Source organism: Trifolium pratense, linkage group LG5, assembly GCF_020283565.1.
Source record: "Trifolium pratense cultivar HEN17-A07 linkage group LG5, ARS_RC_1.1, whole genome shotgun sequence".
NCBI lineage: Eukaryota > Viridiplantae > Streptophyta > Magnoliopsida > Fabales > Fabaceae > Trifolium > Trifolium pratense.
In genome coordinates, this window is record NC_060063.1 from 34,645,969 (window position 1) to 34,718,057 (window position 72,089).

Consider the following 72,089-nt stretch of genomic DNA (forward strand, 5'->3'; position numbering starts at 1 on the left):
ACCAAGCAGCCATCCCATCGCGCCACGATCAATCCAACGCACCACGATGCTGCTTAGAAATTAAGTCGAAAAAGCCTATAAATAGAGCCTTAGTCTCTCATATTTTATTCATTCCAGTTTTTGAGAAACTCTTGTAGCCTCTAGTATTCTATGGCTTGCTAAACCACTAGGGTTGATCTGCTGTAAGGGGATTTCTCCAAGACCTTGAGGTTATTTATATTATTCAGTTTTATTTAATTCTTTTCAATTATGTTCTTGTTCTTGTTTGCTTAATTCAAGTTTCATATACATGATTTTTAGTTTTGATTGATTTCTATTTCTTAAGGTAATCGTGTTTAACTTAGCTTATTCGTTAATTCACGTGTTCTTAACCGTTTGCTTAATTCGGTATACCGTTTGCTTAATTCGGTATCTAACAAAAGGAATATAATTCACATAGAATCGAATACGCTTGTTAATCGTTTCTATAATCAAAAGAGAATTAAATCCGCTTAGGGACTGATAATATAACGATCGATGATAAGTCTGAAATCTCCGAGCAGTAGATTAATCTGTTTCTCACAACTGTTTCTAAATCAACTTACTTTCTTCGTTTCTAATCATTGAAACCAAACCTAAACCCCTTTTTTTTACAATTCTTACTTGATTATAATATTGATAAACTGATTTTAAGAGTCCTTGTGAGACGACCAAGGTTAACTTACCTTGTACTACATTTTACAAAATTCAATTATTTTTGACCGCATACGACAGCGATCATCCATCAATAAGGATACAGAATAATCATCCCAAGGATCTCATTATTGGAAATCCTAATCAGGGAATTGCTACAAGAAGGTCAAATGAGGTTGTTACAAATTCATGTTTTGTCTCCAAAATTGAGCCTAAGAATGTAAAAGAAGCCCTTACAGATGAGTTTTGGATAGAAGCCATGCAAGAGGAACTGACTCAATTCAGAAGAAGTGATGTGTGGGATCTTGTTCCTAGACCTAATTGTGTTAATGTCATTGACACAAAATGGGTGTTCAAGAACAAATCAGATGAAAATGGTGTGGTTACAAGGAACAAGGCAAGAATAGTGGCTCAAGGGTATACTCAGGTGGAAGAACTTGACTTTGATGAAACATTTGCTCCAGTAGCAAGATTGGAATCTATTAGGCTACTTCTTGGTATAGCATGCATTTTTAAATTTAAGCTATATCAAATGGATGTCAAGAGTTCCTTTCTTAATGGGTACTTACATGAAGAAGTTTATGTGGAGCAGCCAAAAGGATTTGTAGATCCAGCCAATCCTGATCATGTGTACAAACTAAAGAAACCTCTATATGGGCTAAAACAGGCTCCTAGGGCATGGTATGAAATACTGACAAATTTTCTTCTTAGTCAAGGCTACAGAAAATGAGGTAATGACAAAACTTTGTTTGTTAAAGAAAAGGAAGAGAAGCTGATGATTGCCCAAATTTATGTTGATGACATAGTATTTGGAGGAATGTCAGAAAAGATGGTGCAACAGTTTGTCCAACAAATGCAGTCAGAGTTTGAAATGAGTTTGGTAGGTAAATTAACCTATTTCGTTGGTCTGCAAGTCAAACAGATGGAAGACACCATATTTGTTTCTCAAAGCAAGTATGCAAAGAATATGGTCAAGAAGTTTGGAATGGACACTGCAGCACACAAAAGAACTCCAGCTGCTACTCATTTGAAGCTAACCAAAGATGAGAAAGGCATTGATGTTGATCAAAGCCTATACAGGAGCATGATTGGTAGTCTCTTATATCTCACAGCAAGTAGACCTGACATCACCTTTGCTGTTGGTGTGTGTGCAAGATATCAGGCCAAACCAAAGATGAGCCACCTTGTACAAGTCAAAAGAATTTTGAAGTATATTAATGGCACCAGTGACTATGGGATTCTGTACTCACAGACAAAGAACTCTACCTTAGTAGGGTATTGTGATGCTGATTGGTGTAACACCCAAACCCATTATATATATATTTCTACCTTTAGTAAAATCTTTTTCAAAATACGCAACGGAAAATCACATTTAATTTATTGAATATCGGTTCGAGTATTACACTCCTCTATCAAAATAATACTAATGTAATTAATTAGTAAAAATAGTGTTTATACAAATCTTTGAATCAGATAATGTATTTATTGATTATACAAAACAACCTAGACAATAGACTTTATATACAATATAAAACCCTTTCCCGTGTCACAATCAGAGCAGAGCTTCACCGACGACTCGACATCGAATACCACAAAACCTGTAAATCTGGACCCCCAACGGTCCAGCACATAACACATAAAAAAGAGTTAGATAACATACTCAAAATATACAAGTGTAAGTAAATGGTACTTAAACACTTCTTCATAAAAACATGCATAATCATACATTATACATATACATCACCATCATTCATGCATATTCATATATCATGCATATACTTCATTTATCTCCTAATCAATCATCCACAAAATACACCAAACATATAGTTTCACGTCGTCTCGGACAATACCAAAACATCAACAGATACATTGTTCAGATTATGGTCATGACGGACCCTGCGTTGTTAATTTTATAGTCATGACGGACTCTGCTCCTCACATACGGATTAACAATCAACATTTACCAAGTATGTGTCAAACATCATTTATTATAAAATGCACACATAATCCCTAATGCAATCTAATGCTTCACATTCATGTTATGCCCTCTAGACACTTCAAATGCATGTGGTACCATCGTCTTTATCAGAGTATCTCACCTCTGATATCCTTCTTTATCAAACAAATATAGTTTGATATCCTTCTTTATTGGACAAGCCAATATCCCTAAATATTCATGATGCATACACTCAAAACTCATGAATATATCCATCAACAATTTTGGCATATAGCCCATCAACAATAACGTGGAACACTATCCAACGTCCGTCTTTATTAAGATAATCAATACCTTAATATCCGTCTTTATCGAATAACATAATTCGATATACTTCTTTATTAGAATAACATACTCTAATATCCTTCTTTATTAAGTTGATTAACACCTTAATATACTTCTTTGACATTTAAACAAACATCATCAACACAATTATATTTCCACACATATAATCAACAACTATCATCACAATACAATTAATCATGGTTATAAACACCTAATTGCATGTTAGGATACCTTAAATCCATGTTACAAGTGCCTAATTGCACTTAAAACAATTATCAAAAAGTTGCTGTCACAGTACTGTTCGCTAAGCGAAGGCTTAGCGAAGGCTTAGCGAAGCTCTCCAGAGGATCACCTGCTCATGGCGAGCATGCAGCGAGCTGTTCGCCACACGTTCGCTAAGCGAAGGCCTAGCGAGCGCCTCCTGTCAGGACAGTTCAAAACCTGCGTTTTCCACACCAAATCACCCAAAAATCCCATTTTTCAGGTTATAAACCTCAAATAAGTTTATATTCAAGCATAACAAACATATCTAAACACAAAAGGACGGTTCATTTCACCGATCTACCATTTTTACTACGAAAAAGTAGAGATTCAACACTTTTACTCAAAACTCTCAAGAACACAAAGTTCTTGAGTTTAATCCTTTATAAATATCGTTTTTAACCATTAGATTCGTTCATACATCATGATAAAAGCATGTTAAACATGTTATGAACCTTAGAATCGATTTCCATTAAGAAAATCCATCCAAACTAAAACGAAAATGGGGTGGAGGAAGTTCGGGTGAGGAGAAATCGACATTCTCCCCTTCCTCGAGTCACCCACGAATATGAAATCTACTCTCTTACTTGGATTCGAAGAAAACACGACGAAGATCTCGAATCTCTAGCTTTCCCCTTGCCCTAGCTCCTCAAGCTCACACTCTTCCTTTCTCTCAAGAACACAAAAACATGAGAAATGAATTCTCTCTTCCCTCACTATGCCCTTATGGGCGCTCCACACACACACAAGGCCCATTGGGCCTCAAGCCCAATTGGCTTGGCCCAATAACGCGTTAACTCACTTTACTCGCTTAATAACTAAAGTACTCGATAAATAACTAAAGTTATTAACTTATTTAAAATGCCACGTCAATAAAACATTTTAACACATAAAAACGAATAAATGAAAATTGGGTCGTTACAACTCTCCCCCACTTAGAAGATTTTCGCCCTCGAAAATTACGCAACTAAAACAACTCCGGATAACTCCTGTATCCGACCCTCCAACGAAACGCTCAAAACGCTACACATTACTAAGTTTGACAAAATTAGTTTATCCCATCCAACACAATTTTTGTCCATTTATCAACAAGAGATCAAGGACGGCCAGTTCCTCAATTTGTCGATAGATAGTCAACAATCATGATATCGGCATAAACCATTCTTATCAAACCGCTAAAACGTCAACTTCGCACGAAACATCCACAGACTCACATTCTATGGTACTCACAACTCTACCCCAAAACAGGTACAAACAATCGAACTCTCCGAAAGATACTTCCGTGGAATACTTCCACAACTCCATAATTCTCATAAACCTTTGATTCCCTCATGAATCACTTAACTGTGCTACATCACTTATTCATATTCGAATCTTATTCCAACTTATCACTCGATATTTCAATTCCAACAATCACTTGATGACCAACATTCTCGAACTTCATTGACACATGCTAAAAACTACCGTCTCTAACCGTCAAATTCCTTTCTCACATTGAGTCGAATCCAATACGACTACTCTGTTCCCAAGTAATCTCTCAACCAATATTTGCATTCCTTAACGCAAACATTTTCCAATACCACTTCTCCTTAATCCCTTAGCAATTCGCTACTTCAAAATTAGGCTACCGCCTAAAATTGGTTCTCCAAACAATCATAACCTCTATCTCGTTGATTCCAAAACGACATCTTCAATTCGCCCATAATCCACCTATCCATGTTCCTCATCATCTTGCATTGCAACATGCATAATCTTCTCCGTTTATTCACTCATCGGTTTCTTATTCACTTACGACCTCTACCAATCATCATCTCTCTTTGGATAGCTATCTTTAAACTCCTCCTTAGTACATTCGATACCAAAATCAAACTCTTGAATTAAATCTACAAAACTCCAAATATTCGCCATACGACCTAATTCTATCCATTAAATTCTAATCAACCCTTGTCTTAGTATTCTTACTCATGACTCCTTGTCTAATCTCAATATGACATCTAGAAAATTTCCAAAATTCTCCGTCCAAAATACATCTTAAGTTTATTCCTCGAACCACTATCATTCCGTCGTCCACAATGAGACCATACTACATCAACATCCACGATGCATCTAACAAAACTAGTCTCTACCGACTCTTTCATTCCATGGATTCAAATTTTCTGGTAAATACTTACTCACTCTTATCTTTTGGGCACTACAAAATGCTCTCCGATACTTACGTTAGGCATCGCCTTCAACTCCTTACTATATGTGCTCAAACACAATATCTACTCACATGTGCGGTAATCCTTTTCGCAAACTCTCACCTAACACAAGTCACTTCCAACATAACCTCCTACTACTCATTCTTTGCACGTTCTTCAACGGCTAACTTTCTTATTCTTCATCATTCAAAAATGATACCTCTCTTTTAGCTTCATCTCAACCTCTAGGATCTCTACGTTCTCGTTCAACATGTGACACAAATTGTCCGGTCATTATCCAAATCCAATCACTCTTTCTTCGACAAGCCTCTCACAAAATCTTTCGAATTGTTATCCTACTTCCATCTTCGAATAAACTTGACTACTCATACAATCCTTACTTCCAACGATTCAACAAACATACCAATCCTATTATGATATTTCTCAATTCCATTCTCATCTACTTTAAAACTTACTTCCCTTCCTTGATTAATTAACACCAACGGTTCACTAATCTTCACATCTCTTTCTCTAAGCTTCTCAAATCTCTTCTGAAAATCACTTCACACACTAGACTTAGAATTCCAAATTGTTCAACCAATTCAACATACTACCATATGCACGACTCACCTAAAACTTCTTACTCAAGCATCCGCTACAACATCCGATCCACTTAGATGACAACTTACTTCAAAATCATCACCTCAAGAATTCTAATCACTTCCTTTTCTACATATTCGACTCACACAAATCGAATAGGTACTTCAACTTGGTCCACAAAACACGTCTCCATACTTTTAGTGCAACACACGATCTCCAATCATTCCGAATACTCTTCATCTCACTTAACCAATCTCACTAACGCCTCACGGCGAAACACTTGGTCCGACAACTCCTCTTCTAATAGTTTCTCACAACTTGTTGTTCTCATCCATTCCACTTCGAACAACGTCACCACTTCCTGAATATTCCGCTTCAAGAACATCTCTACTCATCTCATCTTCTCACGTTCGAAACATCTCGGAGGGATATAACCTTCTCCCCCACTTATCTCAAACTCACTCCTACTCTTCCACTAGAACTTCCGGTGCTCACACCTAACTGTTCTATCGTCTCTAAACATATTCTTCCTAAGAAGAAACTAGTATCGACATCGTTTACACGCATGTCGCATACAAGGGACAAAACCTAACCCACGATACCTAAACACTTACACAAAATCATGCAGGCATCCAAGTAACCTATACTTCCCTCACTTTTCAAAGTTAGGAAATCAAACAACACAAGAAAATGAATATTGCATAGCAACAATTCATATTCACATCCAATCAACTCAGAACAAGACATCAACAAAATAAAATTTCTTGTCTGGCTCCCTCGCTTAGCAAAAGCTAGCGAGCTCCCGGCGAGACAAGTCAAAAACATTCACAGGATTTAGCAAGACTTAGCGAGACTCAGCGAGGTCCATTCTTCGCCTAGCGAGCACATCCAAAAATATGGGTGTTCTGCTACGGTTTTGAACTTACGCTCACTAAACTCTCGTTTTCTCGACTCACTAATCCACAAAATCCCAAAACATCAAGCATATAACATCATTATAGACTTGAAAGCACAATTAGAATCATGCATCAACAATCACGACATAGAATTATGAGATCTTCATGTTTTTACTCATAAAACGCATAGCAATTCAAATGCCTAGTAATCATCTAGCACATGTTATAAACAAACATATAACAAACACATACCAGGACACATTAATATCCTACTCTTCTCACCATTTTGAAAATTTAATTTTCACTCACCCAAAAGAAAATAACTCTATATTTTCACCAAAATCTTCAAGAAATAATATTAGTTTTTAAAATTATTTCAAATCATTACCACATGCAGTTTTATATCATGCCGGATCGTCACATGCAGTTTTACATCATGCCGGATCATCACATGCAGTTTTATATCATGCCGGATCATCAACAATTAGTAAACAAGCATCAATCAACCAAGTTTAAACTACACAATGGTTAAACTCTAATCATATACAACTATTATAAACATAGAAGTATAATACTCACACAACTACTCACAAAAAGAATGGATAATCTAATCCAATTCACATCACTCATAGTTCCTAAACGAACAACATGAATGATTTCACAAAACAAACACCACCAAAATCGTTAGACAAACACGACTGACTCACAATACTCACTTGGTCTGACTGCACAGACCTGCTCTGATCGACACATAACCCACACAGTCCGAAGACAACGGGGCTCTGATACCAATTGTAACACCCAAACCCATTATATATATATTTCTACCTTTAGTAAAATCTTTTTCAAAATACGCAACGGAAAATCACATTTAATTTATTGAATATCGGTTCGAGTATTACACTCCTCTATCAAAATAATACTAATGTAATTAATTAGTAAAAATAGTGTTTATACAAATCTTTGAATCAGATAATGTATTTATTGATTATACAAAACAACCTAGACAATAGACTTTATATACAATATAAAACCCTTTCCCGTGTCACAATCAGAGCAGAGCTTCACCGACGACTCGACATCGAATACCACAAAACCTGTAAATCTGGACCCCCAACGGTCCAGCACATAACACATAAAAGAGAGTTAGATAACATACTCAAAATATACAAGTGTAAGTAAATGGTACTTAAACACTTCTTCATAAAAACAAGCATAATCATACATTATACATATACATCACCATCATTCATGCATATTCATATATCATGCATATACTTCATTTATCTCCTAATCAATCATCCACAAAATACACCAAACATATAGTTTCACGTCGTCTCGGACAATACCAAAACATCAACAGATACATTGTTCAGATTATGGTCATGACGGACCCTGCGTTGTTCATTTTATAGTCATGACGGACTCTGCTCCTCACATACGGATTAACAATCAACATTTACCAAGTATGTGTCAAACATCATTTATTATAAAATGCACACATAATCCCTAATGCAATCTAATGCTTCACATTCATGTTATGCCCTCTAGACACTTCTAATGCATGTGGTACCATCGTCTTTATCAGAGTATCTCACCTCTGATATCCTTCTTTATCAAACAAATATAGTTCGATATCCTTCTTTATTGGACAAGCCAATATCCCTAAATATTCATGATGCATGCACTCAAAACTCATGAATATATATCCATCAACAATTTTGGCATATAGCCCATCAACAATAACGTGGAACACTATCCAACGTCCGTCTTTATTAAGATAATCAATACCTTAATATCCGTCTTTATCGAATAACATAATTCGATATACTTCTTTATTAGAATAACATACTCTAATATCCTTCTTTATTAAGTTGATTAACACCTTAATATACTTCTTTGACATTTAAACAAACATCATCAACACAATTATATTTCCACACATATAATCAACAACTATCATCACAATACAATTAATCATGGTTATAAACACCTAATTGCATGTTAGGATACCTTAAATTCATGTTACAAGTGCCTAATTGCACTTAAAACAATTATCAAAAAGTTGCTGTCACAGTACTGTTCGCTAAGCGAAGGCTTAGCGAAGGCTTAGCGAAGGCTTAGAGAAGCTCACCAGAGGATCAACCTGCTCATGGCGAGCATGCAGCGAGCTGTTCGCCACACGTTCGCTAAGCGAAGGCCTAGCGAGCGCCTCCTGTCAGGACAGTTCAAAACCTGCGTTTTCCACACCAAATCACCCAAAAATCTCATTTTTCATGTTATAAACCCCAAATAAGTTTATATTCAAGCATAACAAACATATCTAAACACAAAAGGACGGTTCATTTCACCGATCTACCATTTTTACTACGAAAAAGTAGAGATTCAACACTTTTACTCAAAACTCTCAAGAACACAAAGTTCTTGAGTTTAATCCTTTATGAATCTCATTTTTAACCATTAGATTCGTTCATACATCATGATAAGAGCATGTTAAACATGTTATGAACCTTAGAATCGATTTCCATTAAGAAAATCCATCCAAACTAAAACGAAAATGGGGTGGAGGAAGTTCGGGTGAGGAGAAATCGACATTCTCCCCTTCCTCGAGTCACCCACGAATATGAAATCTACTCTCTTACCTGGATTCGAAGAAAACACGACGAAGATCTCGAATCTCTAGCTTTCCCCTTGCCCTAGCTCCTCAAGCTCACACTCTTCCTTTATCTCAAGAACACAAAAACATGAGAAATGAATTCTCTCTTCCCTCACTATGCCCTTATGGGCGCTCCACACACACACAAGGCCCATTGGACCTCAAGCCCAATTGGCTTGGCCCAATAACGCGTTAACTCACTTTACTCGCTTAATAACTAAAGTACTCGATAAATAACTAAAGTTATTAACTTATTTAAAATGTCACGTCAATAAAACATTTTAACACATAAAAACGAATAAATGAAAATTGGGTCGTTACAACTGGGCTGGAAGTGCTGATGATAGAAAGAGCACCTCAGGAGGTTGCTTCTTTTTGGGTGACAATCTAATCTCATGGTTCAGCAAGAAGCAAAATTGTGTGTCTCTTTCTACTGCAGAGGCTGAATACATAGCTGCAGGTAGCAGTTGTTCCCAACTGATGTGGATGAAACAAATGCTGAAGGAATATAATGTCGACCAAGATGTCATGACATTATATTGTGACAACTTGAGTGCAATCAACATATCAAAAAATTCAGTTCAACACTCAAGGACTAAACACATAGACATCAGGCATCATTTCATCAGAGACCTTGTAGAAGAAAATTGTGCGGAGCTTAAGCATGTTGGTACAAATGAGCAGTTAGCAGATATATTTACAAAGGCGCTTGATGCAAATCAATTTGAATTTTTAAGGGGCAAATTAGGAATTTGCCTGCATGAAGAAGCATAGCAGTTACTGCAGTTATGGCGTGCAAAAGGAAACCGCTCTCTCTCTCATCCATTAATGCACGCTAATTTAGGGAAATCATTACAAACTTCCCTTAAATATGTCATCACACGCAATCAATGCTTTTTCTCCCAAATTCTAGCTTTTGTCTGTGAACCCTATTCTCCAACTTCACACTACAACTCTCATCTATTCATCTTCTCAAACTTCAAAAATCATCATCTAAACATGTCTGAATCATCTCAAACCACAAAGTCCGCTCGTTCCACACGATTAAAGGCAAAGATCAAATCCTCCCTAGTCATCAAAGACGTCGTTCCTGTTACTACCGTTCATCCCAGCAACACCAAGTATGAAACTGCTGCTGAGAAGAAAGGAAAGATGAAAACTGCTGAGAAAAAGAAGAAAACTACCAAAGTAAGTGACGATATCTCTCCCTCTGTTAATAAATCTGGTAAAGGAACCTCTAAGAAGAAAATAAGGGATTATAAGTCTAGAATTCCCCTTTCTATGTCTGATATGGTGTTTGAATCCAATGTCAACACATCTGAGAGAACATCTGAAACTATCGAAGGAGAACCTCAGAACCCTAAACCTATGTCTGAAGTGGTAGAAACAAAAATCCCAACTTCCAATAACCCTGATTCAACTGAGAATTTGGGATCTGCTGCTGAGAAGAAGAATCTAGCCTCTGAACCTGTTGAAACTGAAATGCAAACAGATGACAACCCTATAGAGATTGAAACTGAAGATGCTGGTAGATCACCAACAATTGCTGAGTTGGTGACTGAGAAATCAACTCATGGTATTACTGAAGAAGATGTCATGCCAGATGTTGAGCTTCCTTGAATGAACCTGAAGAGGCTGAGACTGCTGACAAGGAAACCATGAAGGAAGCTGCTGTTGAAAAAGATGTTGAGACAATTGTCACAACATCTGAGTCTTCTAATGAAGAAACAAGAACTGCTCAAGAGGGTACTTCTGCTGATGAAGAGGATACTCAGTCTGAAGAGAGTAACCAGTCTATACCCACAAATGAAACACTACAACAAATTAAGGCCTTTAATAGCGCTTTATTTAGCTTTTAATAGCACTTTAAAGCGCTATTACTGATACCGCTATTATAAGTTCTGTGCCTACAATAGCATTTTATAAGCGCTATCAAATGTCCACTTTTAATAGCGCTTCTTGCAAAAACCGCTATCGTATGTAAGTTGGCGCCATCTGCTAGGACTTTGGAAGCGAGTTTTAATAGCGTTTTATTCTAAAAGCGATATTATATGTCAGTTATTTAATAGCGCCCGTGTGTAAAGCGCTATTATAGTCCTTCCAGCAAACAACTTTTAATAGCGCCCGTGCCCAGAAGCGCTATTATAAGTCCTTTTTCAAATTAAAAAAAAAATCATTTTTTGTCTAAATTTTGTAATATACTGTACTTTGATAACCAAAAAAAAAAAAACTAAACAAATTTTATTAATCAACAACACATAAAAAATAAGTGACGTGCACTACAACATAACCAAGTATGGGATATAAAATAATCCAACAACAAAATACAACTCAAAATTTCAAACTTAATCAATCATTTGCTTATAGCATATATGAATGACACCACTCAGTTTCTAAATCGTTGATCTTTAGTACAAGAGAAAAGTCTTAGTTTAGCTCATGTGATGCCTGAGTACTAATGCTTAGAGGCATATGCAATTACACATAATCAACAGAGTCACCTAAAATGTCTACAGATGAGTGCAACGTGGACCATTTCTTCCCATTTAACAAAGTCACTTTGTCATTAGATCTTTTTCGACTATTTGATTTAATCTTTCCTCTGGATGTAGAGCTTCTTAACCTGAAAGTTATTCATAGTATACAAGATACAAGAACGAATTTAAATTCAATGACTCCCTAGGGGTTACAATTGAAGAAAAATCATTGGCTCATAATGTGCTAAAGCACGAAATGTAAACAAATTTGACATACCTCTAGAAAATTGTCATTGAACTACCCATACAGAATTACGTCAAATGTCATTTGACCTTCACCACATCAAGCTAATTCTTTGAAAGCTATAAGACAAGCTTGTAACTCTTTAAAAAATTTACTGCCAAAGAACCAGAAAATCCAACACTTAGTGTTCAAACTTGAATGAAACATAACAAATAACACTAACAAGAAAATAAGCTACTCACAAGTCATGTCTTTGGGAGTAATATTGAGAAGTTTCACAATTAAAAAGAAGCATGATAAACTTTAATACCGGGAGACACCAACCAAAAATATAAGTTCTCAGTGACCTTGCCAAGTGAATGCTCTAATAGGCTGACAAGAAAATCAAGAAGCCAGCTCAAAACCAAAAATATAGGAGAAATTGTCAAACTAGATAAACTACAAGCTTTATTATGATATCATTGCAATGACTTATTGGTTCGAATGAAGCACCTTCGACGGTGGCTGGGCATATCAGAACTGTTGCTGAGTAGATATTGATGTCATTTTGAATCCACAACCCTCAAATGCAGGGCTTAATCATAACAAGACTTTCAAATGTCTTGAAACAAAGACTACAATGAACATGAATGAGAACATGAAGTTATTACTATTATCATGAAATTACTCATGTGATATGAATATAACAGGTCCTATCGAAGCATTTGACAATTAAAGAAAAACTTGTGAGCGTTTAGGATGTGCCAAATATATTCAAGACATAAGATACAGCCCTCGGTCTCTGCTATAAGACAATACGTGAAAACTTTGATTGCTTTTGTATCTCTTGTTTATTGTTTTTCTCACAATGAACATGGTTATGTTCGGAGACTTATCTTAATTTACTAAAAACAAAACATCCAGAATAAGTGAGTGATAGTTTGTTTCCATGACTAAAGAAGTCCAACATTAGAGAGCATACCTTGACTAAAGAGTTCTTTGAATATAATAATAACCCTGAAGTAAAAGACTAGCTATGTGGATATTAAAAGAGAAATCATCATTTCTAACACAAATTGAATCACTGATGTACAATAAAAAAAGGCTCAAAATACACAGGGTTATCTAAAGCCCCTGCATACATTTGGTCGTAAAGAAAACTTGAAATATAGGTAACATTCAGTATATAGTAACTTAAATAGATGAGTGGAGTAAAGAAAACTTGAAAGAGCAGGCATTCCAAAAACAAATCAGCAGATACTCACAATAGGATGGGCAAGTAGCTCTCTAAAATTGTAGTTGTAGATGTTTTCTCCCAGCAGGGCAGAAAGAGACAAGTGATGAAATGCCAAATCCTAACAGTTCGCAAAAAAAGGTGCATTCAATAATATCATATATGCAGATATATAGAAAATATATCATAGACTACTATGAACTATCCTGTAACCTCTAAAGCGTAAGACCATTTGTTGCCCTAATTGAGAAAGGAATTGCCTTAGCTACAATATTTTCCTTAATTATGGGGAGTAATTAGTAAAGACAAAATGATTGTAGGATCTACAACTAATTGCAAATATAACAAAAAGGCTATATGAATATATATCATGTCATGCAAATCTACTATATCCATTGTTACCTTGTTTAATACAAGATTGAGGCAGTTCTTTGCTGCATCAACACTTATATTATTTGACAGAGATGTTCAAAATACACTCAACACAAAAGCAACTAATTAAATTGTTGGAAAATCACTCTATCAATGAATTACCTTCAATTCTACAAAGAGCAAAAAAAAGATGGTGAATTAGAGCAAAAGGAGGAAGAAGAATAATATCCAATTTCAAGGAACAAAAAAAATACAGCTAGCTAGCTGTATTTTTCATTTCTTTACTACAATTATATAACCAACACACTTATTTTCAGATTATTCTTTATTAATAAACCAAATATTAAGATTAGTTACACAACATACCTTTGGCAAAATGAGTTGCAACCCTTCTATCTTGTTGATTTGCTTTCACAAGAGACACATGCACCACACAAATCTACAAAACATTGTTAAAGCAAATGAACTTAAAATTAGAAAAAATATAAACATTGCGAGCGAGACTGTGAGGAGAGCTAAATAGAGATGAGAGTGATATTGTGTGAGACTATGAATGAATGAAAATGTGAGCATAATGGTGACGCAATTGCGGGTAGACGCGAGGCAGGAGATGTCATAAACTAAATAAATACTCTAGAAATAAATTAAGTGGTCATTCCATGGCATATAAGTTTTCCTTTTCAGCCGTTGATAAGTTGTAAGTAACCATTTCTAACATAACTAGGCACAAGAAAACAGTATCATACTTTCATAACATTTATAATAATAAAATCTAAAAGATACATGTTAACTAATCAGGGAAGTAGAAACAGCAGAATATCGTAAGCTATATTGCTCATAATTGAAACAAAAACACTTGATTATCATTCACATGTTAACTTGAGCATTGGTTTTAAGAGTGAGATTATCATTCACGTCACACTTGATTCTTGCAGTTACCCTTCCATATCAATCAATGTTCTCCAAATTAACACCAAATGCAAAAAAAAACATCACCATAGTTATGAATTCAATGTAATATTATACAGTATAATAAAAAAAAACTTACTAAAGACGGAATGTCAAATTATGTTACACAGATATAGGGGTGTGCATGGTTTGGAAACCACACCACACCACACCTAATTGATGGTTTTGGTTCTAAACCAAAACCATTTCAATAACAAACCGGTTATTTTTTAAAACTAATTTGGATTTGGTTATTAACCGGATCGAACCAATTTATAACCGGTTTGTAATAAAATTTAAGTTATTCACATGATCCAATTTTAAATAGGTTTTTTACTTAAACTAATTTTTTTTATTAGTTGATTAAAAAAAATAGATTTATTAATTATTTTAAAAACATAATTTTTCATTAATTTTATGATTGAATTGGTTTATAATCAACCCACAAAATATTTTTTTTAAACCCAAATTATTTTTTACTTAGCCGAAAACTTATTTTTTATATTGTTTTTAAAATATTTTTTATTATTTAAAAAAAGAGTAATTTTTAAAATTAAAAAATCTGATTTTTAAATACAAAAAAAACTAATAAATAGGAAAAAAATTAAAATACTAAATTTTTGAAAAAGTAAAAACATTAAAAACTGATTTTTTAATTATTTTAAAAAAAAACTGATTTTTTTAATTATTTTTAAAAATTAAAAACATTAAAAACTGATTTTTTAAATTATTTTTAAAATAATTATTAAAAATCGGATTTTTAAAATAAAATAATATTAAAATAGTATGGGTGGTTGGCGGTGGTCGGCCGCCGGAGCACCACCGCCGACCGCCATGAAAGTCGCCGGAGCTCCGCCGTCCGCCGTCCGCCGCCGTCCCGACCGGAGCGCCGCCGCACCGGCCGCCGGTGGTCCGGCGTTGACCACCGGTTGACCACCGGTCCTCCACCCCTCTTTTAATTATATAATAAAAAATTTAAAAAAATTGAAGATTGGGCCTGAATTAGCTATTGGGCCTAAATTTTCAAACCAATTCCAAACCAAATTACAAAATGTGGTTATGGTTTATAATTGGTGTTTTTTTATTGGAGTGGTGTGGTTTTTTTTTTAAATGGATTTTGCAAACTAAAATTGGATATGGATTGGTTAGTAATTTGGTTAAGGATAACCAAATTTTTTGCACACCCCTACACAGATACCTAGAGACGGGTTCTAACGAGACGTGATTCAATTGCGGTGAATGATGGAAAATGTAACACCCTAACCTGAATACTCGTACACCATTATCTTAATAATTACCCCAAAGTTACTACTAACTTCATTAAATAACCTCACACACCCAAAATTACTATAATACCCTTCATTCTAAAATTATCAAAATGTATTTAGTCCTACAATGACCAAAATACCCCTCTCGTCTAAAAATCTACTAAATCTCAAGCAAACACATCAAACAAGCAATTAAACAAATATAATAAATAGATAATCCTAGCGAAAAATCGGGGTGTTACAACTCTCCCCCACTTAAAGAATTTTCGTCCTCGAAAATTACCCGTAAATACAACTCCAAATTCTATCAATATCGTAATTCTCCTGATAGGTGAACTAGGTATCAGAGTCTGGTTTCGACTCTTTACTTAAGGTACTAATGGTAAACATTATCGACGATACTCATTCCCTCTAAACCATACTTGTCTTATTTTTCAAAACAATTTAAAACCAAATTCAACCTAATAAAGACAATTCATCATGAAGGAGTTATCTAAACGCAACATAAAAAAAAAAACTAGGAATTCTATCTTGCATAAATAAATAGATCACATGTCATATCTATAAAAACAAAACTCCTGGAACATAGGTCTAAACCCACACGAAGGAAACGATACATTCAAAAGCATGTAACATTGAAAAGCATATCCACTGGACATGTTATACTATTGGGCAGCAAAGAAAACACATCTAGCCATTAATTTATAGCACGAATAGACATAAGACTGATTCAACTTCATAAAACCACAAACTCACATACTAATAATACAAGCATCAACAAATTCGTACGCAATCAAACAACTATCACATCTGTAAATATGTTTTAGTATCAAACAATAAAACAACACAAAATTATTTATGACATCATATACAATCACCATGAAAATTCGAATTCAAAAACACAATTAGTACGTTTTACAAAATCACATTTTCCATAACCAATCATTTTTTATTTCGTAGCAAACTCTACATGCTACTAAAGTTTGACAAAATTAGTTTACTCCAGTCAACATGATTCAGTCTACTATTAACAACAGATTAAGGGTGATCAGATCCTTAATTTGCTAATAGGCTGCCGATAATCATGATTGTGGCATAACTCTCTTTATCAAACTAACATACTCATAACAAAACACGTTGTATTCAAAATCATGTGATGACTAAAAAGAACACTTAAGAAAATGAATCACTCACATTTAAATTCACATTACTTTTCAAAATCCGTCAAAAGAAAGACAACATCATTTATCAACTTTTTGGAAAACATGACGACGTATATCATGCACATTCTAAAGCTCACTTAATTTCACTATTAATATTTTAATCTTCCTAATTTTATACAAAAATTAGTATTCAATTATTCAAGAGAAAAGAATCTAGATTTTCAACAAGGTTTTATAAATTCTACTCTCATTACCAATTAAAACACAACATCGAGAATCGAGTAAAGCAACATGTCATGAAGAAAATAACAAAGAACTTCATAAAGCAATTCACCAACTTGCAAGCTAACTAAATGACTAAGGTGCAAGTGTAAACAACAATTAACTCATAAAAAGATCAAAAGATCAACCGATAAACAAACACAACCGACTCAATGCACACTTGGCCTGACTAAATAGACCTGCTCTGATACCACTTTGTAACACCCTAACCTGAATACTCGTACACCATTATCTTAATAATTACCCCAAAGTTACTACTAACTTCATTAAATAACCTCACACACCCAAAATTACTATAATACCCTTCATTCTAAAATTATCAAAATGTATTTAGTCCTACAATGACCAAAATACCCCTCTCGTCTAAGAATCTACTAAATCTCAAGCAAACACATCAAACAAGCAATTAAACAAATATAATAAATAGATAATCCTAGCGAAAAATCGGGGTGTTACAGAAAACGATGAAGAGTTTCTGGGTTCAATGACCTCTGGAACGATGGACGGTGGTGATTCTGTGTTCAACGACCTCTGGAACCATGGACGGTGGTTAATGATGGGGAAGATGTTTTAGGGTTTCAACGAGTTCTGGTTTCAACAAGTCTTAAGATTTTGGGGTTTAGGATTTCAACGAGTTCGTGAGTATGGTTGAGTGACGAGGAAAGAGAAGAGTGAGGTTTTTTGGGTTCAATCGATTCAGGAGAGCGATGGAGAATGAGTGAAAAACGATGGAGGATTTCTAGTTTCAATTGATTGAGTAGTGAGAAATTCTGGATTCAATCGGCTAGATGAGAAGAAGAGGGTTCCTGGTTGTGGAAGAAATTTTGATTGAGTGATGAAAAGGGTTCTGGGTGAGGTTGAAGAAACTGAGTGAAGAAGGAGAAAAAGGTTCGCGAAAAATAAAAGAAGGTTCTGGTTTGCCTAATTATTTTATTTAAACTAGAAAGACGTATAATAGCGTTTTCAAACAAAGCGCTAACATAGGGGTACAATTATAATAGCGATTTAAAAGAAAGTGCTATTATAGACTCCGAATATTTTGGTTGATAACATATAACAACGCTTTTATGGAAAGCGCTTTCGTAAGAGTCACCTATAATAGCGCCCGACGAGAAACCGCTATTGTATGTATCCCTGTGCAATTTTTAATACCGTTTTTTCAAAAAGCGCTATTAAATAGGCGCTATTATAAAGCAAAATTGTAGTAGTGAAAAGGAGAAGGAAGTTGAGAAGTCTGTAGATTCTGAGAAAGAGAAAGGAGAAGATGTTGTTGATGTTGAAACTTATGAGACCACCAAACCTGCTGAAAGATCAACTGGTGGTATAACAAAAAGGCTGAGGAGTTGTTCAGGCAAGGCTGTGCCCACTGCAAGCAAGAATCCTGCACCAAGAGTGAAAACAAAAGGTGTTGGACCAGTGAAAGGATGGAGCAAAGTCTTTTCTCCCACCAGCAAGAAGAAGGAGACCCTGAAAAGGAAGAAAGAGTCATCAAGTGACTCAGATTATGATGTTGCAAAAATCTCATCTCCCACTCCTAAGACAAAAACTACTGCAAAGAAAGCATCCCAAACTGTTGAAGAAGCCCCCAGTGACAACATTTCTTTCCATCGTGCTGCTTTTGCACTGAGATGGGATTACATTTACCAGAGAAGACTAGCTGTAGAGAGGGAATTGACCAAAGATGCCCTGAAATGTCAAGACATCTTGGACTATATCAAGGAAGCTGGTCTGCTGAAGACTGTTTGTGATTCCAGTCCCTGTTATGAGCTCCTGGTCAAAGAGTTTCTTGTCAACATTCCTGAGGAGTGTGACAATCCACTGAGCAAGGACTACCCCAAAGTTTATGTCAGAGGTAAATGTATCAATTTTTCTCCTGTTGTGATCAATAATTACCTAGGAAGTTCTGTAGAGCCTAAGGCTGAATTAGAGGTTGCAAATGATATTGTGAGTTCTGAAATAACTGTTGGTAAAGTCAAAGTGTGGCCCAAGAAAAAGCTGATACCCACTAGTAAGCTGAATGTAAAGTATGCCATCCTAAATATGATAGGATCAACTAACTAGGTACCAACTAAGCATGCAACAAATGTTGCAACCAATCTGGGTAGGTTTATTTATGCTGTAGGAACCAAGGTTGACTATGATTATGGTTCCTTTATTTTTGATCAAACCATTAAGCATATCAGATCCACTGCTGTGAAGATGCCTATAGCATTTCCATCTCTGTTATGTGGAATCATCTTGGATCAATATCCAGACATCAAGGTTGTGACTGATACTCCTAAGAAAAGGGAATCTGCTTTCACTTTTCATCACAAGCTATTTGGAGATCATAATGTTGCAGATCATGTTGGGACATCTGCTGATGGAGCTGGTACCATGACCAAAAAGGAGATCATTGCTGCTTTAAAGGTTCAATGTCAGGAGATTGATAAACAGAAGGCTGAGCTTGAGGAAAAGAAGAAAATGTTTATGAAGATGATTGAAGGACTGGAAGCTGATGATGCACCTGTCAAAGCTAGTGCAAATGTTGTTGCTGCAGGTGAACAACATAATGCTGATGAGGATGAAGCTTATGACACTACTACAGATGCAGAGGATGATGACTCTGAAAGCAGTGATGATGAATGATTATGTAATCTTTTTGTTATTTGTTTTTACTGTACTTTGTTATTTGGTTTGTGGGTTCTGTGCCCTCGATTTTAGCACCTTCTGAGTGCATGGTTTGTAACTTTGTTTAATTCTGAACTTTGGATACTATACTTTCCTATTTTGGCACATTTTGTGGCTAAAAAGGGGGAGTAGTACTTTGGTTTGGTTTGTTTGTTTATGCTACAATGCTGTTGTGTCTTTTGTTATGACATGTTTTAAGTAGCAGTAAGCAAGTATTCAGGAGGAGTAAATTCTTTTACCCTGAGGTGATGCACGAGCTGATAAATTCAGGGGGAGTATGTTGCTGAATGGATGCTGCCCTGATTGGACGAACCTGTGCTAGAAGTTGTGCTCCCATATGTTGAAACATCTTTGATAACATAGGATGTGTTGTATGATTAATCATACTTGCTCTGATACCACGCTAGATAAACATGTTAAAACATCTTTGCTAACACATGTTTTATTTTGCTCGAGGCTATTTGATGATGACTCCGCTGCTGCCGCCTCTGATACTTATTTTTTCACATATGCGAAATTTTGTTTAAGATGCTCTAACATCCTTCATTTTGTGTGATCATGGTGACTTGAAGGATTGCGCTTTTTATATCTCTCAAAGGTGATTAAATGGCCTGAAATTGTTTTAGCCAAAAATTGCCAAAGGGGGAGATTGTTGGATATTTGAATTGGCTTAATTTTGCTAAAACAAATATGCTAACAAGATGTTGGAAAACATGTTACAACATCCTATTTGCTCAAGGAAATATCGCGCATTTAATATGAGCATCTGATATATATGGAAATCCACTTAAGAGCGCGCTTATTGAAGATTTGATCTGATCAGGTGTTTTAAGAATAAGTCAGACTTAATGGAATAGTTGTATGACTTATCTTATCTTCTAAAGTCCTTTAAACACTTATGGAAAGTTTTGATATATCCTTGATGAAGATTAAAAATGTATCATATCACCCTTTATGGCTCTCAAGGAGCGTCCTAGCATTTGTGAAGCAAGAGGAGCGTGCTATTGTGCTATATATATGAAGACCAAGTTCAAGACTAAGCATCTCATTGAAAAGTATTAGAAAATACATATTGAGTCTTTGTTGAGTCTGTATTTGTTTATTGTGATTCTTACTTGTGGATTCAATAACACGAGTTAAGAACTGAGTTTATTATTGTAAGGTTACTCCTAAGCTTTGAAGTACAAAGGTAACTGTGTGTGATTCACTTGAAGCTTTTAAGCAAAAGTGAAATATTGTCTTGGTAAGTTGTTACCACATTATTCCCAACATTGTATAAACAACACAGGTTGTGTTGTGTGAGTGGAAGTGAGATGGGATCTCATGTCTAGGAGTTCCTAGGCAGAAGTTACATGAGTAGTGTCGAGGTTATAAGACGTAAACCAAGGATTTGCTGGAGGTCTTAGTTTGAGACGTAAATCCAAGGGTTTGCTGGAGGTCTTAGTGACTAGAACTATTAGTGGATTTCCTTCCTGGATTGTTATCCCCGAGAGTAGGCAGTTGGCTGAACTGGGTTAACAATCACTTGTGCAATTTACTTTCTGTCAGTTTATTTTTACATGTTATGCAAGATGTGCCAACAATCAATACAACATTATTCATAAAGCTGTTGTTGGGACATCTTCGATAACATCATTCTAGTGATACCAGAATTTCGAATTAAATATCACTCAAACACACTTTGTGGTTCATGTCAAAGAGGAAAGATTACAAAATCCTCTTTTAAACCTAAGAACATTGTCTCTACCTCAAGGCCATTGGAACTTCTTCACATTGATTTGTTTGGGCCAGTTAACACTGCCTCTATCAATGGAAAGAAATATGGATTGATAATTGTTGATGATTACAGTATATTGACTTGGGTAAAATTCCTAAGAACAAAAGATGAAGCTTATGATGAGTTTAGCATCTTCTGCAAACAGATTCAAAATGAAAAAGGCTACACCATTTTAAAAGTAAGAAGTGATCATGGTGGGGAATTTGAAAATGAACCTTTTGAAACTTTTTTTGAAAAATATGGCATCTTGCATGAATTCTCTTCTCCTAGAACTCCTCAACAAAATGGGGTTGTAGAAAGGAAGAATAGAACTCTGCAAGAAATGGCCAGAACCATGATGCATGAAACAAATGTAGCAAAGTTATTATGGGCAGAAGCTGTAAACACAGCATGTTATGTTCAAAATAGAATCTATATCAGATCTAAGTTGAACAAAACGGCTTATGAGTTGTTCAAGGGAAGAAAACCTAACATTTCTTATTTTCATCAGTTTGGATGTACTTGTTACATTTTAAACAATAAAGTCCATCTAAAGAAATTTGATGCTAGAGGTTATAAGGGTATCTTTATAGGATACTCTGAACGCTCAAAAGCATACAGACTGTATATTTCTGAAACACATACTGTGGAAGAAACTATGCATGTCAAATTTGATGACAAAGAGCCTGACCAAGTGTCAGAGCTTGTGGAAGGTTTCTCTAAATTTCAGGTATCAGAGGATCAGTATTCAGACATTCCAAACTACTCAGAACATTCATTTTCTGAAGAACCTCTGAACATGACAGTTCCAACAGACTCTGAACATCAAAGCAATGAAGCAGCTCCTGAACCTGCTGTTGATGAGTCTGAAGATGATGAACCCCCAAGAAATAATTTCAAATACAAATCATCTCATCCAGAGGAACTGATTTTAGGCAACAAAGATAGTCCAAGAAAGACAAGATCTCAACTTAGATGTGAGGAATCTTTAGTTGGACTTATCTCTATGATGGAACCTTCAAAAGTTGATGAAGCTCTGAAAGATGATGCTTGGATAGTGGCCATGCATGAAGAGCTGAATCAATTTCAAAGGAATGATGTATGGACCCTGGTGCCCAAACAATCTCATAAGAACATTATTGGAACAAAATGGGTATTCAGAAACAAGCTGAATGAGCAAGGTGAGGTGGTAAGAAACAAGGCTAGAATGGTTGCACAAGGGTATAGTCAGCAAGAGGGGATTGACTATACTGAAACTTTTGCACCAGTAGCTAGACTCGAAGCTATCAGGTTACTTCTATCTTATGCTGTTAATCATGGAATAACTTTGTATCAGATGGATGTTAAAAGTGCCTTCTTAAATGGTTTTATTTCTGAAGACGTGTATGTCAAACAACCTCCTCGTTTTGAAGATATCTCAAACCTAGAACATGTTTATAGACTGAAGAAATCACTGTATGGTCTGAAACAAGCTCCAAGAGCTTGGTATGATAGACTCAGTAATTTCCTTCTTGAAAAGGGTTTTGAGAAAGGGAAAGTTGACTGAACACTCTTTAGAAAAACAACCAAAGAAGATATTTTAATCATTCAAATATATGTTGATGATATTATCTTTGGTTCTACTAATGCTTCTTTGTGCAAGAATTTTTCTAAGATGATGCAGGATGAATTTGAAATGAGCATGATGGGCGAATTGAAGTTCTTCCTTGGAATTCAAATCAATCAGAAGAAGGAAGGAACATATGTTCATCAATCCAAATACACTAAGGAACTTCTGAAGAAGTTCAACTTAGATGACTGCAAGATAATGAACACTCTCATGCTCTCAACAACCAACATGAGCAAAATAGAAGATGAAGGAAAAGTAGATCAAAAGGTCTACAGAGGTATGATTGGTTCCTTACTCTATCTGACAGCCTCTAGGCCTGATATTTTATTCAGTGTTTGTTTATGTGCAAGATTCCAGTCAGATCCTAGAGAATCTCATCTTACTGTTGTAAAGAGAATCTTTAGGTATCTGAAAGGAATAACTAATCTTGGATTACTTTATAAGAAATCCAATGATTATGTCATGAATGGATTATGTGATGCTGACTATGCTGGAGATAAAATTGAAAGAAAATCCACAAGTGGCAATTGTCAATTTGTTGGTGAAAACCTTATCTCTTAGGCTAGTAAAAGACAAACTATCATAGCTTTGTCAACAGCAGAAGCAGAATACATTTCAGCAGCTAAGTGTTGCACATAACTACTCTGGCTAAAATACCAGTTAGAAGATTATCAAGTAAGCAGTCACAATATTCCTTTATATTGTGATAATACTGCAGCCATTCATTTATCTAAAAACCCTATTCTTCACTCTAGAGCCAAACATATTGAAATTAAACATCATTTTATCAAATATTATGTTCAGAGAGGTATAATAGATATTAAGTTTGTTGATACTGAAAATCAATGGGCAGACATATTTACTAAAGCCTTACCTGTTGAAAGATTTGATTTTATAAAGAAACATCTGAACATGTTTTCAATCTCTGAATAAAAATTTTGGCTTCTAAAGTGTAAGAGGTTATGTATATCAGAAGTTCTGCTTCAAAACATCTGAATGCAAAAGCTCTGAAGTACTTACCTCTGATAGGATCTTTTCAACTCAAAGGCTCTGACCTATCTAAGTGGAAAACGTTTAACATTCGCTGCTGAACAGTTGTCCACTAAGATGGTAGTTACCAAATAATCTTTTACACGTGGCTTTTCTGTCAGGTAGTGGGTGGTTAATGATGATTTTTGATATTCAAACTTTTGTCAAATAAGAGTAACTTCCCAAATTTGCCATTTTTATGTTAACTGTGCGCATTTAAATAAACTTACACTATACACTTGCACACTTTTCACTTCACAACCTACACTTTCATCTCTCTAAACCTTCAACACAAACTTCTTTCTCTCTCGTTAGCTTCAACCAAACCTTAACCTTCATCATGTCTACTTCAAAGAATCCAATCGTTATTCCTCCCTATCTCTGCAAGAATATGGCATACACCGGGAATGAAATGGAATTTCAAGAATCTCTGCTAACGCTAGTGCTTGAGAAGATGGTGGATTTCAACAGTCTGAAGGCAAACAATTATGATATGGAGCCTTATTTCACTTATCAAGGTTGGAACAGATATTTCGAGATGTTGAATGGTCCCATTTACCCAGATCTTCTCAAGCATTTCTGGATGAAAGCTAAGATCTTTACAAAGTTTGAAGCTCAGCAAGAGGAACTCCTAGCTATTGAGAATAATCCTAGTTTGAAAGGCAAATCTAGGAAGGAAATGGGTCTTATGGAATTCAATGGTCCTCAAATTAGGTCAAACGTCTGTGGTTTGAACCTAATTTTTTCAAAGGTACACTTCAACGCACTACTTGGATTAGTAGACAAAGGGCTGTTTATGGAGTTGGGATGATCTACTACCACTAATCGACTTTACTTATAATAATAGTTTTCACTCGAGTATAGGTATGGCTCCTTTCGAAGCTTTGTACGGGAGAAAATGCCAAACACCGCTTTGTTGGTATCAAGACGGAGAGAGCTCTATATTCGGACCAGAAATAGTCCAGCAAACAACAGAGAAAGTTAAACAAATCCGTGAAAAGATGAAGGTTGCACAGAGCAGACAAAAGAGCTACTTTGATCGAAAAAGAAGACCTCTCGAATTTCAAGAAGGTGAACATGTATTTGTGAAAGTCACATCAACGACTGGGGTAGGTAGAGCTATTAAGGCTAGAAAACTCACTCCAAAATTCATTGGACCATATCAAATTCTTCGTCGTATTGGTCCAGTAGCTTATCAAATCGCTCTACCACCTTTTCTTTCGAATATCCACAATGTTTTGCATGTTTCGCAATTAAGAAAATATGTACCCGACCCATCTCACATAATTGAACCTGATGAAGTCCCATTGAGAGAAAACTTGTCATATGAAACATCTCCAGTAAGGATCGAAGATAGGAGAATCAAACAACTACGAGGGAAACAAATTTCCTTAGTAAGGGTTGTTTGGGATCAAGCAACTGGGGATTCAACATGGGAGTTGGAGGAGAATATGAGATCACAATATCCAGAATTATTTCGAGGTACACAATTTCGGGGACGAAGTTTTTTTTTTAGTGGGGTAGTAATGTAACACCCAAATATTTTTAACTTGTTTTATATGTGCCTTGATAGTAGTTTTACTTTGTGTAGACCGATAATTAATTTACCCTTTAGACTATGAATTTAAGAAAAATAATTTTAGAAATCAATCATGAAATATTTCGGTAGGCTATGATAAAATTTCAGGCTTAAAATTCTACCGAAATTTAGACAGTGCCTTAATCGACCGTATAAATTATATCACAAAAAAAAAATAATAATAATAAATTCACTGTATGGGATAAGAATTACACATTATGCATCATGGTGGCTTAATTTTCTTCACAAGTAAAAGTGGAAACGTGGACTTAACTGAAAGTAAAAACGTGGACATATATTTACCATGTAGAAGTAGAAGTGAAACTCTATAAATAGGACCTTAGTGTTCACTACCTTTCACACAACCATCACTTTCAAGCTGAGAATTACTTAAAAGGTACCGAATGTCTTTTTTCATTCTTCTCATAGTCGTATATTCTTTTATTTTGTTTGTATTTGTTCTTTTAAAAATTGATCTCCTTGGTTCACTTTAAAACCTATAGTTACTCTTCTTTATATCCACTAGCTTTTAAGTTTAGGTTCTTTTGTTCCTTTTGTTTTAAAACTTCTAAAACAGTCATGATATCTGTGCAAATGTTGATTATGTCACTAGTTTTTCATTTCTCCTAGTGTTTAGCTTAACCAAATTAACTCGTGTAAAGTTAAACATCTTTCTTCCAAAATTTAAGAACATGGTACTACTTGATCAATTATATTAGTCACTGGTTGTCCATTTCTCTGTTTTAGTTTTGACATTTAACTCATATAACCATGTTGATTCTTTAAGTGATAACTAAGTAAGGTGTAGCCATGTAAGGTGTAGCCATGTAACAGGATAGTAACAAGAGAGGATACTTCTAAAAATAAAATCTTTGGATTAACATGATGAGTTAAAATATCAAGTATTTGGTCCTTAATAAACAAGATTTTAACTCCACTTGATTTTGTCACTAATTGGTTACAAAAGAAAAAGAAGATAGATGAAGGAACAGAGAATGAAGCATGATAACAGGATCTAGATCTGTCATTTTGCAAAGAAAATTATAGTGTTTTGAACTATCAGAAGATATAGTTGCAAGATCTCAAAAATTTATAAACACATATATATGCTTAAGCAACAATGATAGGCCATTTAACATATTAGTGTACGTTGGCTCTCCATCTTTTATTCTTAGAATATAAATTCTTGTGACTTATTTTTTTTATCTCAGTAATGTTAGAATTTTGAGTGTAATGATAATAAGTTAAGAGTAGTTATTTTGATAAGTGGATAGGTAACATAGAAGAAGGAGATTGCACAAGTTATTCTGAAAAGCTCAAAGGTAAGGGGTTATACTAATAATAAGTTGGTGAGCACAAGAAATGTGGTAATTGTATATATATTATTAGTTATAATTAGGAACTTGTGTACTTAATGTTATAATTATAAGGTAACATAGAATTGATTAAAATAAGTTAATATGCAGGGGACGATAATCCCTGTAACATTGAATTGATAAAAGTAGAACTCCCTTTTAATATATGTGGTATGTGAATACAATCTATATATGATCTTAACTCATTTTCTCATAATATAACACAGCATGTTCAAATAGTTAGAATAATAATTCATGATACATTCTCTACATCTTTGAACTATCTATTGTAAACTATGTGTGTACTTGAAGCTGTTTATGGTAAAAAGTTGAGGTGAACATGAGTTTCGGATACTAACTATACTAAATTGACTAATAATAAAGTAAATCAAAGTCGATGAGTTGAATAATTAATCACCTTTAATAGGTGAAGAGCAAAACAGGGTGTTTCTTACAGTACTAGAATGTATGTAAGACTGAGGATAGGTCCGGCTGGGTCGCCTCAAGACCTAATGGGGATCACCGGCGTTTTGAACTCCTACCAATAGTCAGTGATAGCAACTCTGACTGGAGGAAATCATACAACCCGACGTGGTGAAACCTGACTGTGCAGGACTATCTATAATAAGGTGTAGCGCTCGGGCCAGAATGGTTGAGACATAATTGATATATGTCGATTGCATACAACCATGATATGTCAGTTGAAACGGCCTTACGCTCATAATAAAAGTCTCCATGGAGTCGGTGTGTCAAAAATAAATACCAAATAAGTTAAGTAAACTAACTTTGGATAATGAATTTTTGTCTCGGTTTATCATTTGAATTCGATAAGGACTAACAAATGTTGGGTGGTGAGAATTATTTGACTAAGTGCTATAATGTCTTGAATGTGAATAATCTTAAGTGATGATCCTAATATATTAACTTATTGATGCATGCTTCTGAGATGAATTCTTATATTTATCATAATACATGCTTCTGTGATTAGCTATCAAATGTTCTGTGATACATGCTTCTGTTATTAACTATTAAATTTTCTGTGAAACTGCTTATGATAACATGTGATTCTTTGTTTCAACATAATTTTATGTCTAGACATGTATAGTAATTAGAAGAGATAAAATGCATGTAAGTGTATAATACTATGTGTAACCTTGTGATCTAATCGCGTGGTAAGCTTGTGTACGAGTATTTCACCCTTACATTACAGATAATGCCGAGGGAGCCGCTGAACCACTCGGGAACCCGGAGAATTGAGTGTCTAGAGGAGATGGGTGACGCTGTTTGGGAGCTGGATAGAGCGTCACAAACCTTGACTTTTACTGGATTCGTGAAGACAACTGAAGGAATAGGAGGATTACTTGTTTCATCTATCATACACCATATTACCCTGGAGATGGTGCTGCCATTAGAGAGGATGATAATGGCTCTCAACCTTAATGGAGTTGGAAGGGGTTCTCACTCTACTGGACCTAGGGGACCAAGGCCTCGTGTTGGTCGTACTGCCCGTATGAGAGTGCGTAGTCGTAGTCCAGTTTATTATAATTTTGTGAATCATCAAGCAAATTTAAGAATGAATAATAATGAGAATCAAATTGTACCTGATGAAGATCCTTCTGAAGACTCTAGTGGTGGAGAAGCTAACAGGAATATTGGAAGTCTCCCTAATTGTCATTAATAATAATAATAATGGTTAGGCAGTTTGTAAAATACTAACTAATGGTAGGATTAAGTCTTGAAGCCTTTTGGGTTATTATAATAGACTAGATAAGTCTATATGCTTCGTGACTCTCTTTTGTGACTCTTGGTGGCAGTAACTTCTAGGGGGTAAGGTGTATGACTCATGATTAGCTAAGAATAGTTTGATCTAATTAGGAACTATTTACTTGCAGGTTTTGTGAAATAGTTTAACTATACCTGTCAAGTTTAACTATGTAAGCCTACTGGCATGGAAATTATGACTTTGTGAAATATATGATGCATATTCTATATAATAATGTGTTTTCATTTTATATTTATTAATTTTTATTCAGACTCAAAGTAAAAATAAAAATGTATTATTGTTATTCCATTACAAGTAAAATATATAAATAGAGTTAATTCGTATTCGCGATAAAATTTTACGACTTAACACCATTTTCTACAGTTACTGAAAATGGGGTGTTACAATGCATATAATCAACACCAAGGTAGTTCAACCCCAGCAAGACTTTCTAGTTTGCACTGGTGACCCATTCTTCATAGATGGTTATCCAATTGTCTCTGAACTAGATTGTGAAGAAGTCATTCAGAACTACTTGAAACAACTTAGGAAGGAAGGCCATCAAGTAACAAGGGAAATGGTGCCTAAGGAGCCAACTGCTAGTGTGTATACTATGAGGAAAAGGAAGTCCAAGAGAAAAGCTGAGACTCAGGAAGAACAAGTTAAGCCAGATCTTCTGACTCAGAAGAAGATCAAAATGGAACAAGCTGCTGAACTGAGAACTAAGCACAAGCATGAAGCCCCTGCTGAGAGGGTGGTTGAAGAATCTTCTAGAGCTCGTAAGAGGAAAATGCAACTGGATGATGATGCTGATTCTGAAGGAACAGATTCTGATGAGCAAACTCTTGCTGCTAGGCTACAACAAAAACAAGCTCCTGCTCCTAAAGGTAAAGCTCTTAAGATCTCTTATTACACGTGTCTTAATTGTATTGGCCAACCAAAATTTATTATTATTTTTTTTTTAAAAAAAAGGATAGGTCACGTGAAAGCAATATAGCATAATCAATTCTTGAAACCTATCCTTTTTTAAAAAAAAAAAATAATAATAAATTTTGGTTGGCCAATACAATTAAGACACGTGTAAAAAATATTCCATGTCATCAATTTTTTGGTCAAAATAGTCAACGTGGGGGGCCAAAATCGCACAATTATGAAACGTGGGGGCCAAAACTGCAATTTAGCCAATAAAAAACTATAGCACAATTTAAGTTGATCAAGAAAATTAGCTGATTAATTTGACAAAATAACTTTACAAACCAAATTGGAGGAGAGATTTAGTCCATATTATTTGTCTATATTATAAAAGTTCAAAACCACGGTCCTAGTTCTTGACATTGTGGGAAATAGTATAATGCAAATTCAAAGTACAGGTGAACAATCTACAGTAGAAACCTATGTTCTTTTTTATAACTTTTGGAAAGGACGTGTTCAATTTAATAGAGAAGACGTTGTTTCCAAAAGCATAGGTGAACAATCTACAGTAAATAAAGCATTGCAATTCAAAGTCTACCATCAATACCATCATATGGTCTACGCCTGAAAGAGAAACAAATGAAGGCATGATATGCCACATTGAGTATTTGCAGTCACACTCAGCTGACGTCTCACGAATGGATCAAATTGAAGGCGAAATTGGTTGCACTTCAAGTGAGCTCCTCCGCTTCTAATGGTAGTTCGAACTCATCTGTGCAATCTTCGACGAATAAGCCATTTATCAAGTGAGCTCCTCCTGATAAATGCAATTCAAGCTCTGAACTGCCGATTCCAGATTATGATACAAATACTGTTTCCAATAATCAGCATTCGGAGATTCTACAGCGCCCATTGCATGTTTGATGAAATGACTCTTAGTGGTATTTGCTATTTTTCACTTATAAATGGGTCCTTACAATTCAAACAATGGGATTCGAGGCACCAGAGAGTGGTTTTCCTATCACAAATTTAAGAGTCATTCTTTTGGAAATGGTGAATGGCTTTATGAGCCTTATGATTAGTTAAGCCACACAAGTAGTAAGAAGTATGACTACCTTGTAACTCCTTGTCCATGTGTTGGATGGTTACTGCTGGATCACTTTTTAGTACACAAACCACTGGCAAAATTGATTTTCTTGAAATTGAAGGTTTACTTTATAGTGGATTTAAATCATATATTTGTGCATTTCTTTGTAAGATGGATACTTACACCTCCAACTTTAAGGGTGGCTAGTACACCTCCAACATGAAGCCCCTGCTGAGAGGGTGGTTGAAGAATCTTCTAGAGCTCGTAAGAGGAAAATGCAACTGGATGATGATGCTGATTCTGAAGGAACAGATTCTGATGAGCAAACTCTTGCTGCTAGGCTACAACAAAAACAAGCTCCTGCTCCTAAAGGTAAAGCTCTTAAGATCTCTTCTGAAACTGATAAGGAATTAGGCTATTCCAAACCCCTTAGAACTATTCACCCTGATCCCATCAATATTTCATCTTCTGATAACTCAGAAGAACTTAGTTGTTCAACTGATGAGCTACTCAGAAGAGGTAAGAAAGGACTTTCTAAACATACCTCCTCTGATAAGTCTTAGCAGAAGGAAAAACAAGTTCTCTCTGATGACCCCATCATTGAACTGGAAAAACATTTTAGCCCTGACACACTAAACACTCATGTTGGAACAAAATTGATTTAAAATGTTAGCCCCTAAATCTATAAAGGTTTTGATGATAACAAAGTATTAATAAACAATTGGAAGGACTAAAAATTTATTTTAAGTGTGCAGATATAAGCATCAAATAAGCTCTGAGTGAAGCTCAGAGGATGTGAATTCAGAAGTTCACAAGCGCTCAGAAGATGTTGGACTTCAGAAGTTACAACCTTCAGAGGACGAAGACTTCAGAACTTCTTGAGTGACTAAAGCGTCATCAACCTCTGAAGATCTTTTTGATATCTGTCAAGATTCCCTTTGCAAGTCAACTCTTCTACCAATGAAGAAAAGGACCTTTCAAGCCTGATCAGTTCAGCTACCCTCTGTTTGTCTGTCCTCACTTGAGAACGTGGGTCTTCAGAATTGTTAGCTGAATAAGGAAAGTCTACTCTGCAGTAGTCAAAGTATCTGAAACTCTTACTCAGTTTAGATACAAACAAACTGCATCAAGACAGACTGCTTGAAGACAAAAGATTATCAACTCCAACGGATCTTTTTGCAACGACTCTTTTCTAGTGGTATATATACTAGAAGAATCAGCTACAACTATAGACAATTTTCAAGAATTGAACGTGCGCTGAACAAACTCTGAATTCTGTGTATACAAGCTCTGAACCTCTCATCAAGTGTTTTTGCACTTTAGTCAAATACTCTGTACTAATTGTATTTGCTCTCTTTAGGTTCATCTAAGAGCATTTGTATATTTTTATATACTTTACTATTACTTGAGGAAACTTAAGCTTGGTGCTTAAGTGTGAAGTCTTAAGCTTGTGTGCTTGAGCATTGTTGAGAAGTCTCTTGCTTGTGTGCTTGAGCAGGTGTAATCTTGTGTGATTATAGTGAAATCCCTTGGAAGTGCAAGGGGACTGGACTACTCTCGTTTTGTGAGAGGAACCAGTATAAATTGCTTGTGTGATCTCTCTCTCTCTATCTTGCTTTTATTTGTGTTATTTATCCGCTGCTAACGTAGTTGAGTTAAGAACTTGAAAAAGTTTTAAACTTGGCTAAAACACAATTCAACCCCCCCTTCTTGTGTTTTCACACCTTCAATTAGTATCTAGAGCTCTGGTCTGTTACTTTCACTTAACAGTGAGACAGTAAAGATCTTGTGAGAACACTATGTCTGGAGGAGACGATAGTAGCACTAGAACAACCGGTGAAGCCGGTGAGGCCAGTGGTGCTGGTGGTGGTCCTAGAAATGCTTTTGGTTATGACTACTTAAGTAATGAATCACATGAACATAGTGGCAATAGAAAAGCCCCTATATTCAATGGTGATGCTTCATTATTTGAGTGGTGGAAAGAAAGATTGTATAGCAATATTACTGCTATTGATCATGAGTTGTGGGATTTGGTTGAGCTGGGAGTAACTTTTGAAAACTTAAATGAACATGGAAGGTTGTCCATTAAGCATAGAAAGTTACTCACACCAGCTAACTTAAAAACCTACACTAAGCATCATAGAGTAAAGGACATTGTTGTTGGTGCTATTAGACATGAAGATTATGTCAGAATAGAGAACAAGTCTACTGCTAAATCTATTTTTGATTCTATGTGTGCTACCTATGATGGTAATGAAAAGGTTCAAGAGGCTAAGGCTAGTCTCTTGATAAGGCAATATGAACTATTCACTATGCAACAAGATGAAAACATTGAAACTATGTTTACAAGGTTTCGAATCCTTGTATCTGGTCTTAAAGCTATTAAGAGAAGTTATTCCACCTATGACCATGTTCAGAAGATTCTGAGAAGTCTTCCTATTGCTTGGAGACCTAAGGTCACTGCAATAGAGGAAGCTCAAAATCTCAAGACTCTGAGTCTTGAAGCTCTGATAAGCAATCTCAGAAGCCATGAGATGGTTCTGGATGCTGACTCAGAAACTAAGAAGAAGTCCAAGTCAGTGGCTTTACAGTCAACTAGGACTACTTCTAAGGCTCTTAAGACTCAGCTTCTTGATATTGAAGAAGAATCTTCTGCTGATGGTCAAGAGGATGAGATGAATGAGGATGAGTTTGCTTTATTCACCAAGTTTCAGCAATGGAACAGATTTAACAAAAGAAATTTCAGAGGTAACAGCTCCAGAAATTTTGTCAGCAAAAAGGATGATCAGAAGAACTGCTTCAACTGTAAGAAGCCAGGACACTTTATTGCTGATTGTCCAGAAATGTCTGCTAAAGACAAAAGCAAAAGATACAGCTCAAAGAAGCAACAATTCAAGAGTAAATTGAGGAAGAGTCTGATGGCTACCTTTGAAGAGCTATCATCTGAGGAAGAAGTTGAGGAAGAAGAAGAGGCAAATCTAGCCCTGATGGCTTCAACTGACTCAGATGCATACTCAGACGATGAATCAGAATCAGATTCAGAAGTAACTGATGAGGTATTTTCTGACTGCTCTAAATCTCAACTTATAACTGCACTTAACAAGGTCATTGAGAAACATCTCAGAGTGTTAAGTAAACAAAAAGTTTTACAAGAAAAGCTTAACACTCTGACTGAACAAGCAGAACATTTTCAAGGTCTATATCAAGAAACTCTGAATAGAGTAAATGACTTTGAAAAGGGTTGTGCTGTTTGTCACAAACCTATTGATGAGCAAGAAATAGCTCTTCAACAGTTTGTGCATCTCAACCTTGGGAAGAGCAAAGCTGCTAATAGAATTTATAATGTTTTGAGACATAGAGGAGAAGGACTTGGCTATGAATATGGTAGAACATATTCAAAGCTGAAGACCTTTGCCAAAAAGGTTGGAAAATCTTAGGTTTATTATGTTGTTCCACCAAGTGAAGAGGGAAAGAATCCTGGTATTGTTGAAAATGACAATGATGATCTGAGTGATTTAGAAGCTGACAGCTCAGAGGAACCTAGTTCCTCAGGATCTGGAAAGAAAAGTTCAGAAGATAGAAGTTGTTCAGAACCTGAGAACATTAGTTCAGAAGTTCTGAAAGCTTCAACATCTGAGACTTCAAATTCTGGATTCAAAGGAACTTCAGTACCTGAAGCTAGTCAATCTAAAACATCAGAAGTTTTTAAAAGAAAAAATTCAAACTCTAAATCTCAGATGAAGTACAAGACTCATATTATTTATGATTCTAGAGTCAGAAGATATAATCAATCAGAACATGGGATTGATGATAAATACAAACCCTGGAATCATAAACAATCCAAATCTTGGAACAATAACAGATTTCAAACAAGGAAAAGATTTCAAAAAGGTTATTATTCCAAACCAAGATCTTTCTCTAACACTAGACAACATAGTAAGCATGTGTGGACTAACAAGCGTGGACCCAGAAGATGGGTACCAAAAGCTGAAATAATGTATCATTCAGATTTACCAACTAGGAAAGGATATGTCTTACCTAAAGTATGGAAACAAGTCCTATGCAAAGGAAGAAGGGCTTATGTCCTAGACACATGGTTGACAAGTTCTCAAGTTAACAATCAGAACTTGAAAAATGAAGAGGAAGAATACTGGGATGACTTTATCATTAACCTTGATGAAGAGTTCTATCGCAATGATTAAAGTTGTTTCTCATACAGCCTGCCACTCAAAGAAGTATCATGAATCATTCATGGTATCTGGATAGTGGATGTTCAAGGCATATGACTGGTGACAAACAACTATTTTCTAAGCTGACTATGAAAGAAGGAGGATCTGTTGGCTTTGGAGGTAATCAAAAAGGAAAGATAATAGGTACAGGTACAGTAGGTAATTCTTCCGTATCTATTAATGATGTTTGGTTAGTTGATGGACTTAAGCATAATCTATTGAGCATAAGTCAATTTTGCGACAATGGTTATGTAGTCATTTTTAATAAGGAATCATGTACTGTAACCAAACAATCTGATAATTCCATTATATTCAAAGGTCTTAGAAAGAACAATGTTTATAAAATTAATCTTTCTGATTTGAATGAACAAAAAGTGATGTGTCTTTTGACTTTAAGTGAAGAAAAATGGGTCTGGCATAAGAGGTTAGGCCATGCTAACTGGAGATTAATCTCTAAGCTTAGCAAGCTTGATCTTGTCAGAGGTTTACCAAAAATCAAATATCACTCAAACACACTTTGTGGTTCTTGTCAAAAAGGAAAAATTACAAAATCTTCTTTTAAACCTAAAAACATTGTTTCTACCTCAAGACCATTGGAACTTCTTCACATTGATCTGTTTGGGCCAGTTCACACTGCCTCTATCAATGGAAAGAAGTATGGGTTAGTAATTGTTGATGATTACAGTAGATGGACTTGGGTAAAATTCCTAAGAACAAAAGATGAAGCTTATGATGAGTTTAGCATCTTCTGCAAACAAATTCAAAATGAAAAAGGCTACACTATTTTAAAAGTTAGAAGTGATCATGGTGGAGAATTTGAAAATGAACCTTTTGAAAACTTTTGTGAAAAATATGGCATCTTGCATGAATTCTCTTCTCCTAGAACTCCTCAACAAAATGGGGTTGTTGAAAGGAAGAATAGAACTCTGCAAGAAATGGCCAGAACCATGATGCATGAAACTAATGTAGCAAAGTTTTTATGGGCAGAAGCTGTAAACACAGCGTGTTATGTTCAAAATAGAATCTATATCAGATCTAAATTGAACAAAACAGCTTATGAATTGTTCAAAGGAAGAAAGCCTGACATTTCTTATTTTCATCAGTTTGGATGTACATGTTATATCTTAAACAACAAAGTCCATCTAAAGAAATTTGATGCTAGAGGTTATAAGGGTATCTTTATAGGATACTCTGAACGCTCAAAAGCATACAGACTGTATATTTCTGAAACACACACTGTGGAAGAAAGTATGCATGTCAAATTTGATGACAAAGAGCCTGACCAAGTGTCAGAGCTTGTGGAAGGTTTGTCTAGATTTCAGGTATCAGAGGATCAATATTCAGATATTCCAAACTACTCAGAACATCCATTCTCTGAAGAACCTCTGAACATAACAGTTCCTACAGACTCTGAACAACAAAGAGCTGAAGCAACTGCTGAACCTGATGTTAATGAGTCTGAAGATGATGAGCCCCCAAGAAATACTTTCAAATACAAATCATCACATCCAGAGGAACTGATCTTAGGCAACAAGGATAGTCCAAGAAAGACAAGATCTCAACTGAGAAATGAGGAATCTTTAGTTGGTCTTATCTCAATGATGGAACCTTCAAAGATTGATGAAGCTCTGAAGGATGATGCTTGGATTGTAGCAATGCAAGAAGAGCTGAATCAATTTCAAAGGAATGATGTATGGACTCTAGTGCCCAAACCTTCACACAAGAACATTATTGGAACAAAATGGGTATTCAGAAACAAGCTGAATGAACAAGGTGAAGTGGTAAGAAACAAGGCTAGATTGGTTGCACAAGGTTATAGTCAACAAGAGGGGATTGACTATACTGAAACCTTTGCACCAGTTGCTAGACTTGAAGCAATCAGGTTACTTCTATCCTATGCTGTTAATCATGGAATAACCTTGTATCAGATGGATGTTAAAAGTGCCTTCTTAAATGGTTTTATTTCTGAAGAAGTGTATGTTAAGCAACCTCCTGGTTTTGAAGATGTCTCAAACCCAGAACATGTTTTTAAATTGAAGAAATCACTGTATGGTCTGAAACAAGCTCCAAGAGCTTGGTATGATAGACTCAGTAATTTTCTTCTTGAAAAGGGTTTTGAAAAAGGAAAGGTTGACTGCACACTCTTTAGAAAAACAACCAAAGAAGACATTTTAATCATTCAAATTTATGTTGATGATATTATTTTTGGTTCAACTAATGCCTCCTTGTGCAAGAATTTTTCTAAGATAATGCAGGATGAATTTGAAATGAGCATGATGGGAGAATTGAAATTCTTTCTTGGAATTCAAATCAATCAGAAGAAGGAAGGAACTTATGTTCATCAATCAAAATATACCAAGGAACTTCTGAAGAAGTTCAATCTAGATGACTGCAAGATAATGAACACTCCTATGCACTCAACTACCAACATGAGCAAGTCAGATGATGAAGGAAAAGTAGATCAAAAGGTCTACAGAGGTATGATTGGTTCCTTACTCTATCTGACAGCCTCTAGACCAGATATTTTATTCAGTGTATGCTTATGTGCAAGATTCCAGTCAGATCCTAGAGAGTCTCATCTTACTGCTGTAAAGAGAATCTTTAGGTATCTGAAAGGAACAACTAATCTTGGACTTCTCTATAAAAAATCCAATGATTATGTGCTAAATGGATTTTGTGATGCTGACTATGCTGGAGATAAAATTGAAAGAAAATCCACAAGTGGCAATTGTCAATTTGTTGGTGAAAACCTTATCTCCTGGGCTAGTAAGAGACAAACTACTATAGCTTTGTCTACAGCAGAAGCAGAATACATTTCAGCAGCTAAGTGTTGTACACAACTACTCTGGTTAAAATATCAGTTAGAAGATTATCAGGTAAGCAGTAACAAAATTCCTTTATATTGTGATAATACTGCAGCCATTCATTTATCTAAAAATCCTATCCTACACTCTAGAGCCAAACATATTGAAATTAAACACCATTTTATCAGAGATTATGTTCAGAGAGGCATTATAGATATTAAGTTTGTTGATACTGAAAATCAATGGGCTGACATATTTACTAAAGCCTTACCTGTTGAAAGATTTGATTTTATTAAGAAACATCTGAACATGTTTTCAATCTCTGAATGAAAATTTTTTGGTTTTTAAAGTGTAAGAGGTTATGTATATCAGAACTTATGATTCAGATCATCTGAAACACAAGCTCTGAAGTACCTAACTCTGATAGAGAATTTTAAATAACTCAGAGGCTCTGAACTATTTAAGTGGGAAACGTTTAGTATTCACTGCTGAACAGTTGTCCATTAAAATAGCAGTTACCGAGTAAATTTCTGCACGTGGTCTACGTGTGTCAGGTAGTGGGTGGTTAATAATGACTTTTGGTATTCAACTTTCTGTCAATTAGCGTAACTTCCCAAATTTGCTATTTTCGTGTTAACTGTGTGCATTTAAATAAAACTTACACAATACACTTGCACACTTCTCACTCTCACAACCTACACTTTCTTTTTCTCTCTAAACCTCCAACAAACTTTCTTTCTCTCTCGTTAGTTTTCAAACCCTACCCTAATCTCCAACAATGGCCGGACCTTCATCTTCTTCGTCAACTAAGATTCCACCATTTTTGTTCAAGAACCTTCAGATTGTTGGGAACGAGATGGAATTCCCAGAATCTGAACTCACGTTTCTGTCAGAGAAGATAGTAGATTTCGACGGCTTGAAAGCTAATGGTTTCGACGTTAAGCCGTATTTTATCACTCAAGGTTGGGATAAGTACTTCGACATGCTTAACGGTCCTATCTACCCAGATTTGCTGAAGAAATTCTGGATGAAAGCAAAGGTGTTTGATAAGCATGAAGCTAAGAAGGAAGAGCTTGCTGCAATAGAGCGGGATCCTAGTCTGAAGGGTAAAACTAGGAAGGCAATGGGTCTGCTGGATTATACAGGTGTACAGATTAGGTCTAACATCTGTGGAATGAATATGAGTCTCTCGCCCATTCATTTCAATGCTCTTCTTGGTCTGCCTAACTCTGGGATAGAGTTAGATGTTTTTGAAAAGGATACAAGATACAGAGATGATCTTCTGCATCTCATCTGCACAGACTTCTCCTTGAAAGGGAAAGTAAAGGGTTTGACTGATGAATGTAGAGTTCTCTTCAAAATCATCTTAGCATCTATCAGTCCAAGAGTTGGTGGGACTGATACAATCTCCTGGACTCATCGTCATCTGCTGTATTTCCTTCTGACAGGAAAGAAGGTAAATCTTGGAGATTACTTCTTTGAAAGGATATGTGAAGCCATTTTTGCAAGTAAATCTCAGAGGAAAACTACTATAGTTTATCCTAGGTTGTTGTCAGATCTTCTGCATCAAGGTCATGTTGTTCAGAACTTAAAGAAATTTCACCCAGAACTTGTGGAGAAGAAGTTCACGCCTGAAATTCTACATGCTAGTTTCCTTACTAAGATGCGTCTTATTGCATCTAAGCCTGTTGCACCTCCACAAGAGCTATCTGCTAAACTTGAAGATCGTCTGTATGTGGATGGATATCCAGTTATTTCAGAAGCTGATGCTGAGCACATCATTCAGGACTATTTGGAAGAGCTCAGAAAAGAAGGATTCGTTGTTGATAGAAGTATGGTTCCTCCTGCTCCTGCAAATTTGTATAATCCTACAAGGAGACCTAAGAGAAAGGCTGTTGCTCAAGCTGATCAACCTAAGCCAGATCTCTTGGCTCAGAAGAGGATTAAGGTGGAGCAAGCTGATGCTGAAAAGAGAACTAAGAAGAAGCATGAAGAAACTGCAACCAAGGCTGCTGATGGAGCTTCCAAAGAGCCTATAGTTGTTGAAGTTGACAGTTCATCTGAGGAATCTGAATCTGAAGATGAGACTGAGTCTGATGAAGAAACACTAGCTGAAAGACTTCGTAGAAGACCTGTTCCTGTTCCTAAAGGTAAAGGTAAGTCTTCTAAGTTTGTCTTTAATGAAGCTGAAATTGGGATAGGTTATACCAAACCTCTTAGGACTATACTTCCTGAACCCACTATTATTCCAACCTCTGATAACCCTCTGTCTGAACTAGAAAAACATCTCAGTCCAGACCCTCTGAATAATCAAACCTTCACCCACAAATCTTCATCACCCCCTAAACCACATTCACCTCAACCCCAATCACAAAGAGAAACACCTACCATTCCATCATCTGAACCAACATCACATATTCCAATCACTGAACCAATCTCTCCCACAAAACAACCCTCTCCACATAAATCTCCTGAACCATCCCCTGAACACATTTATCCTGAATCAACCTCTGACATCTCATCATCTGAAGCAACCCCTGAACCCAATCCTAACACAAGTGCTGAACATGCTTCTCCTGAACGTATTCACACGTGTGCTCCCAAGCCTTCAGAGGCAGAAGTTGTGATTATTGACAACCCTGCTACTGAAACACCTAATCTCTCTACCATTCCCAATCCTTCACCCTCATCATCTAACCCTTTTAGTAATCTATCCACTCAGTTTCATGATGACTTACTTAGATTATCTAAGATAAAGGACAGGTTCTTAGTTTGTCCTTCTGATGTGGACCTAGAAGTGTCAAGCATTAAGGCAAGGATTTGCAATGCTTTGGATGATGCTGCTGAAGAGCTTAAGGCTGTTGTTGGTAAGAGGGATCTGGATGTGATAAGCTTCATGAAGGACAGTTTGGCTAGGGCTGAGTTGAAGAGGTTAACGCCTTTCAATCATGAAGAGCATGAGCGTGCTAAGCTTGCCGCTATATCTGCTGCTGTGAGGCGTCTGTCTGCATTCAAGGATTGCTGGGTTGACTCTACTCTTGTGCAAAGTCTTGAGGATCAACGGATTGAGAATGAACGTCTGGAAGAAGCTGCTGCTAGAGTTGCCCAGTTGGCAAATGAGCTACATAATGAGGATGCCACAGAAGAGGATGTACTGAATGTGCTGAACCAGGATGATGTCCTGATGATTGATTATCCAGAGGAAGGTGAATCCTCTGATAAAGGCAAGGCACCTTTGGTTGAAGAACAAGCGCCCTTGATTGAAGATCAAGCTCCTGTGGTGGTTAATCAGTTGCAGATCTTTCAAGAAGCCCTGAGGGAACAGCAGGAAGGTTTGGAAAGGCAAAGAGCTGCTCACCAAACATTGGAAACCAAGGTGGATGGTTTAGTTTCCAATGTGGGATCGCTGAATGACAAATTTTGACCAACTCTTAGCTTTCCTTAAGAAACCCTAGGATTCTATGCACTTGTTTTAAACTGTTTTTGTTTGTTTTCTTGATTATCTTCTGAACAATTTTTTTTTTTGGTTTATATATTTCACGTTATTGTGTTTATGTTTTGCTTATACTAATTTGTCTTTGATAAATAAGAACATAAGAACACACGATGCTTTTAAACGAAAATTTTTATTAATGATCTAACAATGTTGAGTACATTGGTAAAAAGAAAAAGAAAAAGACAACCTAATCCTAATCAGATGGATAAAACTCAGAAGAAATCTCTGATTTCTCCTCAGCATCATCTGATGAAATTTCTATGGGATCTGGGTTTTGCTCTTCTTCTTCTTCTTCTTCTTCTTGTTCTTCTTCTGGAACATAGCCAGCCAAGAACTCAACATAGTCAGCATCATCTTCATTCTCTTCAGCTTCAGAATCTGATGAGATAATTATAATCTCAGCATCTTGTGGTTTCTTGTTGTCTTCTTTATTTTTCTCATCATTTTCGCGTTTCTCTTCGTCTTTTTTTCGCTTAAACTCTGCGATGCGTAAACTAAATCTTTTCATTATTCCTAGTCTCTCTTGATTTACTCGTTTATTCTTGTTTTTACGTGAAGAAGGCATGTTAACTCGTTCACCTTTTATAAACCTTTGAGCGCGTTGTTTTTTGTTTTTGAAATTAATTCACCTTTGTAACAACCACTCTTCTTCTTTGACTGTCTTGGTTATATAAATTTTTTTTACTTTTTGATAATGACAAAAGGGGGAGTAGTTACGCATTAATTGATAAGTGATAAGTTCAAAAACTGAAACCACACTTTTATCTCGCTTTTATCCGTTAAGTAAAAAGTTGTTACTTTTAAGTTGTTTTACGTATTTCAATGCGGAGACTAAGTTAGTTGAAACTAAAATAAATTTCATAAGTAAGGATAAGTTAAGAGTGCAATTTTAACTTAGCCTTATGAGACTTAGGGGGAGAGCTTGCAAACCTCTCACTCTGAAGAAAGATATGAAACTTGTTTTATTTCAAATTATCTTAATCTTATACTAAATTAAAATATCATGGATATAACCTAAAGTTTTGGCTTTAAGGAATATCAATCTTAGGGGGAGCTTGCAAACCTCACAAACCTAAGAGAAACATGATAAGTTAATTTAACAACAATTGTCAATTAATACTTATGTTTGTCATCATCAAAAAGGGGGAGATTGTTGGAACAAAATTGATTTAAAATGTTAGCCCCTAAATCTATAAAGGTTTTGATGATAACAAAGTATTAATAAACAATTGGAAGGACTAAAAATTTATTTTAAGTGTGCAGATATAAGCATCAAATAAGCTCTGAGTGAAGCTCAGAGGATGTGAATTCAGAAGTTCACAAGCGCTCAGAAGATGTTGGACTTCAGAAGTTACAACCTTCAGAGGATGAAGACTTCAGAACTTCTTGAGTGACTAAAGCGTCATCAACCTCTGAAGATCTTTTTGATATCTGTGCAGATTCCCTTTGCAAGTCAACTCTTCTACCAATGAAGAAAAGGACCTTTCAAGCCTGATCAGTTCAGCTACCCTCTATTTGTCTGTCCTCACTTGAGAACGTGGGTCTTCAGAATTGTTAGCTGAATAAGGAAAGTCTACTCTGCAGTAGTCAAAGTATCTGAAACTCTTACTCAGTTTAGATACAAACAAACTGCATCAAGACAGACTGCTTGAAGACAAAAGATTATCAACTCCAACGGATCTTTTTGCAACGACTCTTTTCTAGTGGTATATATACTAGAAGAATCAGCTACAACTATAGACAATTTTCAAGAATTGAACGTGCGCTGAACAAACTCTGAATTCTGTGTATACAAGCTCTGAACCTCTCATCAAGTGTTTTTGCACTTTAGTCAAATACTCTGTACTAATTGTATTTGCTCTCTTTAGGTTCATCTAAGAGCATTTGTATATTTTTATATACTTTACTATTACTTGAGGAAACTTAAGCTTGTGTGCTTAAGTGTGAAGTCTTAAGCTTGTGTGCTTGAGCATTGTTGAGAAGTCTCTTGCTTGTGTGCTTGAGCAGGTGTAATCTTGTGTGATTATAGTGAAATCCCTTGGAAGTGCAAGGGGACTGGACTACTCTCGTTTTGTGAGAGGAACCAGTATAAATTGCTTGTGTGATCTCTCTCTCTCTATCTTGCTTTTATTTGTGTTATTTATCCGCTGCTAACGTAGTTGAGTTAAGAACTTGAAAAAGTTTTAAACTTGGCTAAAACACAATTCAACCCCCCCTTCTTGTGTTTTCACACCTTCAACTCATACCTTCTCACATGAAACCACTCAAACCACCAAATCCCCAGAACAACAACATCCCATTTCCACACCGTCCTCACCAATTAAACCATCATCTAACCCACAACCAGCTGAACCATCATCTGATCCTCAACCAGATGAACCCAAACTAACCTCTCCCACCAAATCATCTGAACCAAATTCTGAGCCAATAGACTCTGAACCTATTTCTGAGCCTATGGACTCTAAACCAACCCTAACCCCAAGTGCTGATCATGAATCTCCTATACGTGTTCACACTTGTGCTCCTCGTCCCCCACCTCTCACCATGGATGATCTGATCATGTCCTCCTCTGTGTTTGATGAAGCATTCTCTCGCTTCAAAGATCCAGAAGTGGATGTGGTATCTTATATTTCAAGAACATAACTTCATTCCATCAAATTTGTCAAAACTCCTCCTGAACTACCCAAACCATATAATGTCCCTTACGCCTATTCCAAACCTTCTGACCCTTCAGCTGACCCCTTTGATAGTCTTTCCAATCAGATTTATTGTGATCTTATGAGACTATCTGAGCTTAGGAACAAGTTCTTGGTATTTCCCTCGGATGTGGATGCTGAGATTTATGCTCTCAAGGCCAAGCTGAGTGATCTTCTGGAGGTCATTGGTGCTGAGATTAAGGAAGAGATTGGTCAAAGAGGAATGGAAGCTGCAAGGTTAATGATGGAAGCTGTTGAAAGAGCAAGTCAAAGGAGATTGACTCTTTACAGCCATGCAGAGGTTGAATCTACAAGGTCTGAAGCTGAAGCTGCTAGAAGAGTTGTTGATGACATGCTTCTAGAAGCTCTTAAGGGTTGCAGAATGGAATCTGAATTGTTCAACAAGATGGAGGCTCAGAGGATTGAAACAGAGAGGATGGCTCAAGAGACTGTTTTGCTATTGGAATATCCACAGGTTGTCATCATCAAAAAGGGGGAGATTGTTGGAACAAAAATTGATTTAAAAATATTTTCCCCTAAATCTATTAAGGTTTTGATGATAACAAAGTATTAATGTACAATTGGAAATACTAAAAAATTATTTTAAGTGTGCAGAACTTAGATACAGACTAGCTCTGAAGAAGGCTCAGAAGTTAAGTTCTCAGAGTTTCGCAAGAACTCAGAAGATAAGAATCTTCAGAAGTTATATGTGTCAGAGGATGAAGACATCAGAACTTGTTAAAGTCTGAAGTTAATGAAACTCTGATGTATATCTTGGATTGTGTGAAGATTCGTATTTGAAGGGCAACTCTCTTACCAATGAAGAAAAGGACCTCTCAACCTTGATCAGAACAGCTACTTACATTTTGTCTGTCCACAAGGGAGAACGTGACTCTTCTGACTTCTTAGCTGAATAAGGAAAGTCTTCTCTGCACATGGTCAAAGTTGCTGAAACTCTTACTCAGTTTTAGAAACGACCAAACTGCATCAAGACAGCTGCATGAAGACAAAAGGTTATCTTCAACAACGGTCATCTTTGCAACGACTCTTTCTCAGTTATATATATACTAAAAGAATCAGTTTGCAAGATACAACAATTACAACACACGCTCGAACAATTTCTCATTTGCGAATACAAGCTCTGAACCTCTGAACAAGTGTTTTTCCCTCTTAGTCCAAATACTCTGTAGTTTTTATATACTCACTGTATTTGATCTTTAAGGTTCTTTTAAGAGCAGTTGTATTACAATCAACGAACTTTATTTACTTTGTTAGATTGAGAAGTCTCTTGCTGTGTGCTTGAGCATTGTGGTGAAGTCTCTTGTTGTGTGCTTGAGCAATTGTAATCTTGTGTGATTATAGTGAAATCCCTTGGAAGTGCAAGGGGAATGGACTACTCTCGTTTTGTGAGAGGAACCAGTATAAATTTGTTGTGTGCTTTTCTCTCCCTCTGATCTTGTTATTATTTGTGCTTTTATCCGCTGCGAACTTAGTTGAGTTAAGAACTTTGAAAAAGTTTTAACTTAGCTAAAACACAATTCAACCCCCCCTCCCTTCTTGTGTTTTCACACCTTCACAATGAACTTTTTTTTTTAAGAAAAGATAAAACATGTTCGCCCGGATGTCCTAGACGATATTGCTAAATAGAAGATAACAAAGCTGCAAAGGTGGATGGAGGCGTGATTTTATTGGTGGAGTGTGGTATGGTGATGGGTTATAGATCGCCTCGGCTTTCACATCTCATGATAGGTGTCCCCATTTGAAAATCCTTCATAGAAAAACCAAATGGGTCAAATTCAATTAAAACTTTGTTATATGTGGTAAACTTTCGAACAAATATTAATTTTTTAATTAAATGTGGGGCATGAAGGACATTGTTTAGGACAAGAGGTGAGTTTGCTTGTTACCATGGTTAAGCAAGAAGAAAAGGTGAGTGGCGGCTGATTAGGTTTGGATCGGATTCATTAAAATACCTCCCCTCGCCTCCGTTGAACCAAACAGACCCTAAGTTAGGTACTTAAAGGTTGAACTCAAAACCTAGCTGCCATAACCATGATAATCTATAGTCACCTGGCCAAAATAAAAAAGGCTAAATTGCAGTTTTGGCCCCCCACGTTTCATAATTATGCGATTTTGGCCCCCCACGTTTCAAATGTGCGATTTTGGCCCCCCACATTTCATAATTGTGCGATTTTGGCCCCCCACGTTTCAAATGTGCGATTTTGGTCCCCCACGTTTGCCCCCTTTTGCATTTCTTGGTCCCCGTTGACTATTTTGACAAAAAAATTGATGACATGGAATATTTATTACACGTGTCTTAATTGTATTGGCCAACCAAAATTTATTATTATTTTTTTTTAAAAAAAAGGATAGGTCACGTGAAAGCAATATAGCATAATCAATTCTTGAAACCTATCCTTTTTTAAAAAAAAAAAATAAATAATAAATTTTGGTTGGCCAATACAATTAAGACACGTGTAAAAAATATTCCATGTCATCAATTTTTTGGTCAAAATAGTCAACGTGGGGGGCCAAAATCGCACAATTATGAAACGTGGGGGGCCAAAATCACACATTTGAAATGTGGGGGCCAAAATCGCACAATTATGAAATGTGGGGGGCCAAAACTGCAATTTAGCCAATAAAAAACTATAGCACAATTTAAGTTGATCAAGAAAATTAGCTGATTAATTTGACAAAATAACTTTACAAACAAAATTGGAGGAGAGATTTAGTCCATATTATTTGTCTATATTATAAAAGTTCAAAACCACGGTCCTAGTTCTTGACATTGTGGGAAATAGTATAATGCAAATTCAAAGTACAGGTGAACAATCTACAGTAGAAACCTATGTTCTTTTTTATAACTTTTGGAAAGGACGTGTTCAATTTAATAGAGAAGACGTTGTTTCCAAAAGCATAGGTGAACAATCTACAGTAAATAAAGCATTGCAATTCAAAGTCTACCATCAATACCATCATATGGTCTACGCCTGAAAGAGAAACAAATGAAGGCATGATATGCCACATTGAGTATTTGCAGTCACACTCAGCTGACGTCTCACGAATGGATCAAATTGAAGGCGAAATTGGTTGCAGTTCAAGTGAGCTCCTCCGCTTCTAATGGTAGTTCGAACTCATCTGTGCAATCTTCGACGAATAAGCCATTTATCAAGTGAGCTCCTCCTGATAAATGCAATTCAAGCTCTGAACTGCCGATTCCAGATTATGATACAAATACTGTTTCCAATAATCAGCATTCGGAGATTCTACAGCGCCCATTGTATGTTTGATGAAATGACTCTTAGTGGTACACTAGTACAAATATGACATATTACTAAGAGTTTTACATCAGTGGAAGAGATGTCAGATGTGAAAAGCAATATGGAGTACTCTTTACATCTGGTTTCAATTGTACTTGATGTGAAAAATACATAGACACAACTTATTACATCTGATCAAAATATCCCCAGATGAAAAGCTAAATGCGGTGGCAATTCTGTAATTATAGTGAAAATTGTCTAAAATATGTTTACATCTGGCCCATTATATGCCCAGATGTAAAACTTCTTAAATGTGATTTTTTATTTTATTTGAACGGAAATTAATATAAACTTCACGCACACAAAAAAAAAAAAAAAAACCTAATCTTCTCAAACTCGTTCTCTCTCTCTCTCTCACACACTCTCTCGAACCCTAGCCTCCAATCCCTAATCAAAGAATCAAGGTCTCCTGAACGCGGGGCACAGATTAAATTTCATCTTTGTTTTCACGATTTCCCTCAAAACAAAACCCAGATCCTCTTCCCTGCCATAATTTTTCTTCGCCCTAGCTCTTCTTCGCCTTTGTTCGTCTCCGTCGTAGCTTCTGCCACCGCAGTTCCTCTTGTCGCCGCCATATCTCTTCCTCAACGAAGGTTTCACTGCTCTCTCTTCCTCCCTCTCTCCCCGTGTCTTCAATTTATGGAATCTTCTCTTGTTAATTTCTGGATTCTTCTCTTGTTTGATTTTGAGTTTATGTGTTCAATTTCCATTTCCAAATTCTATAATTTAGGGCTTTTGAGTTTAGTGGTATAATATTGTTCAATTTGTATCCATTAATCTAGGTTTTTAGTTTAGTGGTATTGTTCAATTTTATTATCCTCTGCCTTAGTTTGCAATTTATATAGATATAGGTATGTTTGTGCCTGCTTTACTGTTAATTGTGATTTTAACAAGTTTTATTATCATTGTGTGTTTTAATTTCTCTAATTTATACAGGGCAGCAATACTCTATTTTCGCTTCTCATAAACCCATAGTGCTATCTCAAAGTTTTTTATGCTAAGGAAGTGTCAACTTTATCTTGCTGGATTTCTTCACATAATTGAGGCTCTTGCAGGTATACTTAAAAATCATATATGTGGTTGTTGTTTTTTCAAAATTACTATTGTAATTCCTATAGTTATATAGTTATATTTTTCTCCCAAAATCACAGAATCTATGAGACTTCTCAAACTCTTGCGATTCTCCATCGATTCTTCACGGAGCATTCGTGACGATCTTCAAAAACTCTCGTGATTCTTCGATGGGAAGACATAACTCTTGGTGTCCTTCCTTTCCAATCGAATTCACTCATTAACAATTATATAATATATTACTAGATTGTTATAGAATATTATAAATGAGTCAGTTTTGTTTTATATTTTTTCTCATTATTGAGCCAAATTATGATTAAGTTTGTCATCTTTCCCCCTTTTCAATATTGAATAATTGTTTTTCCTGTTTAGTGAAATATTGGTTACATTGTGTAGGTAATATTCTTAGTCTTAAAGTTGTCACTTGTAGTTAGACTTAGATGATTCTTTGATATATACTACATTTAGCTATTAGGTGATTATCATAGTTTGTCTTAGGAGGGAAACTGACAGTAGCATAGATTTTCTGATTTCCATCACAGCAGTATTACACTGATAAAATAGGTATATGTTATACCAGATAATTTAAAAAGGCTTGGTCAGCGTTGCTTCAGGGGAGCATTTTACTGCTTTCTTATCTAGTTAAGGTTTTTATCTAATTGATATGTTCTTGTTTCCTTTTTTTCCTAAAATATTGTTTTAGATGAGGGTTATAAAAGAAGAACTTGGTGATAATGAGGATGATGAGGATGACCTGATTGCCCTTAAAAGGAATATGCAGAAAGCAGGAATGCCACCAAATGTATGGAAACATGCACACAGAGTTGAGGTACTTTTTGATAGAATCATAATGAAATATGGTGATGATTGATCTTTGTCAGGAATTACTTGCTCTATATGTTAAGTAAATTAATGAAAAATCATATATTGTCATTACTATAATTCTTCTCTCAGGAGGCTTAAAAAAATGCAGCCTCAGCAACCTGGGTATAACAGTTCGCGGGTTTACCTTGATCTTCTTGCCGATCTGCCCTGGAAGAAGGCCAGCGAAGAGATTGAAATGGACTTAAGAGCTACACAAAAGCGACTGGACAGTGATCACTATGGTTTAGTGAAGGTCAAGCAAAGAATTATTGAATACCTAGCAGTTCGCAAGGTTGCTAAATACTCTGTTACTATGCCTGTCAGTATCTACTGGATTATAAAATTTAACGTGTTTCTAATTTTAGTATGTATGCATCACAGCTTAAACCAGTGTCAATTTTTTGTTTGTTAAGACTTAAGAATGCATACCTTACCTATTGGATTCTGTTTGTTTTAAACTTTGAATGTTCCCAACTCTAAGATGGATCCTTAATAAGACTTAATAATGCATACCTACTGCATTTTGTTCTTTATTTGCAATCCCTTGGTGTGTGTCTGTGTTCTTTATTTGCAATCCCCTGGTAATTTTTTAAAGGAATGACAGGTTATATTTCCTTAAAATGCCAGCTTCATTTTGTGTGTTTATTGACAGGCCTAAAGTGTTAGCTTCTAACTATTATAATTGTGACCTTCATGCTACCAGTTTAAAATTAGATGATTATATATTGTATAAGTTTATTCATGGATATATGGTTGCATTTGCAGACTTGGGTTAGTTCAATTGAGGCTGCTCAACAATAACTATCGTAATTGCAAGGAAGTTTGGATTACCGTGTTACGGAGGAAAGTTTGATGGATCGCGTAGATATCAATATGCATGAAGCATGCCTGCAGATTGACAAAGAATGCAGGTTAGTAGAAAAGTTGTTTGATCTCTCCTGCTGCAGCCTTTTGTTTCTAGTTCCATTTATTTATTCGTCAAGTTATTGAACATGAGTGTGGATGTTAGAGTTTCACAAAAGTATTTGTAAAACTAAAGCAATCAAAAGCATGATATCTCTCTTTTATTCATCAGGTTCTTTAGGAAGTGTATTGTGATTTTGTTAGTTTTATGTGTGTAATTACTTATTGATTAATCAAAAGTATGATATCTCTCTTTTATTCATCAGGTTTGTGATTTTGTAAAACTAAAAATATTTGCAGTATCATGTTCTTGATTTTTAATTTAGGATTGGATGTATCAGTTCTTGATTATTGTATGTTGTGAAGTTATGTTTATTGTATGTTGTGAAGTTATGTTTTGGATGCTGGCATGTGGGTTGGATTTTTAAAAAAATGTAGGATTTTAAAAAACAAAAATGCAGGATTTTTAATTTTTTTTTTAAAAAAAAGTGACGATTTTACATCTGTGGAAAGCTTGGCCATACGAAACAGAGGTAAAAAGTGTTGATTTTACATCTGGCGTAAGTCAGATGTAAAACGCGTAAACTTACTACTTCTTGTACGTCTACCTCTGACTGGGTTCAGATGTAAAATGGGGTTTTGGCCAGATGTAAAAAGTGTTTTCTGTACTAGTGGTATTTGCTATTTTTCACTTATAAATGGGTCCTTACAATTCAAACAATGGGATTCGAGGCACCAGAGAGTGGTTTTCCTATCACAAATTTAAGAGTCATTCTTTTGGAAATGGTGAATGGCTTTATGAGCCTTATGATTAGTTAAGCCACACAAGTAGTAAGAAGTATGACTACCTTGTAACTCCTTGTCCATGTGTTGGATGGTTACTGCTGGATCACTTTTTAGTACACAAACCACTGGCAAAATTGATTTTCTTGAAATTGAAGGTTTACTTTATAGTGGATTTAAATCATATATTTGTGCATTTCTTTGTAAGATGGATACTGTAACGACCCGTTTTTCGTATTCGTATATTTTATTAAATGTTATTTTATTTATTAATTGGCTTTTATTATTTTAGTGAGCGACGAATAATTATTTAGCCGAACGTAAGTTATTAGACGCGAGAACCTTTGTTTTGGGCTTATGGGCGTGAGAGGTAATGGGCCTAAGCCAATTGGGCTTGGTTCATGACCATGGGAAGTAGTATAAGTAGCAAGTCAAACATATGAATAGTATCATAAATTCATTTCTTTGAGTTTGAGTGAGTAGAAGCAAGATAGAGCAAGAGCTAGGGTTTTGGCTAAGAGAAAGCTTGAGCAAGAGAAGGCTTGGATCATCATCTTTGCTTAAGGTAAGAGATTAGAATTCATGATTCTTGAGTGGTAAGGAGAGGGGAGATTGTCTATGTCTCCGTTCCCGAACTCTCCCACTCAATTTCTTTTAGATTTTGATTAAGCTTTTGTATGTGAGTATGATGTTCTTCATCATCACTTTGTATGTGTTAATCACTAGTTTGATTTCATGAAAAATATGTATGTGTTTGGATCATTTTTGGAAAGTTTATGAAAGTTGCTTAAAACTCAAGTAATTGCCATGATTTTGATTGTTAGAGGTATTTGGATGTTTGGAAGGGATGATTAATGTTCCTTGATACCATATATGTTTGGAATGGCTGTTTATATGAATTTATAACATGTTTGAATGAATTTTTGAGTTGATTTGAGGTTAAACCGCCATAGATAACTCAAGAACAGATATTCTGTTCTGGTGTGGTTCGCTAAGCGACCAGGAGTTCGCTGTAGCGAACAGGTTCGCTGAAGCTCGCCAATGCTCGCCATGAGCAGGTGACTTCCGGGTGAGGTTCGCGTAGGCTCGCTAAGCCTTCGCTCAGCAAATGGTTCGTTGAAGCTCGCCAATGCTCGCCATGAGCAGGTTACTTCCTGGTGTGGTTCGCCATGTCTCGCTAAGGCTTCGCTTAGCGAAGGCCTCTGTGACAGCAATTTTTGTTGATGTTTGTAAGTGTGGTTAGGCACTTGTAACATGGTTTAAGAGTATCCTTACATGATTGTTGATACATGTTGATACTGTTAATGCTTATTGATTAATCGTTATATGAATGATAAACGTGTATGCAATAAGTTGTAGCTTAAAGTGAGCAATGTTATGTTTTGGCATTAATTTGCAATGTTAAGTGAATGTGTTAGGATTGTGTTCCCGCATTCATAAAAGAGTAGCTTCGAGCTAGAGAATATCATATGGTTGATATGTGTATGCATACATGCATTCATGATTGTATGTGAACATTGGAAACTTGGGTTCCAATAACGAAAATGGATTATGTGTCCATAATGAAGCCGAGGATCGGATTAGATGAATCCATGAGTCCAGAGCTGCTATCCAACAGGATATAAAACTGTTTTGGCTTATCCAAGGGAGATAAGATGGTTCGGTAAGTTCCGACATATCCAGCAAGATACAAAACTGTTCTTGGTCCACCGTTGGTGAGACATCTTGGTACCACATGCATTTAGTTATGTCTAGGGATGGCATGACAGTGAATTAATTGGCATTAGATACCTTAGGGTAAATGCGCATATATTTGATAAATGGTACGTGACATTATCTGGTTGAATTGTGTTGAACTTTATTAGTTGATAATTGTTTAGTACAATGTTTTGGCGTGAGTTAGAATATGTATGATGTAGTTCGAAAGTGTAAGGCTTTTCTTATACTCGTATGATATGCGATTATGTTTTCTAACTCTCTGCTTTGTGTTATTTGCTGGACCTTTGGGGGTTCAGATATTCAGGCTGAGGATTGTGCCGACGTTTAGACTGCTGTTCTAGCGTGGTGTTGAAGTACCTTTTGGTGAGGAGACTTAGCATAGATTACTCCTCTTAGTACTAGCTTTTGACTAGAGTTTGTAAATAGTGAATGCTCTGGTAATGTAACATCGAGTCGGGGATTACGCTTGGATTTCATCGTATATCGGTGTTACCTTTTTGTTATGCTAGTTCTTGTATAAGTGACATCCTTAGGGATGAATATGGCTTATGTATATATATATGTATATATATGCATGCTTGGTTTGATTGGAATCCGCTGTTGCTTTTCATGTTAAATTTCATGATGCTCTGTGTGTATGCTTGTGTTTTAATTACCGCGTGGCACTCTGCCTTTACACTTGTTGAAAAGTTTTTTAAAATTACGTTTTTAAGGGTAGTATGGGTTAGGGTGTTACAATAGTGGTATCAGAGCAGGTCGGTTCGTGTGAACCAATTAGGACTTTTCTTTTCCCCGTATGAGCATGTGTAGGGAACACTGTTAGTACTTTCTAACGTCTAGTTGTGATTCGTTCAGGAATCATGGCTGCTGCGAGAACGAATGCTCAGATTGCGGAGGCTTTGGCCGCACTCACCAACATTGTGGTTAGAGATCACCAACCTGGAAGAGAGGTAGAGATGAGGTTGGAACGGTTCATGAAGCAGAAACCGCCAACATTTACCGGAGGTTACAACCCGGATGGAGCTCACAAGTGGCTGGAGGAACTTGAAATAATTTTTGAAGCAATGGATTGTTCCGAGGAAGGGAAGACAACCCTTGGGACATATGTGTTGCGTGAGGAAGCGAATGTGTGGTGGAAGAATGCCAAGTTGAGGCTAGGACCCGGTGGTATGGCTATACCATGGGCAATGTTTAAAAGAGAATTTTTGGTTAAGTATTTTCCTGTGGATGTGAAGAACAAGAAAGTGGTGGAATTCATGGAGTTGAAACAGGGAAATATGACGGTAGCTGACTATGCCGTCAAGTTTGAAACTTTGTGTGCGTTTAGCCCGCATTACAACACTATGGAAGCGGAGAACGACAAGTGCGTGAAGTTTGAAAGTGGTCTACGTCCAGACATTAAGCATATGATTGGATTTTCACAGATAAGGGATTTTGCGACCCTTGTGAACAAGAGTAGGATCTGTGATGAAGATGGTAGAGCTAAGGTGAACTACTACAAGGCTGTGAATGACCGAAAAGGGAAAGGACAAGAGCGCGGGAAACCTTATGACAACCGCGGTAAAGGGAATACAAGTGGTGGTAAGAAGCCGGTGAATGGAAGTTGTTACAACTGTGGAGAAAGGGGTCATATGTCTTATGATTGCCCGAAGAAGGGAGATAGGTGTAAGAATTGTGGAAAGCTGGGCCACAAGACCGAGGTTTGTAGAGGAAAAGTGGTGTGTTTCAACTGTGGAGATGAAGGCCACAAGAGTCTGACTTGTAAGAAGCCCAAGAAGGTGATGGGCAAGGTGTTTGCTTTGAGTGGAGAGGATGCTAGCCTTGAGGACAATCTCATTAGAGGTACGTGTTTCATCTATGACACTCCTTTAATTGCGATTATAGATACGGGAGCGACGCATTCTTTTATTTCTTTGGATTGTGTGAAGCGTCTTAGTATTCCTTTAACGGATATGATGGGTAGGATGGAAATAGAAACTCCTGCTAATGGTTCAGTGATTACCCGACAAGTATGTCGTAACTGCCCCGTAACCATTTTTGATAGGCACTTTGGTATGGATTTAGTGTGTATTCCACTTAGTGGTATGGATGTAATTTTTGGTATGAATTGGTTAATCTTCAACCGAATTCATATCAACTGTCGTGAGAAGGCCGTTGTTTTTCCGAAGCCGGAGGAGAACTTGCATTTGATGAGCGGGAAGGAAGTATCGGAAGCGTTGAAAGAACATGCCGAGATGTTCATGATGTTTGCATCATTGAAACTCGAAGGAGGAGTTAAGATAGAAGAGTTACCGATCGTTTGTGAATTCCCAGATGTGTTTCCGGATGACATATCTGACGTGCCTCCAAAGCGAGAGGTAGAGTTTTCTATCGACCTAGTACCTGGAACTAGTCCGATATCGATGGCGCCGTATCGAATGTCAGCGTCTGAGTTGAATGAGTTGAAGAAGCAACTTGAAGAGCTGCTTGAGAAGAGGTTTGTTCGACCGAGTGTTTCGCCATGGGGAGCGCCGGTATTGCTTGTGAAGAAGAAAGATGGAAGCATGAGATTATGTATAGACTATCGTCAGTTGAACAAAGTGACGATCAAGAATAGATATCCACTTCCGAGGATAGATGATTTGATGGATCAACTAGTTGGAGCTTGTGTGTTTAGTAAGATCGATTTGAGATCTGGATACCATCAGATTAGAGTGAAGACGGAAGACATACCTAAGACTGCATTTAGGACGAGGTATGGGCACTACGAGTATTCAGTTATGCCGTTTGGTGTGACCAATGCACCTGGAGTTTTCATGGAGTATATGAACCGAATTTTCCATTCATTTTTGGATAGATTCGTGGTGGTGTTCATTGACGACATTTTGATTTACTCAAAATCCGAGGAAGAGCACGAAGAGCACTTGAGGATTGTTTTACAAGTCTTGAAGGAGAAGAAGTTGTATGCCAAGTTGTCTAAGTGTGAATTTTGGATGAAAGAGGTGAGTTTCCTAGGGCATATAATTTCAAGTGGAGGAATCGCGGTAGATCCTGCGAAGGTTGACGCTGTGTCACAGTGGGGAACGCCGGAATCTGTTTCAGAGATTAGAAGTTTCCTTGGTTTAGCCGGTTATTATAGAAGATTCATCGAAGGTTTTTCGAAGTTGGCTTTACCGTTAACCAAGTTAACGAGGAAAGATCAAGCGTTTGTTTGGGATGGTATTTGTGAGAAGAGTTTCCAAGAGCTCAAGAGAAGATTGACTACTGCACCCGTGTTGATTTTACCTGATGCCAAAGAGTCGTTCATCGTGTATTGCGATGCTTCGAAGTTAGGACTTGGTGGAGTGCTTATGCAAGGGGGTAATGTGGTAGCATATGTTGGAGTAAGCCCTAAGAGCCAATCTATTTTCATAGTATTTGCTTTAGGAGTTTGAATATAAATATGGCATTTCTTTATTATATTTGTAAGGTTGCAAAATAATGAAGTCCCTAGAATAGAAAGTCCGTTTAATAATTAAGTGTGACTTAATCATGAGATAATATTAAACATAAGGACACTATTCTTAAAGTATCCGTAGTCGAGCTTTAAGGTAAAGGGGATAACCTTAAAGCATAAAGACTATTATGAAGATAGACTGATGATCACATCTCATGGATCATGGGATAAGGAGTTATCAAGTCTTGACGTAGGTATAAATATTAGGAGTAATATTTATACTGGATTGACCCGCTATGAGAGTACTACATGCAAAGTTATGCAAAGTGTCATAAGTTACTCTTATGGTGATAATGGTGTAAACCGCCCTTAAACCTGAAACCACTTTGTACCCTAGATGTGGAGTCAAGTACTTTGTTGCTGATCTAACGTTGTCCGTAACAGGATAACCATAAAGGCAGTTGATGGGTACTTCACAAAGCATGCTGAGGGACAGTAGTGACCTAGATGGAATTTGCCAATCCTGCATAACAGGATAAATGTCATGGGCCCAATATTGAACTGGACAAAGATGACACCAAGTATGTTTTGTGTTCAATATAGACAAAAAGGGCAAAGGGGTAATTATACACACTGATATTATCACAAGAGGTTATGTTTAGATCACATGTTAATTTCTCGTAACTTGAGTAGCAGTGATGTGTTGCTAGATACCGCTCACTGTTTATTGTAATAAATAGTGATTTATTATAATTGTCAATGTTACGGAAACCTACAGGGTCACACACATAAGAACAATCTAGTGAGATTGGAACACCGTAAGGTACGGTGCACCTTGGAGAAATAAGGAAATATGATAAGGGTATTATGGTAATTAAAATGAGCATTACATCATATGGTATGATGTAGCAAGAAGGGGGTGCAAATATGTACTAGACATATTTACATGAGAATGGCGCCCACTATAGCCCATTTAGTTAAAAGGGCTTTAGTGTAATTTTGCCATGGCAAGTGGTTCTATAAATAGAACCCTTGTGGTAAGGAGAAACAGTTACACACTTTTGTTACTCATTCTCATGAGCCTTTGTTCTCTCCTCTCTTGAGAAACCCTAATCACCTTTCTAGAGTTTTTGTGAAAAACCCTAATCCTTATTTTGTGCCTCCTTTCTCCTAACCCTTCAAACCATTGGAGCTAGCACTCCATTGAAGGTCGTTGTTCGTGTGGACTGGCTAGAGGCGTTATACCTTTAACGCTTGTGATCAAATTCGTTGGTGACTTGGTGGTGACCTTGTTCGTGACGGTTCGAGGTTGTTGTTCGTGACCTTGTTCGTGATTCGAAGTGTTCGATAGCCGTTCGTGATTTAAAGGGAGTTTTCGAACCAAAAGGTAAAACTCTAAACACAATTCATGACCATTCGTAAGGATCACAAAAGGAAAATTTTAAAATTCCGCTGCTTTTATCGTATCAATTTTCCTTCAGTGGTATCAGAGCCACTTACGAAACCATGAATTGATGTTTGTTTAAATTCATGAATTCAGTTTTAATATGATTAAAACAGTTAATAAAAGATTAAAATCGAGTAATTAAAATTTGACGGTTGTTTGTGTATAAATTGGATGATTAACATTGAAACGGCTCCGGAATCCGACACTCGTATGGTGGAGCATGCGATATGTTGATTGTCCTAAGGTTACACGAACAAGAACGGTCAATACTTACATGTGATGTAAGTTTTGTGTATGAATTGGGTAATTAACATTGAAACGGCTTCGGAATCCGACACTTGTATGGTGAAGCATGCGATATGTTAATTGTCCTAAGGTTACACAATCAAGAACGGCCATAAACTTATATATGATATAAGTAACCGTAATGCAAAATGGTGTATGTGATATACCGTTAGTAATTTCGTTAAAATTATTATGAAAGTTATTCAATTAAAGCGAGCCGTGTTCATTTGTTTCGGAATCCGACATTTGTATGGTGAAACAATGACATGTTGATCAATTGGATTGAATTTGGTCATAAGGAATTTTGACGGCATGAAAGGGTTGCACAAATGTTGTGTCATTAAAATTAGGATTTGCAAAACGTATCAAGTGTTGATGCGAAAAGTAGATGATAAATATATTTAATTTTGAAATCGTTTCAAAATTCTAGAAATATCTTTTAAAATTGTTTTAAAAGATAATATCATCAATTTTGGAAATATTTTATTCAAAAGGGTTTTGATTAAATAATTTTCCATATTTGACAAATATATTTAATTATGAAATCGTTTCAAATCTCTAGAAATATCTTTTAAAATTGTTTTAAAAGATAATATTACCAATTTTGGAAATATTTTATTCAAAAGGTTTTGATTAAATAATTTTCCATATTTGGAGAATTGTCAAAAGATTTAATTCTACTTTAAAATAATGTTATTTATTTTAGCAAATTTTGATTCGAAATATTTAATTGTGAATTAAATATTTGAATCAAACTTACCTGATTTGATCAATCGCCGGATTTAATTAATTATGAGACTTTAATAATAATAAAGTTTGTTTGTTATTATTATATTTGATGATCGGTTATGGCCTTAGTTTATTTATTTTATTGCATTTGGTTTTTAAATACGGCCTGCGTGTCGTGCCTTATCTCTATTCTCTATATTCTCTTCTCATCCACTCCCTCGTATGTAAAACGAGTATTCTTTTATATTATTATGTAATATTATGAAGAAGAAGAACAATGGAGGTCAACCTTGGAGATCATGCTTGGAGAAGTATAGATCGTTTTAGGTTAGATTAGGTTCTCTCATTGGCTTGGGAGAACAAATGCGCTATGGGCCATAACTGTTTCATTTTATTATATTATGTATGTTGATGCATGTTATGAATGGAGTGACGTCATTGTATGTAAGCCGTGGTAAGGTGAGATCAAATTAATTATAAAAGCCCTCAAAGGAATTAATATTAAGTTTTATTGCTTTCCAACGAATAGCGCCCTTCAAGATCAATATCGATCAATGTAGGTTTTGCCAACGCGAAGTGCATTGTCAATATTGATAAGTTGCGGTGAGGTAATTTATTTATCCGATCGCTATTTAATGGGTCTAACTTAACTAAAGAAAATATAATAAGATTATATGACTTTAGAAGCAAGTATTGGGTCATTCCATGTGATGGATTAGAATAAGTGTTATTCACCCAATAGAGAGGATATGAGAGTTGTATGAGATACAATTGGAAAGGAGTTTCCTACCTAAATAACTAAGTTTTGTGTAATCAGCCCAACGCTGACTTAAAACGAAGTGAAATATGGATCTCATTCTCACTAGAAAATCTTCCAACGGGATTTTCCGAATCAAATGTCGAGGGTCATTTGTTTTGAGTAAAATAGTGAGAGAGCGTATTTAATTAAAGACCAAATTAAATATGATTTAGTCATAATATCTTACATATCTTTGTAATTAGAATTTCGAAATACAATACATATTAAGTTGTCCTTATGAAGGACAAGATTTTCAGAAAGGAGTTTCTGTATTGGTACAAATTGAGAATTGTTCTCAAATGCGAGAAAACTATAAGTCTTGAACTATAAACTGTGAACAACCTACCATAACTAGATTGGAAAAGGGATACTTGTTAGAAGCATCAAGTTGACGTCTAGATATAGAATATATAATAAATGATGTGATCATTTAATCTCAAGTAAGATCCTTTTGAAAGAACTTTAGAGTATGATAAATTTCTCAATGGATCAAAAAGTTGGTCATAGGATCAATCTAACAAATTATAATGGAATAGATATAGACAAAATTGTTTTGAATATCTACCGGAATTTGTTGAGTTGAATGAGAATTAATTTGCACTATCAAAGATTTGAGATATAATATAAATAAGATTTATATTCCTCTTATTTGAATAGTACAAAATGGTTGTCAAAGTAGAACGGCTATGGTTAGACCATTAAATAAAAATGACGTAAATAGTTCTTGGAAGAGTCAAACCAAAAGTATGAAGTGAGACTTCAATAATGCACATATTGTTATAGAAAGTCAAAATTTCTATTTCTACATCAAAAGTATATGATACAAGATGTTGAATCTCAATTTTTCGAAAATAGAGATGCTTAAAGAATTAGAACATTGGCTATAATTTTAAGTCAACCCATATCTAGAATGAAAATTGTTTCATTGATAATGAGAGCTTATGCAATGACTTAAAATCGAGTTTGAAATGGAACACAATAATTGTTATTGAATTCCATCTAGTAATAGAAGTAGCAATTGTATATCTTGTATTGACAATATATGAATTGTAGCCTTAAATGATAAGACAAGTAATGGTCCTATCATTTAAGCAAAGTTTTCTATACTATTACTCCAAGTCAAGTAATGGACTAGGGTTCCATGGTCTTGATAGGGTTATCTATAACAATCGTGATAAGAGCCAAATATGATTTGGACCTTAAATATATCAAGAGCATTGTTGTTTAGTACAAATATTCGATGTGTCAATAAAATAACGCATGACCTATTTGAACAATATACATGAGATGTATGTCGACCACTAAACATATTTTGTATATTGAGTTTATTTTACTTCATTAACATTGATGATTAAAATCATTAGATGTTGGTAGGTGTATGACACCAATTAGAAATATTTGAATTTGTCAAAGAAATTCAACAATGAAGAAAATAGAACTCGACAAAAGTATTTAAGTTATATGAATGAGTCATATCAGTAAATACTTAATTAAAAGACTATAATAACTATTTTATCACATCATGTTTGACATGATTTAAGGATAGTTTAATTATATATTGACTCTTTCTATAAATCTCTTTACTTATAATTAATCTTCACCCACAATTAGTTCCCTTTTAATGATCATAAAGACACCATATGCGATATGGAGGTAAGAGTACCAAGTTTGTCTTTATGAGAATTTTGGATTAAAATTTATTAGATAAATCTAATTCCAAATGAATGAATGAATAAGTGGAAATATCCTAAAGAAAGGGATATTGGTCCTATATCACTCTTAAGGACAAAAGGTTGTTTTGTTGCTAGGTTTGAAACATTCCTCTAGTGGGAGTGTGTCTCTAAAAGAGACAGTGGGAGTGATATAGAACTTGAATAAATTCAAGTACCACAAAACATATTTATTTAAAAGGGAATGCAAACCGGTTCCTCAAGGTTGTTGACGAACCATTGTTTTAAAGTTGCACAAATCCAAGATAAGTCTAACATATCACATATGGCTACAAGGTATGGTTTTATCATGACTCAGCAATGTGATATGATTCTCATGGAAGATGAGTCTTTGACTTTCTAAAAGGTCGTAAGACGATCTAGATTATGAGAAGTGGCTAAATGCCATGAAATCTCATACAGAATCCATATACACTAACCTTATGTAGATAATGGTTATGTCTTCAAGATGAGTAAGACTCATACGATGAAAGTGAGTATTCTTTTTGAACACTGATATGGATGGTATTAAGAATACCTTATAATATTTGATTGCTTCTGCTAAATGTTGTACTACATGTTTTGGTAGATGGATAACAAAGTTGCATTCCTTAATTGGAATGACCTCATATATATGCGTTGGACATATACGTAAGGGTTTTGTTGATCCAAATGATGCTAGAAAGGTATATAACTTGTAGCTATCTAATTTTGATTAGATAGAGTTCTCAGAAAATTAAATTATTGTTTGTTCCTTTTATGAAGTTTTATGAAAACAAATTAACAAGGACAAACCTATCTAACTTTGATTAGATCGAATAAATTTGAATATTTGTTCCTTTTGAAAGTTTTGTGAAAACAAATGAAGGACAAATATAAATCTTGTGCATACAAAGTTTTAGTGGGAGTGATAATATCTGATATCATATTAATCATCAAGACATTTTTCTTATACATGTGAGACATGACTAAGAAAATAACTCTTGATGAAACACTTAGGCAAGAATTCCTAAAGAGTTAGGAATAACCTATGTACCAAAATTGAAATTAGTGTTTGACACTAACTTACCTTCAAGAATATCCCTAAGGACCTTAAAGGAACTAAGGCCTATTTCTTGAAATAGATAGGTATGGGAAGGATCATTATAAGGAAGTTATAATGAAGGAAGTTTCCATACCAATGTATTGTATATCATGGCTGAATACAAGCATTGAAAGCTATAAGATAAGCTTCGTAATATGTTTGTTTCAGTTAAATAAGTTGAGTATTTAAGATTGGATCGTTTGGCTCATGATTGAGCTAAAGATATGTTTCCGGTGTTACAAGTCACATTAATCACATTAGTGATGGTAATAGTTTAATCTTGCAAGAACACTTGAAAATAGATCTCACCGACGATTCATGAATATACTTAGACACTTATATATTTCGATAGAGATCGAAATAAAACGTTGGAAGATACGTAAGATACCAACATAGGAAATAGTTCCTTATCCACTAACAAAGCCTCTTGCGCAGTTGAAGCGTGATGGGCATACTAAGTCTATAGGTATTAAGAGAAACCTAGATTGGCTTTAGTGCTAGTGGGAGATTGTTGGAGTAAGCCCTAAGAGCCAATCTATTTTCATAGTATTTGCTTTAGGAGTTTGAATATAAATATGGCATTTCTTTATTATATTTGTAAGGTTGCAAAATAATGAAGTCCCTAGAATAGAAAGTCCGTTTAATAATTAAGTGTGACTTAATCATGAGATAATATTAAACATAAGGACACTATTCTTAAAGTATCCGTAGTCGAGCTTTAAGGTAAAGGGGATAACCTTAAAGCATAAAGACTATTATGAAGATAGACTGATGATCACATCTCATGGATCATGGGATAAGGAGTTATCAAGTCTTGACGTAGGTATAAATATTAGGAGTAATATTTATACTGGATTGACCCGCTATGAGAGTACTACATGCAAAGTTATGCAAAGTGTCATAAGTTACTCTTATGGTGATAATGGTGTAAACCGCCCTTAAACCTGAAACCACTTTGTACCCTAGATGTGGAGTCAAGTACTTTGTTGCTGATCTAACGTTGTCCGTAACAGGATAACCATAAAGGCAGTTGATGGGTACTTCACAAAGCATGCTGAGGGACAGTAGTGACCTAGATGGAATTTGCCAATCCTGCATAACAGGATAAATGTCATGGGCCCAATATTGAACTGGACAAAGATGACACCAAGTATGTTTTGTGTTCAATATAGACAAAAAGGGCAAAGGGGTAATTATACACACTGATATTATCACAAGAGGTTATGTTTAGATCACATGTTAATTTCTCGTAACTTGAGTAGCAGTGATGTGTTGCTAGATACCGCTCACTGTTTATTGTAATAAATAGTGATTTATTATAATTGTCAATGTTACGGAAACCTACAGGGTCACACACATAAGAACAATCTAGTGAGATTGGAACACCGTAAGGTACGGTGCACCTTGGAGAAATAAGGAAATATGATAAGGGTATTATGGTAATTAAAATGAGCATTACATCATATGGTATGATGTAGCAAGAAGGGGGTGCAAATATGTACTAGACATATTTACATGAGAATGGCGCCCACTATAGCCCATTTAGTTAAAAGGGCTTTAGTGTAATTTTGCCATGGCAAGTGGTTCTATAAATAGAACCCTTGTGGTAAGGAGAAACAGTTACACACTTTTGTTACTCATTCTCATGAGCCTTTGTTCTCTCCTCTCTTGAGAAACCCTAATCACCTTTCTAGAGTTTTTGTGAAAAACCCTAATCCTTATTTTGTGCCTCCTTTCTCCTAACCCTTCAAACCATTGGAGCTAGCACTCCATTGAAGGTCGTTGTTCGTGTGGACTGGCTAGAGGCGTTATACCTTTAACGCTTGTGATCAAATTCGTTGGTGACTTGGTGGTGACCTTGTTCGTGACGGTTCGAGGTTGTTGTTCGTGACCTTGTTCGTGATTCGAAGTGTTCGATAGCCGTTCGTGATTTAAAGGGAGTTTTCGAACCAAAAGGTAAAACTCTAAACACAATTCATGACCATTCGTAAGGATCACAAAAGGAAAATTTTAAAATTCCGCTGCTTTTATCGTATCAATTTTCCTTCAGCATATGCTTCAAGGCAACTGAAGGTTCACGAGAGGAACTATCCGACGCATGATTTGGAGTTAGCCGCAGTGGTGTTTGCTTTGAAAGTGTGGAGACACTACTTGTATGGATCGAGGTTTGAAGTGTTTAGTGATCACAAGAGTTTGAAGTACTTATTCGACCAGAAGGAGTTGAATATGAGGCAACGAAGATGGCTCGAATTCTTAAAGGACTACGATTTTGAATTGAGTTATCACCCCGGAAAAGCCAATGTAGTGGCTGATGCATTAAGTAGGAAAACTTTGCATATGTCATCATTGATGGTGAAAGAGTTAGAGTTGATTGAAGAATTCCGAGACTTGAGTCTTGTGTGCGAGGTTACTTCTACAAGTGTGAAGCTTGGAATGTTAAAATTGACGAATCCTTTTCTTGAAGATATTAAAGAACGTCAGAAATCGGATAAGAAATTGATGGAGAAGATGGTACTCATCAATGAAGGCAAGGAGACCAATATCAAGATTGACGAAGGTGGAGTCATGAGATTTCACGGAAGAGTTTGTGTACCGGATGTACCCGAATTGAAGAGAATGATCATGGAAGAAGGTCACAGAAGTGGTTTGAGTATTCATCCTGGAGTAACCAAGATGTATCAGGATTTGAGGAAGTTGTTTTGGTGGCCGGGAATGAAGAGGCAAATTTCTGAATTTGTTTATTCATGCTTAACTTGTCAGAAATCGAAGATTGAACATCAGAAGCCGTTTGGTTTGTTACAACCAATGTTTATACCCGAATGGAAATGGGATAGCATTGCAATGGATTTTGTGGGAGGTTTACCGAAGACCAAGAAAAGTAACGAGGTGATTTGGGTAGTGGTAGATCGTCTGACGAAGTGTGCTCACTTCATTGCTATCAGGAAAGGTACTTTGGTGCCTAAGTTGGCCGAGATTTATGTGGAGCAGATTGTGAAGCTACATGGTATTCCAACAAGTATTATTTCGGATAGAGATCCGAGATTTACTTCTAGATTTTGGGAAAGCTTGCAAGAAGCTTTAGGAACGAAGTTGAGGTTGAGTTCAGCTTATCATCCTCAGACAGATGGTCAGTCGGAGAGGACGATACAATCCTTAGAGGATTTGTTGAGGGCGTGTGTTTGGGAGCAAAACGTGAATTGGGATTCTTGTTTGTCGTTGGTAGAGTTTACATACAACAACAGTTACCATTCTAGTATCGGAATGGCACCGTTTGAGGCTTTGTATGGGAGAAGGTGTAGGACACCTCTGTGTTGGTATGAAACTGGAGAAGGTGCAATTCTTGGACCAGAGATTGTACAAGAAACAACAGAGAAGATTCGGATGATTCGTGAGAAGATGAAAGTGTCTCAGAGTCGACAGAAGAGTTATCATGATAAGAGGAGGAAGGACATTGAATTCCAAGAGGGGGATCATGTATTCCTACGAGTTACATCGACTACTGGAGTAGGACGTGCGTTGAAGTCAAGGAAGTTGACATCGAGGTTTATTGGGCCGTTTGAGATTTTGAAGCGAGTTGGGAAAGTTGCATATAGGATTGCATTACCGCCATCATTGGCGAATTTGCACGATGTTTTCCATGTATCACAGTTGCGCAAGTATGTGTCTGATCCGACACACGTGATTGAATCGGACGATGTTCAAGTGAGGGATGACTTGACCATCGAGACTGTGCCTTTGAGAATCGAAGGAAGAGAAGTGAAGAGGTTGAGAAACAAAGAGATTGCATCCGTGAAAGTCGTGTGGGGAGGACCGGCTGGTGAGAATGCGACGTGGGAGTTGGAAAGCAAGATGAGAGATTCTTATCCCGATCTGTTTCTAGGTAATTTCGAGGGCGAAATTCTTTTAAGGGGGGTAGGATTGTAACGACCCGTTTTTCGTATTCGTATATTTTATTAAATGTTATTTTATTTATTAATTGGCTTTTATTATTTTAGTGAGCGACGAATAATTATTTAGCCGAACGTAAGTTATTAGACGCGAGAACCTTTGTTTTGGGCTTATGGGCGTGAGAGGTAATGGGCCTAAGCCAATTGGGCTTGGTTCATGACCATGGGAAGTAGTATAAGTAGCAAGTCAAACATATGAATAGTATCATAAATTCATTTCTTTGAGTTTGAGTGAGTAGAAGCAAGATAGAGCAAGAGCTAGGGTTTTGGCTAAGAGAAAGCTTGAGCAAGAGAAGGCTTGGATCATCATCTTTGCTTAAGGTAAGAGATTAGAATTCATGATTCTTGAGTGGTAAGGAGAGGGGAGATTGTCTATGTCTCCGTTCCCGAACTCTCCCACTCAATTTCTTTTAGATTTTGATTAAGCTTTTGTATGTGAGTATGATGTTCTTCATCATCACTTTGTATGTGTTAATCACTAGTTTGATTTCATGAAAAATATGTATGTGTTTGGATCATTTTTGGAAAGTTTATGAAAGTTGCTTAAAACTCAAGTAATTGCCATGATTTTGATTGTTAGAGGTATTTGGATGTTTGGAAGGGATGATTAATGTTCCTTGATACCATATATGTTTGGAATGGCTGTTTATATGAATTTATAACATGTTTGAATGAATTTTTGAGTTGATTTGAGGTTAAACCGCCTTAGATAACTCAAGAACAGATATTCTGTTCTGGTGTGGTTCGCTAAGCGACCAGGAGTTCGCTGTAGCGAACAGGTTCGCTGAAGCTCGCCAATGCTCGCCATGAGCAGGTGACTTCCGGGTGAGGTTCGCGTAGGCTCGCTAAGCCTTCGCTCAGCGAATGGTTCGTTGAAGCTCGCCAATGCTCGCCATGAGCAGGTTACTTCCTGGTGTGGTTCGCCATGTCTCGCTAAGGCTTCGCTTAGCGAAGGCCTCTGTGACAGCAATTTTTGTTGATGTTTGTAAGTGTGGTTAGGCACTTGTAACATGGTTTAAGAGTATCCTTACATGATTGTTGATACATGTTGATACTGTTAATGCTTATTGATTAATCGTTATATGAATGATAAACGTGTATGCAATAAGTTGTAGCTTAAAGTGAGCAATGTTATGTTTTGGCATTAATTTGCAATGTTAAGTGAATGTGTTAGGATTGTGTTCCCGCATTCATAAAAGAGTAGCTTCGAGCTAGAGAATATCATATGGTTGATATGTGTATGCATACATGCATTCATGATTGTATGTGAACATTGGAAACTTGGGTTCCAATAACGAAAATGGATTATGTGTCCATAATGAAGCCGAGGATCGGATTAGATGAATCCATGAGTCCAGAGCTGCTATCCAACAGGATATAAAACTGTTTTGGCTTATCCAAGGGAGATAAGATGGTTCGGTAAGTTCCGACATATCCAGCAAGATACAAAACTGTTCTTGGTCCACCGTTGGTGAGACATCTTGGTACCACATGCATTTAGTTATGTCTAGGGATGGCATGACAGTGAATTAATTGGCATTAGATACCTTAGGGTAAATGCGCATATATTTGATAAATGGTACGTGACATTATCTGGTTGAATTGTGTTGAACTTTATTAGTTGATAATTGTTTAGTACAATGTTTTGGCGTGAGTTAGAATATGTATGATGTAGTTCGAAAGTGTAAGGCTTTTCTTATACTCGTATGATATGCGATTATGTTTTCTAACTCTCTGCTTTGTGTTATTTGCTGGACCTTTGGGGGTTCAGATATTCAGGCTGAGGATTGTGCCGACGTTTAGACTGCTGTTCTAGCGTGGTGTTGAAGTACCTTTTGGTGAGGAGACTTAGCATAGATTACTCCTCTTAGTACTAGCTTTTGACTAGAGTTTGTAAATAGTGAATGCTCTGGTAATGTAACATCGAGTCGGGGATTACGCTTGGATTTCATCGTATATCGGTGTTACCTTTTTGTTATGCTAGTTCTTGTATAAGTGACATCCTTAGGGATGAATATGGCTTATGTATATATATATGTATATATATGCATGCTTGGTTTGATTGGAATCCGCTGTTGCTTTTCATGTTAAATTTCATGATGCTCTGTGTGTATGCTTGTGTTTTAATTACCGCGTGGCACTCTGCCTTTACACTTGTTGAAAAGTTTTTTAAAATTACGTTTTTAAGGGTAGTATGGGTTAGGGTGTTACAGATACTTACACCTCCAACTTTAAGGGTGGCTAGTACACAAACAAAGATGATAACAGCTTTTCCCTCTTATTTTTTGGCCAAGGATTACACTATTAATGTGACACCAAATCAACTTGAGAATTGCAACTGGGAGGAATCACTACTTTATCATGATTTCCATTTGCCAATGTGTCTGAAAGTGGTTATTTGAAGCTCATTATTGGTTTTAATGGGATGATTTTCCTCTATGATTATGGACATGCTAGGAATGTAGCATTTGGAGACACTTGTAGCTTCTCTAATGAAACTGACAATTTTTGTTCCATGGTTAAACTACATACTGTAAACATGATGGATGGTGCAAAAGCTAAATGAACAATAAAATACACATTAACATAGAAACACTACTAATTTCACTGAAATGTAAAATTACAGAAGATATATTTACAAGCATCATAATCACTTTATAATAATTAACTTAATTATACAAACTATTCAATACTTAAACACACATTCAATTCTACTCCTCATTACATCTTTACCTACTACTACTACAAGTACTACTAGTACTAGAGAGGATTGAACAAATTACTACTAAATACATGACAGCAATAAAAACATAAAATAAAGAACTAAACCAGAGAACTCGCAGCCAGAGGAGACTCCAGAGTTCGGTGGCTGGGGACGAAGAATACGTGGACGAATTTCAGAAAGAGGAGGAGCATGATAATGCTTGTGAATGCCAAACATTTCTTTTGGCAAAAGAACTTTTGTAACGGTGTATATCGCAATCGGTTGCCGATAATACACTGCCCGAGTCACGATCGAGTGGTGAACGATCGGAGTCTGAAGCTCGACCACAGAGTTGTTGATTGCGGTGATATTGAGCAGATAACCATCCAAATCCACAGATTCGCTAGATAAGGTTTGTCTTTGCACACTCTTGATAGATTGAAGATCGGTTGGAGTAATGTAAGCAAGGATCTTCAATCTATCAAGAGTGTGCAAAGACAAACCTTATCTAGCGAATCTGTGGATTTGGACGGTTATCTGCTCAATATCACCGCAATCAACAACTCTGTGGTCGAGCTTCAGACTCCGATCGTTCACCACTCGATCGTGACTCGGGCAGTGTATTATCGGCAACCGATTGCGATATACACCGCTAGATAAGGTTTGTCTTTGCACACTCTTGTCTTGATCAGATTATATTGTTGGAAAGGCAGGAGTGAATGAAATTTGTACGTGTCTGAAGCTGCTGATAGGTTGTTGAAAGCTGTGTCAGTAGGTAAGAAGAGTGTGAAATTTGAGCCGTCTTGTAGCTCAGCATCAATGCCGAGAGTGGAGATGAAATTGGTTGTTATACTTAAATCTTCAGAGTAGGATAGTACTGTTGTGACATTGAGGGAGGTGGAGGAGAGTGTAATTGATAATAGGAAAAACAAGAAGAAGAAGAAGAAGAAGAAGAAGAAGAAGAAGAAGAAGAAGAAGAAGAAGAAGAAGAGGGTTATTCTGATTTGTGCCATTGTTGTGTTGAGTGAGTTGTTTGGAAGAAAACAGAGAGAAACAGAGCAAAACAGAGAATGAATGTGTTTGGAAGGAAACAAAGCAAAACAGAGGTTTCTCTGATTCTTCGTATTGATTTGATTTTTGATTGTTGAATGTATTTATAGATAGAAAATGACTTAGGGGGGAAGGAAAAAGAGCAATACGTGAATCAGTGCGCAATGAATATAGAAAATGACTTAGGGCGGAAGGAAAAAGAGCAATACGTGAATCAGTGCGCAATGAATTTATGTTCAGTGGAAATAAAAGGTTAAAGTTGAAGTGGACCTGGATACTATACAGTCACACTCTGCGTGCACTCATTCATTCCTTACTGTCTGATCATGATCAGACGGTCTAGAATTAAAAATATATTCTAATTTTATATAATGTGAAAAGTTTAGTCATGGATCGGACTGTCAGAAATTCTTACTGCACCAAGGCATACAATCAGTGACTACACAGAATCTAAATCAAAATCTTCCACTTTCCCTCTCTTTTTTATTTTTGGTATAGAACACTTTCCCTCTCTAATATTAGGGATAAACATTTTTTTGTAAAATGAAAAACAGTTATTGCTATAAATTTAATTATACTCCCAATTTGCATTTAGTTAGAATTCTTTTTAACCATAAAGTTTTATTTTTAGACTAAGATGGCAAGTTGGCAACTCGGATCCTTTTAACTTGGACCAATACATAGAATTGGTGTAGCATCAACCATTTATCACACCTACTAGATTGAAGGTTGCTATATGTATTTTTTATTTTTTCTCTAAAATAATTAATTATAGGTGAACACAATAGAAATAGTAGGTGATAATTAAATACTAACCATGTACACGTTCTACTTTTCATAGTTTAAATTATAGTAACTTGTCTTGGTTATTTCACATAAATTAAAAAATGTAACTAATTTTATATGAGAAAAAGAAATTATAAGTTATTTTATAAAATTGTCTTCCCTTAGTTCTTCACCAAAAAGAGTTTGACTTCACTAATAGTGTTTAAAAAAATAGAAAATAATAAATAGTTAAGAGTATATTAGAACAAATAGCATTAATACTTATTATATTGTAAAATTAATTTTAATTTGATGCTTCTAAAAAAAATTGAACAATTAATTTTAAAATGGCTATTTGGGATAACTTTTAGTTCCTTAAATTTTCTGACAGCCCAATTCAGTTTCTAATAAAAAGTAAAACTCAAATTAATATTAATCTATAACATTTTCATACTGGAAAAAAATCAATCATTAATTTGTTATATGGTTAAATATATTTTTGTTCCCTATTCCCTATAAAATTACCAAATTTTGTTTCTAGTCTCTATATAAAAAAGTGACATATTTTGGTCCCTAAAAAATTATTATGCACGTAATTTTAGTCTCTTTTATTAAATTCAATATGTATTTTTAAATAATTATTTTTTAAATATGTTTAAAACATTATAAAAAGTATCTCGGAAAAGATTGATTTCTAAGTCGAGATTTTTTTTTTTACTTTCATCTAAATCTTTTGATATTTAAAAAATTCATATTTAATTCTTCTTATTTTAATTTTTTTAAAGTTTTATGAAGAAACTTTTTATAGCATTCAAAACATGTCTAAAAAATAATTATTGAAAAATTTAAAATTTTAAGGATAATTAAAAAATTTTGAAAATTTTGAAAAATAACAGAGACTACAACTATAAGAATAAAAAAATTCTAGGGACCAAAACATGTCACAAAATTATAATTGTATTGTGCATTTGATTAGTTAATTATTCTCTTTGGTC

At 35.9% G+C, this 72,089-nt stretch overlaps 3 protein-coding genes and 1 long non-coding RNA gene across 7 annotated transcripts; 3 read left to right on the plus strand and 1 right to left on the minus strand.

Annotated features, from left to right (window-relative positions):
* Nucleotides 1-11,932: 11,932 nt before the first annotated feature.
* LOC123885528 lies at nt 11,933-14,277 on the minus strand. 2 transcript variants are annotated; one of them, XR_006801179.1, is made up of 7 exons: nt 14,219-14,274; nt 13,883-14,022; nt 13,512-13,601; nt 12,760-12,881; nt 12,510-12,639; nt 12,301-12,421; nt 11,933-12,169 (listed from the first exon to the last, which is right to left on the minus strand). It is a non-coding gene; the product is annotated as an uncharacterized LOC123885528 (long non-coding RNA). The 2 variants fall into 2 exon arrangements; XR_006801178.1 differs by lacking the exon at nt 13,883-14,022 and having other exon boundaries at nt 14,219-14,277.
* A 3,775-nt stretch (nt 14,278-18,052) lies between these two features.
* On the plus strand, nt 18,053-20,141 carry LOC123886497. Its single transcript, XM_045935814.1, has 4 exons — nt 18,053-18,059; nt 18,694-19,479; nt 19,768-19,922; nt 19,989-20,141. Exons 1-4 carry the CDS (start codon nt 18,053-18,055, stop codon nt 20,139-20,141), a joined length of 1,101 nt encoding a protein of 366 aa, XP_045791770.1.
* Nucleotides 20,142-25,443: 5,302 nt separating this feature from the next.
* Nucleotides 25,444-26,176, plus strand: LOC123886498. The gene is made up of 2 exons (XM_045935815.1): nt 25,444-26,059; nt 26,169-26,176. The coding sequence occupies exons 1-2, from the start codon at nt 25,444-25,446 to the stop codon at nt 26,174-26,176; spliced, it is 624 nt and encodes a 207-aa protein (XP_045791771.1).
* Nucleotides 26,177-48,211: 22,035 nt separating this feature from the next.
* On the plus strand, nt 48,212-53,487 carry LOC123885530 (lon protease homolog 2, peroxisomal-like). 3 transcript variants are annotated; one of them, XR_006801181.1, is made up of 6 exons: nt 48,212-48,413; nt 48,757-48,875; nt 49,595-49,720; nt 49,846-50,047; nt 50,521-50,666; nt 53,457-53,487. XR_006801181.1 is itself a non-coding variant. In XM_045934809.1 (5 exons), the coding sequence occupies exons 3-5, from the start codon at nt 49,595-49,597 to the stop codon at nt 50,554-50,556; spliced, it is 345 nt and encodes a 114-aa protein (XP_045790765.1). In that variant the 5' UTR covers nt 48,212-48,413; nt 48,757-48,875; the 3' UTR covers nt 50,557-51,002. The 3 variants fall into 3 exon arrangements, 1 of the variants encoding a protein (XP_045790765.1); XR_006801180.1 differs by lacking the exon at nt 53,457-53,487 and having other exon boundaries at nt 50,521-51,002; XM_045934809.1 differs by lacking the exon at nt 53,457-53,487 and having other exon boundaries at nt 49,865-50,047; nt 50,521-51,002.
* Nucleotides 53,488-72,089: the final 18,602 nt, after the last annotated feature.

Bases quoted from the DNA above. Each gene is read 5' to 3' on its own strand.
- LOC123886497 (XM_045935814.1), top strand. The intron at 19,480-19,767 runs GTAAAGTCAAAG...ATCAATATCCAG, and splicing joins GAGTTCTGAAATAACTGTTG to ACATCAAGGTTGTGACTGAT. The intron at 19,923-19,988 runs GTTCAATGTCAG...ATGTTTATGAAG, and splicing joins AGATCATTGCTGCTTTAAAG to ATGATTGAAGGACTGGAAGC.
- LOC123886498 (XM_045935815.1), top strand. From the start codon at position 25,444: ATGGCTCCTTTCGAAGCTTTGTACGGGAGAAAATGCCAAACACCGCTT.
- LOC123885530 (XM_045934809.1), top strand. From the start codon at position 49,595: ATGAGGGTTATAAAAGAAGAACTTGGTGATAATGAGGATGATGAGGAT. The intron at 49,721-49,864 runs GTACTTTTTGAT...AAAAAAATGCAG, and splicing joins AACATGCACACAGAGTTGAG to CCTCAGCAACCTGGGTATAA. The intron at 50,048-50,520 runs GTTGCTAAATAC...TTGCATTTGCAG, and splicing joins AATACCTAGCAGTTCGCAAG to ACTTGGGTTAGTTCAATTGA.